The sequence below is a fragment of the Melospiza georgiana genome, chromosome 5, assembly GCF_028018845.1.
Source record: "Melospiza georgiana isolate bMelGeo1 chromosome 5, bMelGeo1.pri, whole genome shotgun sequence".
Classification (NCBI taxonomy): domain Eukaryota; kingdom Metazoa; phylum Chordata; class Aves; order Passeriformes; family Passerellidae; genus Melospiza; species Melospiza georgiana.
The window spans coordinates 61144792-61216880 of record NC_080434.1 but is presented as its reverse complement, the minus strand read 5'-3'; positions in this window follow the sequence as shown (position 1 = coordinate 61216880).

The window sequence follows — 72089 nt, the reverse complement described above, 5'->3', positions numbered from 1 at the left end:
CATTTTTTGGGGTTTTTTTTCCCCAGTTTATTTACCTGTAAGAATTATTCTAGAAATATCTTTATCTTGTGCAATTTCAGTAAGAAATTCAGGTATGAAAAAAACCTGGCTTTTGAGCTGATAGAACCCAACAATGATTGTGTCCAACCCTTTCAAGGATTGTTTATTGAGCAAAGACTGACTGTGTCCCCAAGGCTTCCCATGCCCCCAGGAACTCTGAGAGACATGGCAGAGGAGCAGGGGAATCTTGGCATTTTGGCCACTGTGGATATAAACAACTGTGATGCAACAGCTTAATAATGATAATCCCAATTACTTGTATGTAAAATTATCATGTCATAATAAAAATAATTGTGACCTGACTTAAACATCCCTGGGGAGAAGTGGAAGGGTGTGGTCAGAGCCAGCCGTTCAAGCCAGCATGTGACTTTGCAGTGTTACAAATCTGACAAATGTAATCGTTAGGAAAGATTCAGTTTAAGCAATTATCATTGAAGTGTCAAATTTAATAAAATCCTTTCTTCTTAGCTTTTGTTCATTTTTCCCTATTTACAGTCTCTGAGCACTTCAGATAACATTGAGGATCAATTAATATTGCCATAATAGAGCAGCAGCAAGGATGGTACTTCATTTACAAACTCTTAACCATTTTCAATGGGAAGAATTGTCTAACATAAATTGGGTTTTCAGCTGAAGATTAGATGAAAGCCATCACCCTTTAGTTCTCACAATGTAGGTTTCACGTGTTAGATGAAAGGTCCCCATGACAGCTGTGAGAATATTCTTCTCTTGTGTCAGGATTGTTTTGCAGCAGTGCCTAAGAATACCAGAGCCATAAGCCAGGTGCTAGACTGCTACTGCGTGGGTACTACAGCCACAGCAGCACAGAGTTTTGTTTGAGGAAAATAAATTGGGTTTTGTGCTCTATCCTTCTCTGAGTGGACTATGCCCAAATCCCACACTAACTGTGTTACCATGTTTACTATTCTCACAGACAGATAAAGGAAAACAGACTGCAGTTTAGCATGACTGCTAGAAATGTAATCACCCTAGAAAACTAAGGGGATTCTCTCAGGCAGTCTTGAGTCCATTAACAATTATCTTTAAGAAGGTATTTGTGGAGACAGAAATTTTAAAGGCAAAAAAAGATGACTTATTGATTAGGCTAAGTTTAGTTCCTGAAACAAATATTTAGTCAAATAACATACTTTGACTACTTAGAAGATAACATGGAAATAAGAATAATCAAGCATTTTTTATAATTAAATGTCATCTATTCTTCTTTGGAGATATTTAATGACCTTCTGTATAGTGTCATATATACTGACTTCACTAAAATTTCTAACATCGTGCGTGAATAGGTGAAACTGCCACAACATGAGCATACAGATGGACAGAAGGAGTTCACTGTCAACTTGAAAGTATGGTCTAAATAGGATTCCACAAAGATCTGGATGGAAGGTATTCAAGAACATTACTACTGGCAGTTTCATGGAACACAGACCCAGCTTTCACAGTGGGAGTGACTACAGACATACTTTATAGTGCTGTGACTCAATGTGACCCTAAAATTGCAGAAATAACCCTTGAAAAGACAGAATACTGTTCAACAAGGACAATTGTGGAGTCTGACATTTAATTTTTAGCAGATCAAAGGTGAGTGAGAGCCATGGATGCACCACTGTTAAGGAAAGGTGAATAACACCTGTGGGTATAACTTCAAACCAAATTAAGTGGCCTTTTAAAACTAGTGCAGGCCAGTATTTTTCCTATCTTAGACATAATGGTTTGAAAAAGATTTTCACTAGCATGGGAAAATCTAAAGGAGAGCAAAGAAAGGATTCAAACTTCATAATGATCGCCTGGCTTGAATTTTTGTGTTGTCAGATAAACTGCAAAAGGAAAATAAATGAATCATTCTCATGTCCACTGTGGATGAAGTTACACAGCATCACAGAATCAGAGCTGAAAGAAACTTTGACATGTTCTTTCAGGTAACGTTACCCCTTCTAAATATATTCTGTGTTAACCTTGAGTCATTAGTCCAGGTGGAGATCTATTGTTAACAGCCACTACTGTGATATTTGGAGATGTCCTTCTCAAGGAATCAGATTACAGGAAACTCAAAAGAAAAAATAAGTTCTTATTCAAAATGTGTATACCCCAAAGCCTGCTGTGTGAGAATTATTACCATCTCTTCTTTTGAAGATCCCTTGTATGTAATGTCTGACACTTGGATATTGGCAGGCTAAGAGCATAGGTTAATAAAACTTTCAAGAAAATTTTGAGAAATTCAATTTTTCCCTTCATTGTTTCTCATAAAAAAGATGCATATAAGCACTGTCTCTATTATAGAAAGTATTTAATATTTTTCATAATATTAATTTTCTTTCAACTTTAATTTTTTTAAATCTAGAAATTTATTAGAATTTACAACCTCCTAAGATGCTTCCTTTCCTTGTGAAACTTAACTAGTCAAGCATTTTCTCAGAGGATAAATGTAGCATTCTTGCCAGATTCAGTAATAAGTTTCATTTAAAAAGCAATTTGAGAAAACAAAATGAGCAAAAAGTAACATCCCTGGTAACCTAAACATATATTGCTAAGTCTACTCTGTGCTCTTTTGAACTTTTATAAGAAGTATTCTTGAACTGAGAGCTGCACTAAGCTTTTTCTTAAAGATCTGAACTGCAGAGAAACAGTCCCTTTAGGAAAAAATTCTTTTGAACTTTATATATTTGAATCAGCTGGTTTAGATGGAAAGCTTATAAGAACACTTTTGCTACATGAATTTAGAATAAAAATAGCATATTTAATTTAGTGCATATACATTGTTGGAGGAGGATTTCTGAAACTACTTTTCTAAAGCTCTCTCTAATCTTTCAAAGCTTATGAGACTTTAAAAAATATTTCATGTTCCCACAGTTTTAATTGAGCTGCATGTAAAACTTAATGGAAAAGGAGAATTTTGAGAAGACATTCAACAGGTCAACATATCAAACACAGCTTGATAAAATATTGCTTAAGGTTAACAAGCAATACCTCACATATTATCCAAGCTTGAGAGAAGCCAAGAGATTACATTTCTGCTGTTGAGAAAATGGTTCTTTATCATATTCAAATTTAAATGCCATAGGGAAATTTCTTTGCATCTGTGTTATATCTAATGATTTTTACCAGACTGATTTTAAATGATGAACTGGAATGAATTATTCAGCCAGAAAACAGAGCATGTAGTCCACCTTCCTTCCTGTCTCTCCCTTAGTTAATTACTGTTTTAACAAGTGGATGACTTCTAGAAGTAAAACATTTTAAAGGATGGAGAACTCACAATACTCCTGGTAGTCTGTTGCAATGGCTGCTAACTTTTGTTATTTAAAAATCTTCACATATTTCTGGTTTAATTTTTTCTAGCTGTAACTCCTATCATTTGCCTTTTGTTACATTTTTGTGTGAAATACTGAAGAGCTCCTTCTTAAGAAATTTTTCGGTCTCCTAAGATTTAATATGATCAGATCTCTCCAGAAGCTTTTCTTCTCTAAAGTGATAGATTTTGAGTCTTTGACTATAAGCCATTCTTTCTGATACCTTGATTATCGTCCTGGCTCAATTTTTAATAATCCTTTGGTGTACTTAAATTCACTTTAGAGAATTGCATCTACTCTAAACCAAGCCTGTGTGACTCTTGTACTTACACTACAAATGATGCCCATGATGACAGCACAGTACTCTTCATCCTGGCTGCACTACTGAATATCATTTGTCAGATTGACGATAGTGCTAGTTTTGTGTTTAATACAAAAAAAAAGTCTGCTGGAGATCTCTTTTCAGAGAATTTGTTCCAATATCCACTTTTTACTGTTTTTCTGCCCAGTCTTTCCCAATTATTCTCTCCATTTCCTTTCCTTGACTAAACTATATTCCAATACTTGTGATACATTCTTCTAAAGTGTCACACCTTGACGTGATGCCCATCTCCTGTACCAAGTAATGGTAAACTCCTGTTGACATTCAGGAGCAGAAAGGAGGAAGCTTAATTACTTATTTCTCAATATTTCATAATATATTTACTGAAATCTTTAAAATATTATGTCACCAAAGTACTGATATATTTTAGTCTGCAAAGTATTCGTTGAGTAAATAGATCATAAGGTAACAATGATAATAGATACAGATCTAGATGTAGGTATAGGTAGATATATCAATGCAATTGATATAGTACCCTTTAAATTCCTAAAATCACCCTCTAATTTAAATCACTGTGATGTTAAGCCCTCTGTCTTTTTAAGGACATATGAAGTTTCCAATTTGCCTTGGAAGCTTTAAAATTGTATCTATAGGAGATTGGGTAATATTAGGGATTTTAAAATGGAGCTCAAAATTGCTATTAATTCAAAGTAGTTTTTCATAAATTGTGTCGGTTATACAAAGTCCATGGCTATGCTTTTAAATTTCCTCTTGCCTCCTCATTAAATAGAGGCATAATTGTTCACCATGTAGAATGGAGAGAATACATTTTCCTTTAAATATACTAATTTCACTCTAGGCATCAGGTCACTGTAAATTCACCTTTCTCATGGAAACAAGTAAAAGATCAAAAATTTCTTCAGAGGTTACCATTATGTCAATTTCAGTTTCTCTGGAGGATGGTTTACCAGGTTAGAGAACAGGAAACAAATGTGTAATGTGAAAAGTCTAGAAGATTTTCCTATGCATCATATTATGATTTATAACTCTTATGTGATTTTGCAGGAAAAGTATTCAGGGAATGTAATAATAATGAGGAACAATCTGTCATATTGTTAATTGCCTTTCAAAGAGATGTAGGCTGCTATTAGGCTGCCCTTAGCTTCCTCTCACACAGCCCCAGCTCTGCCATGATCTCCTCATTGGTGCTGTGCTGCAGGCTCCTGAGCAGCTGGCCCTGTGCTGCTGGATGCTCTTGAGCTCCTTCACATCCTCCTGGAGCTGGGGGGCCAAACACAGATGCAGTAATTTATACCAGTGAGGGCTTTTCCAGTGTCTTATTGACAGTGACAACATAGCTGGTGTCCATCATAACCTCCAGGGGCTCTCAGAGGTGCACAGCTCTTGATTATTTCTTTCTAGAAGTTTGAGATATTAATTTGACTCACATGAATCGTAATTTTTTATTTTTTGGCACTCTTTTTTCCAGTCATACATTGCAGCGCAGAGATAATTGAAATAGAAATCCTAAACAACTGACTACCAGCAAGCAAATAAATAAGTAAATGAATAAATATATATTCCTATGCCATTAATTGTTGAAAAAAACTCTATTGACTACAATGCTATGAAGGTGGCAATACATAGCACAGGAAATAGCATTTAATGGAATTCTTCATTCTTTAATTTGGCATTGTATAGCAAGATGAGAACTGAAGAGAGGAAATAAATTACTGCAGGATCTCCTAGGATGTCTAGGATATAAGCAGGAATGGTTTTCTCACAGTATAGGGTCTCCATACTCTGTGCAGGCATGGACATGCCTTACTAAGAGTATTTTACCTGGTTTTACCTAACCACCAAGTTTTAGGTGAGATTCCAGATTTCATAGCTGGATATTTCTAGTGCCTCTTGGGACACAGTTTAATATTATATACTATGTTTTTGAGACATTGGGGTATATTTCCACTGCTAGTTTGGAGCTATTCCTATCTAGCCCTGTGATGAGGTCTAGAAAAGGAGGGGAGCTGTGCCATTTAGTGACTGAAGAAGCTTCTCAGAAGCCCAAGTGGACTTTGACATGAAAACTAGGGACAGGATAAAGTAACTGTCTGTGTTTTTGTATCTAATGCCTGGGAAAGTGACCCCAGTAAGCCAGGACAGATCTCCAATATGCAACATGTGTCTTTTAAAGGCTGTAGCAGTTGAAGCCCTTGGAAGTCTTTTCTATCAATCTCTTATAAATGTTCCCTAGCCAAAGATTCCCAAACTACGTGTTAGGAATTTGGCAACTATTGATTATATGAGGATTTTGACATGCAAATCACAAGGTCAAAAGTTGGGGTTTTTTTAGAGAAATTCTTTAGTGTATAAAATCTGTATTTTTCAGAGGAGAGAAAACCATTAAAACAAACATTAACAGGAAAGATGAGTTTGTAATGTGCATATGACTCAAAATAGAGGACATCTAAGAAAACTGTAGTCTTTTCTTGATGTTTTGTGATCAATATGTTTTGTAGCAGACTCCTTTCCTTCTATTTTTAATTTCTAAGGTTCCTTGATGTCAAGTATGCATGTCCCCATTTCCCTGCATCAGATAATGGTATCTGTCTGTTTTCTTCTGTATTTCAAGGGTTCCTATTCTGAAGTGTTATGTCTTTGTCTGTTGCTGCAAATTACTTCAGCACAGTAATTTAACTGATTATTCACATTTCCGATTCCAATTCTTTGGATTCTTAAGCCAAACTTTTACAAGGTATGTTTAACATTATATATTGTAATAATTTTCAACATCCACATTTATTATTTCTGTTGTTGTTTCTCCTTAAGGTACAGAATGTTATTAACAAAGAGTCAGGACAGATATCAAATCTATATTTGAAATAGTCTCAGTTGATAGCCAGTGTATTATAATATACTAATATTATTATTCAGCTATCCCACATTCTCATGTAACATTGCTTAAAATATTCATTCCAGGATTCTTTTTAGTCTATGGATTATGAAATTTCTAAAAAATTTACAGGCATCCAAGCCAAAAAAATGACTGAAATAGTCACATTCAAACCACAGAGTTCCCCCACTTTTATATTGGTGACACTTAATTTGAATCAATGGTGTGATATCCTGAAGAATCAGAACACAAAGGGTTAGTGCAGAATCCAGCTTTATTTAATCTTCATTAGTGATCTGGAGGTGGAAGCAAACAGCTCATTAACAGAATTTGCAGATGCTAATAAATTGAGAGAAGTTATGTACCCGAGGGAAGATTGCAAAATAATAAAAGGGCATCCAACTGGGGTTTAAAATGTGGACAGAAAAAACCAATTTAACTCAGGAGAGCTAGTATTAATACAACTCAGAAAATAATTAAAAGCACAAATAAGAATGCAAATTAATTCCATACCTCACAGTAGAGAATGAGACATTGCATCAGCAGAAGAATATCTATTCTTTTAGGTATTTGGAAACAAAAACAAAAAACTTGATCTAGAAATAGAGCCCACCATTGATGATCAGCAAAATAGGCAGGCAAAATGGATACTTAGAGGCATAATGCAAGATGCTTCTGCTTTAGGATTTTCTGTGAACTGATGAAGTCTCTGATTTACTATACATAATCAGTGAACTCCTGCAGGGGATTTTTCATACCTTTAGTTGTCTAAATATTGTCATTTTTTAATCAGTCTCTTAGGAAGTTCTCTAGATTTAAACACAATGAAAATTTACATGATATTGAAGCCTGGAATTTGAAAATTTAAAGATTGCTTGTGCCTTTTAACCTTTATTAATTTTTATGAATTAGAAAGTATTAAGAACTTTATTAAAATAAGTAAATTTAGGAATCGATGCTATTAAATAGAAAGTATTACAACCCTTTGACCTGGCAGGAAATATTCGCAAATCTATATCATTATTTTATAAATTTTATTTAAAGAGTTAAATAACAATGGTGTTGTGGTTTGAACTATACATTGTTGGATTTAACCATTAATATAAATTTCTATCTTTGGACCTTTATAGCTAAAGACAGCGACATGTTAAAAAAAATCAGCAAAAGCAATGATTATAAGAAGATCATAGTTTTTTATACTTCTCTACATTAGATTTCTTCACTGTGGGAAATAACATCTCAGATATACAGAGAAATAAAACTTGGGCTGCTTGCTTTGGCTAGCTTTAAAGTTAGTCATGAGCTCATGAGGACATAATACCATTCAGATGTGAGCCTGAGGTTTTGCTAAACATTTCCAATGATTTTGACAACTAATCCCTGTTTCTTTTATATTTAGAAAGCTAAAAGTATAATTAAAATGTTCAGTTTGTGTAGTTTATTTTCCAAACATAATACAGGTGGCTGTATACATAATGTTTTCACTCCAGTGATTTCCTAGCCATAACACTTTTGCACTTACCTTTTACCCTTATTTATTTGTTTAATGTTCATATCAAACCAGAAAATGTTCCCTTTCTGTTTCCAATACAACAATTATTTTTGCTTTTCTGCCTTCCTTTTATTAGAGTGATATTTACTGCAGTAGCACTTCCTCTGCTTTCCCTTTCCTTCTCTAATTGCATTGCTGACTATTTGGAATGATTCCCTCTGTCTCTAAAGACTCTTTAAGATCAGATTAGTTGATCATCTCATCATTTTTGCAATCCCTTAGTTGGTGGTGGCCCTAGAGCTTCTCATTTTGAGCTTCACTTAATATGATGTTCTCTTGTCATTGCCACTCAAGCATATGCATCACAGCTGTGAAGCTGCAGAACATGCAGGTTTTGGCAGCTACCACGCTTGCTTTGTGTTTGAAGCAGATGAGATAAAAAAGAGCTGTAGCATCCTGAGGCACAAATGATCACATATGGGGGAGAAGGAAAGAAAATAAAGATTGTGTAGGCTTTGACCTCAAGTGCACATTTTTGTGTGACTAGTTGCCTAATGATACACATCTGTGAAATCAACATTGTATGCCCTCTAAAAAAGGGCAGCACAATTTGTTGATGTTATTGTGGACTGACAGAGCGTGATCTGATCAGCATCTGTAAAGTACAATTGAACTCAAGAAAAATGAGGAATACTGGAAATACGTAGGCTTTGCAGACAGGCAGAGGACGATGAGCAATGGAATGGAATTTCAGCTAATATGTGTGGTATGTCTGGAATCCCTACCTGAGATACAGTATTTAAATTGAATTTCCCAGAAGAAATATAGGACTGTCAGAGAAACACCACTGGCAGCATGAGAAAAAAAAAAATAGTCATTGCTTTCAATCTGTTATTTATCTGCTTTACAAGCATAAATCAGTCATCATGCTTTAACACAAATAGTTAACATGTCACTTTCTCCTATGCAATTCCTCAGGTATCCAGTGAGACAATCCTCTTGGCTGTCAAACACACGTACCTTGGAATTGCAATCCCATACATTTAGGGCCAGGTTTGCTGTCTTTCACCAACTGGAGCCCTCTCATTCATCACACTAGGTCAGGTCACCAGACTGGTAGTGCTGGTGGGCTTGCTTGGCCAGCTTCCCTGTGTGGCAGCTGCAGAGGGCTGACTGTGATTAATCATGTTGCGGTTACAGTGCTATATTAATTGTTTTGATTCACAGACAAAAAGAAAAACTTTCAGTTGTTAGGTCTCTAACAAGACACAAGTTGCCACTTTAGTTTCTTCAAATCAGTGCTAAAACACTGAGAAACAGTATTAGTCTCTTATTTTCTCTTATGATTATGATTCAGGCTACTGAGCATCATGAAGGATCTTCCAGTCAAATAAGCTAGCACTGTTTTGAAGATTGTAAAATAAATTAATAGTTAGGATAGATTAAGATTTATTTTTATTTTAAAGTTTCATATTTTCTCTAAAAATGGTCGTCTTTTGAGCTCTTGTGATCAATAGCTTTTGCAGTTTTTAAAAAACTTAAAACTTAAGGAATATCCATATTTTTATGTTTTTTTAAAAAATATATTGTGGGATGTAATTAAGAATCTACAGGAATTATTTCCTTTTTGTCCCAGGAGTGAAGTCCAACACTCCTCACAGCTAAATTCAGGGTCATGTCTTTGCCTGGTTTATGGCCAGGGTGCTTAGCACTGTTCTGTTGTACCAAGTTCTATCTTCATTCTCTACAAAATCCATACTAAAGCTTTAGTTTGTGATTTCAAATCAGAGTTTAGTAAGCCTAATACATTTTCCCTACCAAAAAGTCAACAGTTTCTTGGATTCCCATCCTCAGCCACAGAGTCCTCCCATCTTCCATACTGTTGTTCATCTGATACATGGGTGGTGATCAGAAATTATCCACTTGAGTGGTGGAGGGAGGGAATGGTGTTTCTTTACTGATATCTTAATTAGTCCACTGTGGAGAGAAAGAAATGCCCTCATTGACAGAAAGCCAACAGACATGTATGGTGAGAAGGAGTTGCAGAGAGGAGGACAGAAATCAGTTCTGACAGCAGAAAGCATGAAACTCACCTTTAGCATCTGGTCCACAGCTTGCTGTGTTAAATAAAATTGCTCCCATTGGGTTGGAATCCCAGGAAATTCTGAATTTTTTATTGATTTTTATGGTGTCCACATAGTTTTACTTATAATACTCATAGCTGAATGCTCCACATAGGTGTGAAAATCCAACAACACACTTTATTTTACTGCTTGTTCTATCTTTAGTTCAGCATTCAGGCAAATCATCACTGAATTCTTCTCTCATTCTTGCCTGTAAAATAGTAAGTATTTCTATTGAAGAAAAACAAATTATGATGCTGCAGAAGTGGACAGAGGAAAATAGCAGAGTGGTGGTTCTTGGGTGGATAACATCCCCCTTGGATATAGCTGAGGATGGGGTGAGATGGTAACAAGGAGCTATCCAACTCCTTTTGCCTTTATGTTTGGAAGCTTCGAGACCAAACAAGTTTCCTGTAACCCAGAAAAATTATTCCCTATTCAATGTCTCTATTCAAAACAAAAAAACACCCAAAAAACCAAACCAAAAGAAAGAAATTCAATGCATATTGTCCTTTCTATCCACTCTAAAAGGTTATCTGTTCTTTGAGGAGCAAACTGCAGAGAAGCTAAAGGTTCCACTAGATTTATCTGCACTGGTTTATGACATTAGTACCTTTGGCTGTGTGCCTTGCCTCTCTGCTCATGCTGAATATACTACAACAGATGCATTCCCCTCATCAAAATTCCTTCATAGCTTTGTTTGTTGTCATTATTCTGCTGTCTTTCATTACTTGAATTAATATGTTGATCTGTGAACTTGAGTGACTCAGGTAACAAAGCGTGCTTCCTTCTACTCCTCCTGCTATAAGCCAGTAAATTCTGATAAAACATAAAAAGTGGATATCATGTTTTATCACGTAGCTATTAAATCCATTGGCAAACATCTGTCAGAGTGCTAAGAAAAATCGCAAGAAATTATCCAAATCTTAGTCTTAGAATGCTGAAAAATAAGCTATTTCAGATATTTTGTTACATCTCATTCTCTTTAAGGTTTTTCCAAATATTTTTTTTTCTTAATGTAGAAAGCTACATATTGAAAGAAATCAGTCTGTAATCAACTTGTCTACATAAGGCCATGAACTTTAGCTTTTAGGTCAAAGAAATGAATCAAAACTTTGTTCCCACAAAAGTCACCATAACTACCAGCAACACTGACAAAGGATTTATTTTTGATTCAGTACCAGCTAATTGTATGTGATGATACACATTTCAATGCATCATACAAAAACAAGCAGAACAAAAATCTTATAGTGAGGCAATCATAATATAAAATGAAATATCTTTTGTCATACAAAATTCACCTTTTTTTTTGTGCAGATGGACCAGTACATGCAAAGAATTGGAGTATTTTAACATAACCCTTCAGAAACTAGGATAGAAATAAAAGCTCTGCAGAGACAGATAAAAGTGATCAATAGAATACAATAAATTTTCCAATACTTTGGCTCTGAACCAGTGCCCCTCTGGTTTAAAGGATAAATAATTCAGGAGGAGAAGAAGTATCTAAGAGTGACCTAAGAGAAGGAGGGATCTTCTGGTGGAAATATATTTTATGTCTTTACTGCTGACAGAGGAAATACAGTGAAGATAAAAATGTAGTGTATGGATGAAACAGCAGCACTTTGATCCTGGACTGTCCTTTTAAAGAACTGCATCCTTCAGAGCATGGTATCTGTTAAATCAGCTGTTATGTTTCTTCATCTACATGTGGGGGAAAATGTTGTTACAGAGAACAGGGTTAAAAAACTCAACACTGAATTTCAAAATCTAAAACAGAGAACCCTTTAATCCAGTCCTGGTCATAATCAAATATCTGCCCTCATAAATTTTTATTGTTCTTAATGAGCAAGAATTTTAACAATTATTGAGCTATGAGTGCATGTTAAAACCTCCCAACCCCCATCTATATATCTAAGATTAGTCAGAGAATTTGATCAAGTTTCTGGTGCCTAAAATAATTTCTTTAATTTTATGGATAATAATTTGTGGGAATTATAAAACAATAACAGATTTTTTTCCAACTTTTTTTTTTTAATGACAGTTATATTCAACAGACAGTGGAATGGGTTGCATCTCCCAGGAATATCAAAAAAATTGTGAAAATATTTGTCATCCTGTCTTCATTGAAATTTGAGCTGGCAACATAACCCAGTGGTGGAAATGTGAAATGGAGGTAGCAATAAGTAATAAGAGCAATGAGGGACAAACTTTCCTGCTTTTTTTCTTTGCAATGCTTGAAGATATCACAGATTGTTGCAAAGCCTTCTGCTGAGACCTTCATCAGCTAGAATGCTAGAGCTGCCTTGATCCTTCAGTTTAATTTTCTAAATCCTTGAGTGGACGTGCCAGCTACTCTGCTTCACCCAAATCACAGGAGGTATGGGGTATAACTGTTTTATAAGCAAAACAGTTCTCTAAATCCTTAGCCAAGGTTGTTTCAGCTTAGAGAAGCTGAACTACATTTTCCAACTGAACTCACTCCTGAACTCCTGCACTGCAGCTAAGTTTTAGCATGGACAAATGCTCTTTTCCCTCTGGCTTTCCCATATTTGACCACACTTAGAGTGCTGCAAGGGGAGGGCACAGAAGAGGGTGCAGAAGCAGTTATTCCATGTCTGCCTGCTGGTACCCCACTGCAGCTCCCAGCCTGACACACTTTCCTCCTGCCTCCTGTTTTCAGGAGAAAGGCAAAAAGCCTCTCCCTAGAAACAGCTGGTAAAGAACTGGCACAGATTTTCCTCTTTGGCCTACTATGCATACTTTCCTATGTATTTCCATTCTTCTGTATTTTCTTAACAAAGAGATTGCCTGTATAAATAAATAGTGAGGCAATCACACTTCCTGTTAGGAAGATCTGGAGTTTAATTCAAATGGCTGTTCTGGTTTTGTTATGTGTGTCTATTTGGGTGGCAGTCATGAAAGGAAACTAATCCACAACTGCCTATCTTCCCAATCCCCATTCAATTATTTAATTTCACTGGTATCTTCATGCCTAATTCTTTTCAATACTCCTAAAAAACACCTCTATGCAACTTCAGGTGCTTCATATACCAGTATTATTTTAGGTTATCTTAGCTACAGAAGATTGATTTAAAAATAAGACACTCTTTAACATCTTGTACCTTCTCCCTGTTCACTTACATTTTACTTAGGTCAGCAGTTTTAGAATAACTCCAGACTTGTTCGTGAATGTGACTGTTGTCATTTTGGCTACACTAAATCCGGCATCAAATTACTCATCAACATCCAAGATGCTTGCTCTTGTGGTAGGAGAATAATCAAATTGTCATCAAAGATCAGTAAATTAATGTTTACATTTTGTGTGTGAATTCTCTAGTTCCTCAAATACTGTTCACAGAACAAGGAGAAGGACGAAATGGAAAATGTCATAAGAGCCTGATTAGAAGCTATATATTGTAGCAGACTTAGAAAAGTTGTTGCAAAACTGAATCCCCAAATGTGTTTTCATATTCATCTACCTACTAACTAACATGTTACCGAAGATACAGCCGTTCCTAAAAAAAGTCTTCTGCCTCAGTGGCATGACGGCTTCCTTTTCTTGCCTTTCTTTGCCTTTTCTTGTATTCTGATTAATTTTATAATTTTTATTTTAATCTTTTTGTATACTTAGATACATTAGTAACATACCTTTTCAGTGCCTGTGCTTTGGTATGATGTCTCCCAATTAGGTATTCTTTTTTCCACAATTATCTATATTTTATAGGCATAGCAAAAAATAGAGGCAGTCCTTCTGTGAAAATATTGAGGATAGAATTTGTTCAAAAAATATATCTCCTGCTATTTCTCATATGCCAAAGATTTTGATGGTATTTAAAATTTTATCCCCTCAGTATACCCACCTCATCCCAGAGTCTTTAGGTATAATTTTGCTGTATGTACTGGTTTTAAAACAGTACCTGAAACAAGACCAAAGGCCAGCTCTGCAGTCAAGGCAAAGATACAGCTGTAATACAAGATAACTATTTCACACAGGACTAATGTCACAGTCATCTAAATGTCACAGTCATCTATTAATATATTTAAAAAATTAACATTCACCCATCCTTTGTCTGTCTTCCATTTCCGCCCTTCAAAGAATGCATGGCCATGCCAGGAAGCATCACCTGGAACAGGCAGGGACAGTAAGTAGGAGTGAGACAGCTATTCATGACCCTATTGAAAATAAGAGTTTTTCTTAAATTACTCAGATGTAGGCACACAGATGTCTGTCAACTCTTCAGTCAGGTGAGTGTTGATGCTACAAAAGTACAAAAAACATATGTTATCACATGGAAAGGAATTTCAATGTTTTTCTCAAAATACAGAAATTGATCCAATTGTGGAGATATTTTTCATGGCAAAAGTTAATTATTTTCCTTGATTATTTATTTTTTGTTGTTTTTTTTTTTTTTTTTTTTTGGTGGTTTGTTTTGTTTTTTGGTTTTTTTTTTTTTTTAGTTTTGTTGGTGGTGGTGTTTTGCTTTTGGGGTTTTTTGTTTGGTTGGTTTTGTTTTGGTTTTGTCTTTGTTCAGCCTCTGCTGGAGAGCTGTTGCTGCTGGAGCAGAGCTTGGCTGAATCTTTCCACTGGGAGAAGTGCTCTTTTGAGAGAGCATGGTGTCATAAACATGGCGTTGTCATGTTGAGCTTTTTGAATGTGTGCTGACAATACCAAATCAATATTTCGATCAAGTATTAATCAAAAAATGACTGATGTTATTGGTAAGCAAAATAATATTTGGTGTATTTAAATTCAGTAGAAGCTGAGCTCAGTTTTCAATCTGTAGAGGATATGATGAATATTGCAAAGGGTATTTGTTTGTTTCTTTCACACTGTCCAACATTCAGCAGAAATTCCCTTCTCAGGCCAACATGATGCATGTGATTCACAGATCCATGGATCATAGCAGAATGTTTTCTTTCAGATTAATGGCTTTTTTTGCTTGATAAATTAATTGCTTTCTATGTGATGGAAAATGTGTGCACACATTAAGCAATAGAAGGTCAATGAGTAATTTGCTGACTTTCTAACCTGGCAATGCATTCAAATTTCTTGATTTAGAGAAGTTCTGTAGGAAATATGTAAATAAGATCCAGTTCTAGTTCCTCATTTGAGTAACTAAAAGTGTAAATGTAGTAGTATTGTTCTTAACATACACAGCTTTGAGTCAGCAGCTAAGCTGTGTTATACATAGTTAGCTTCTTATTAAATACATTTAATTGAAGGAAATGTGAATCCTTGGATGAATATTATTCAAGTTTCAAATTGCAACAATTGAAGGAAAGGACATGCAGTGATTTTAGGAACATGTTGAGACAGTTCACTCTGGCTAACTGCAGGTTCAGTCTGACATTTCAATCAGTTCCTAATATACTCCAACAACAATTATTGCAATAGACTTTAATGAAAGAATTTGATTAATACTATATAATTTACACTCTTTTCTTAGTATACAGATACATCTAATTTCCCTTTATTTAAAAAACCCCTCAAAAACAGAGGAAAAATTTTTAATCTATACAGAAAGACTTGTGATGAGTAATGTGGCTTAAAATCAGCAAGTTTTAAAGTGCGTTTGTTTTACTTACTGTCAAAAAATGTTGTGATGTTAAAAAGTGGAAGTGATGTCTCCCAAGATGCCGGGGGTGAAATCTTGAACCTACCAAGATGAACAGGAATTTTGTCCTTAACTTCAGGGATTTAAGCTTATATGTGTTATTGTGTCAGAAGTGACTAAAAGCATAAAATCTCAGTCCCACCTGGGAGCTATCTCTGACAGCACAAATCTAAGAAATAAGTTGAGTAAATAGAGGTAAGAAGTTCTTTACCACATGATAAATAGCCACAAGACATACAAATCTAAACACTAATAATTTTGATTAGATATCCTGTCCCTGCATCATGTTCAAGTAGAAGAGATAGAAGTAATTTGTTTCCAAATACATCCAGTGAGATTATTAGCCTCTTATAGCTCTGATTCCAGTAGATTTTGATTGTCTGCATTGATACCATGCTAATATTTTCTTTGCAACATTCTAAATATATTACAGTAATGTTAACCAAGGTCTCATCACAGCCATTACAAGAAACATAGGTGCATGTAAGAAAGATGGGTTCAAGAAAGGCACATGTTAAATCTACATAGGGATTGAAGGTTATGACTTGAATTTAGAATATCTGAACATCCCCAGCAGCAATGCCTCCTCAATTCTGTGGAAGAAAATACATATTTAGGACTATATAGGTTTTAAAATTAAATGCCTAGGTTATATTTTGTTCTGTTTAATGACTGATCTTCGTGTTCCATAAAAGGATAACAATGTTTAAATTTGGGGGAAAAAAATTGATCTCCACATTAATCACATTTTTCTGCAGCAATAGACATCCCATAAGTAATAGATTTATGTCCAATGTCTTGCAATATGAAGCAATACTTGACAGAGATAAATCAGCCTGAGAAAACTGAAAAAAGCATGAATCAAAAGAAAGGGGGGAAAGAGAAGGTATTAAGACCAGACAAGTATAAAAAAATCTAAGTTAACTGAATAAACATTATGAAAACAAAATATAGCCAAGGGAATAGTAAGGAAGTAGCATAAATACTTCAAAGCAAGTCTTATTTTCATGAAAAACAATATTATGATTAGTCTCAGTTTTCTAGCCTAAAGGTATTTTTCTAAAATTCTTTTGTACATTATTCATATTCTTAGTATAAAGAGCCATGTTGGCTCTGTGATGATTGGTAGCAGGATAACAACAGAAAGAGCTGCTTTGCTTTTTGCTTGTCTTTCTTATTTGGGCTCAAATGGTAAAGTAGCAATGGAATTTGGCACTCTAGTGTCTACCTCCAGTCTCACAGCTAGAATTTGATTCCCAGCATTCACAGCACCCTTTGAAAATGATGAGTCAGACAGATGCTGGCAGGCTTCCAGGTCTTGGTTACATGTGTGAAAGGACACTGCTTTCCTTTTAAAGAAGGAAAAAAAAAAATCTAAGATGAGAAGTCAAAGTTTTGTACCCAGAGAGAAGGAGGATGGACTGAATTTACATTAGAAACCTCTGCACCCAATTAGGGAGCTGAGGAATGTACACTACCCATAAGAATACATCTCTTAAATTTCAGATTCTCAAGAGAAGGGGAGGAAACAAATGTTATAATGATTTTTTTTAAGACGTGTTTTGTAAGATTAAAAGCAATACGTTAAAAAATGAATATAATGTAGTAAAAGAGTCTTTAAAATCTTTAAAATCACTTTTCACCTTTCACCAAATATCAATTAACATATCAATATTGATCTCATAAACATTTTTCTTCATTGAAACCCACACGACCTGGAGATATTATGTGAAACTCCTCACAGGAAGGAGCAAGGGAAGACCTTCAGGCAATGGCAGAGGTTGAAATTACCTGAACCACCAGCAGAACTACCTTGATCAGAAAACCAAGGATTGAGGTCTGGAAGCTGGGTCCAACCTGGGTTCCAAAACTTCCCCAAATTCAAGAACAGTTGGTACGATATCTTTCATTTAAACCAGAGCCCCCAATTTCTGATGAAGTAGAGAAAGGGGTAAGGGGGGGGGGGGAAAATCAGATTCACTTTTTGCCGCACACAAGGGTGACCTCTTCTGGTCAAGGACAAAACTGTGCACCCTTCTCAGCTGATTTTTCAACCTCGTTTTTTAGCCTAAGTGAAACTTCTTACCTCTCAAAGGAAGTACCCAAAACTGCCCTAACATTGGGACTTTATTAATCAGAAAAAGGAAAAGTCCAAATGTGCCTGCTGTATCAATCTGAAGTTTGATATGTCAATTTGATATATCAATCATTTATAGATACTTATGGTTCATTCAAAGTTACCCCAAGAATAGATTACCTGGTTCTATGATTGCCATATTTAACTCTGCACAAGTTCAGAGTGCAAATCTTCAAGAAAAAAATTAAAAAGAGTGCTGATTTGTTAACTGTATTTGCAGATGGAATTTTTTATGCAATTGCATGCACAAACGTAAATTCCCTGCTGTATTTCCAAAGGAGGTGGCTTTGTCAGTAACTGCTGCTGAATGTGGCTGGAAGGAAGTTGAGGAGCACCCCTGAAGGGCACCATAGGCCAGAATGTGTTGGATGAGAGCCCAGAAGACTGAAGTGAAATCCTGACCAGCAGAGGTATCTGAGTGTTTTGTAATCAGGCTCAGCAACACCACAGTTCATCCTTAAGTCTTAAAAAATTTATTAATATTTAAAAATTTCATAAATGCATAATACCACATGTGCTGGAAAATTATTTCATTTAAACATTAAAAGAATAATATTTATTATTTTAATGGTAATAACTGACTGAGATTTTTCTCAGAAGAAGTGTTTAAATTTTTCTGTAAAACAGTGACAGGAATAAACCTGTAAATGATCCATTTCAAATTATTTTCAAAACTGACTATCTTCTTTTGCTATTAGGATGAAAATACAGACATTAAGTCTTTGTTATGGTTGGTGGTTACCATAAGACATACATAAAATGTATGGAAGGCTGCTTAAATATTTTCAGTGCAATGACTGAGTCTTCTTAAATATTGTAGCTGTTACAACAGATGAAGTTCCATCTGTAGTTGGTAGTAATGCAAGTTTAATTCAATATTGTGTTAAAGTAATTCTCTTGTTGATGGAATTTCAATTTACCAGGCACTAAAAGGGCCCTTTTTCAAGGGAAGGTTAGAAACATTTTTGTGAGTGATGAAACCTGTGAATACTATTGCTGACTTTTCAATAACAGAGATTTTATGACATCAGTTCTCAAATTCTGAATTCTTGAGACACAAAAGCAGTAGAGAGCTAAATTAATGCTTTACTCTCAATTGCTTTTTGAAATATTCTTTACAAAAGATGTCTGTCCTTATCTCTGAGGAGCATCCAGCATCCAATCCAGTATCCATGAACTTTGTTTATAAACATCCTGATTATCTCTAAAACTGTATTTAACATCTCATTGTTTTAGACTTTAAAAATAACTTAATAGGAAATATGAATTCTGTGATAACTGGGAGCCTAAAATTGTACTTGAAGCAGTCTATTTCATCTTCCTCTCAGCCAAAAACTGCTTTTAGAAGTCACCAACAGATGAATATATCTGCATTTCCAAGAGGTACAAAGAGAACAGGTTTCAGTGTAGATCCCATCCAGGAAAAGGTTTGATCTTAACAAACATAGATTGTTCAACGCTCTGAACTTCAGCCCAGCTTGGACACAGATAACAGAATTGTATTACTGTAATTTTATTGATTTAATTCATCTAGGATTTTTCTTTGTGGTTGGAAAGGAGCTTTAAATATATAAGAGAAGATTTGGTCACTGGGAGCTAAAATGCTTTACTTTATTGAGGAAACATCTGGAAAACTCAGATACTTTCATATACGATGCTGGCAACATCAAAGCAGAACTCTGAGAATATTCAGATATAATTGGGAAGTCATTGAAAATCTTTCCATTATAACTTCTAAACTGCCCCAGCTGCTAAGAAAAACACTGCCACACTGCCACTGGCAGTCACACACAGACCTGTTTGAGAGCTCTGACTCATACAATTCAAGTGGCTGGGAATCTCACCACTGCCACAGGAAACAGGCAATTTCCAGGATACCTCTATTCAGGGCAAAAGCCTTTGTTAAACGCTTGGCTTTTTGATTGAAAATATGGAGCATGGTGGGATTAAAGAGCATCTATTCAGTCAACGAAATGAACTCTTACAAATTTGCAGCTCTTTGCTTAGTTCCTCCTGTATCTCCAGGGGCAAGAGAGACAGGGGAGCATTGCCATTGTGGTCAGCTTTTTGTTTAATTTTCTCATGTGAAATAATTCATCACATTTAACACGGAGAAATAAATAATGGGTAAGATAAGTGTATATGTGTGGCTGTGAAAAGGAAATGCTTTGAAATACTGCCTTGAAATACTGCTTTCTTTTTTGGTACTCAAGTGCAGAAATCTAAGGAACAGTCTGAGAAATGCCTCTTCACGCTGAAAGGCTAAATTTTGGTATGTGCTATCAAAAACACTTATTAGCACTATTGTCTGTTGTCTGGTTTTGATGTGTAGGTGCAGATCCACTTCTTATGAGGATTTCCACTTATTTTTGAAATTTCAATTGACCACTTAGCAGTAGAAAATAGAAAAGCATGGACCACTTCTATGGAGGAAATATAATAAAAAGTCTGAGATGCAGCAGAATTCATGAACATACTAGCAATCTTATTTAGCTCAGATCTTATTATCCTGCATCTGAATTTGTGTTATGTAAAACTTCACAAGTAAAAATTCACAATTAAGAATATTTCTTTTGTTAAAAAACAAATACATATATAAAGTGAGGCAGCACACAAAAGTATTTTCAAAGCTCAGGTTTTGTATCACAGCCAGACACCTCAACAGTGATAATTCATCAGTTTAAAAGAAAATTCACTGAGTTTTATAGGTCATTTTATAAGAAAAGGAATCAGTCACTTTTCATCATATCACACAATCATATTACTGGGGCCAGGGTTTCTGTTTTAGACCAGGTAGGACTGATGAGCTGTAGAGTTCCTCCATTACCACACTGCTATGTCATAATCTCAGGATATCAGACGGGGCAGTCAATGCTATGCAGCCAAAAGCCACGATCATAGTGGCTTCCAGAAAACTGCAAGCTCTTCCTGAACCTTTAAAATTGGTCATATAATAGAATGAAGAGAACTGAGGGTTTAGTTCATCACCTGACATTTGGGAAACAGATTTCAGGTCAGAAGCCAGGTCAGCATCCACTCCTCAGTTTTGCATTTCCACAGATAATTAGATATCACATGCCATAAATGAGATAAAAAAATCAAATGGTATACCTACAGGAAACCAAGAGTTATATTTAAAAGTCTTACATCATCCTGACCAGGAATTCTCTTACCGAATGACTTAGTTTCTGACATAAGTTCTAGAACCTACATCATCAATTTAATAATTACAGCTTCAGTGGTCTGTTCATGCCTGAAGGTTAGCTTGCCACAGCCATTTTCAAGATATGTTGATGTACACATAGCCACCACCTGTCAAGATTACCCTCAAATGTCCTTTTAGAAGTAAATCTTCTAGTCTGATACTCTTCCTTGATTCTTACAAAGAATTTTGATCTTGTTTCTTTTTCTGCCATTTGTTTACAAGGGCAGTCACGATTTGCTGATACAGCTAGAAAATGGACATGTTGAATGCCAAACTTCAGATATGGCAGTAATCTAACTATAAAAGATCCATGGCAACTGGTAACTGCTTCCCAAAGTTCAGATGGTGCTACTGCGTCATGGGAAGGGAGCCTCTCTCACCTACTGCCATTCCCAGTCCTTGTCTTTATCTTTACTAAGCTGCTTCAGTCCTCTCCTTCCCAGAGGAAAGGAAAAAACTTAAAGCCTTCCCCAGTCACAAACATACACATAAGTTTCTATGACTTTTGGGGCTGGAAACCCATCAGCCCCGGATGATTCCCAGCACCTGTGCATTATTTCCTTACAAAATGGGACCAGCTGCCTTTTTAAGGGCCCCAGAACTCCCAAGCTCTGTAATACTGGAGTGGGGAGAAAAAAAAATTCTTGAATTTTACTTCAACAAGCACTGGAGTGGAAGATAAATTAGAGCTTATGGACTCATGAACAGGAGGTTAAGCTGAAGGCAGAAACAGAGGAAGGGCAAAGTTGGGAGGGAGTAAGAGGATCTGCTGTAAATCAGGAAAGAACAGTGAAAAAGAAAGAACAACAAGGCTGAAGAAAAACAAGTATTCTGGAGGAGATGTAAAACATAGGCAAGGAAGGGAAACAAGACTAACTGTGCATGCATAAGGGAAGAGAGATGAGGTACAGTAGAAAAATGAAAACTAGAATTAATATGAATGTGGGCAAGGATATTAAGGTGAAAAAAATCACTTCTGCTTATAAACAAGGAAAATAAAACCCCAGCTGTTAACTTACTATATTGGTATACATTGAAAACTGGAAGAACTTACTTACAAGGAGGAAGCCAACATTAGAAATTATTTCAAAAGTAGGGTTTGGACACGGTAGACCAGAACATCTGTTCAGAAGCCATTATGGTCCATTGTGCAAATTTTTCTTAGTTCAGTGCTTATTGGCTTAATAGAGTGCTCAGCAGGAATCCTTATGGTCCCCTCTATTAATCTTGCTGTCAGCCTTGCACAAATTCCATACTTAAAAAAATATTCCCACCCCTTAGCCCCCTACACTTACAGCATGACAAGAATGCAGAGGGAGTCAGACCCACTCTTCAAAAAACAGAAGAAGGCTGCACAGTGAAAATACTGTGCATTGCAGGGGTAACAGGGGGGAAAGAGACACATTGCTGTGCTTGGCTTCCTCTCACTCCCTTTTCCTTTATCTAAACACCTTGTTTTTTTTTCTGACCCTCTGTTGTTTTTCACAGAATCAGAGGCTTTATCTCTTCTAAAGTACAAGACATCTGTCCCTCATCACATTCCAAAACACAAGGGACAGAGTTCTACTCTTCACTCATCTCTATCTGCATCTTCCACTCAAAACAATCGTATTAGTAGAGCTTCTAGCCCAAGGACTGACAGATTTCTTCTTGATGTTTGTCTGCATGAAAGGCATTAAAAGGATTACTGCAGGAGGGGATATAATTTTTCCTTCTGCAGTCAAAGCAGAGTGTATTAATGGTTTTTTAAGCTTTTGGAATGATACTTCCTAGGCAGTGTCCATCTACAAGGTAGTTAGTACAGTTGCCTCAAATAGCTAGAGGAAATCTTGCAACAAAGTTGCATGGGATTTTTTCTAAAAATATCTTCGTTATCCAGTATATGCAAAATAGATCCTGAAACATCATTAATTTTATGTTTTCCCTTCATTCCTGTGCATGATAAATTGTCAGAGTTTTTCTCTTCCAAATTAAGTAAGCTTTGATTTATCTTTGAACTAGATACAAGGCTGGGGTAAATTTTTCCTAATTGAACTGTAGAAAAATTGCAGAGAAGTGTTGACATAACCTTAATCATTGTGGTTCTGAGGGTTTGTTTAGCATAGTTGTTTGCTTTGGAATAGTGAATTTAGAGAAAAAAAATCTGCATCTTGCACTCCACAAAGCACATCAAGGTCTGAAGGCTACATGCAGCAGTTATTGCAAAATACTTAACTTTCATCTGGACTCGATCAGTCCTCTGCATGTAATACATGTTGAAGACTGCAATCTAGCCCATCTTTCTCTAGAAGCAGGGTTTTGGTATCACTGAAGAGCTTTCTCGTGGATCCTGCCCTGAAGTTCAACCTCTTTTGAGATTACTCTATGAAGAATTGTGGCAATTGCATTAATTTTCTCTCTCTCTCTCTTTTGAAAGTGCTTTTACTTACCAAAATCTTTCATGGTGCATCTAAGTTTTGCATCTGAAGATGAGGCTGAATTTTCCAAGTAGTAAGCAGAATGAATAAAGCAACAGATTACAGAAAGCTATGTAAATTATTCACAGGATTTAGGATGTTTGGTTATGTCTTGAATTAATCAGTATGGTTTTAATTACACTTGTTACAAATGAAACATATTTTTTACTAGAGGATCAAGGAGCCAAGTTTGAAGATAACAGACTTTTCACAAGTTTTCTACCTTCTGTCATGACAGATCAGGCTATCATTCACTGCATGATGTGTATTACTCTTTTAACAGTAATGTTAGTTTTCTTCAGGGCAATGTCATAACAAATAAATATAAAGCATAAATGTGATGTCTTTATATCCTTAGCATCTGAGGTGTGAGATCACCTACATTAGCAACTGCCCTTGAGCTAAACAAGACAGACTGAAAATTCAGATCTCTAGAAGATTTTACTGCTGTTCTTGTGGTTAAGAATTTATAGATTAAACTGGTGCCAACTTTTACTATACATAGATTGGATTTTTTGGATTTTGTTCAACTTCTAAAAGCCTGTTTTGACAGCACAGATTTGTCTATGGGTAAAATAGCTTAAAAACAGGCAGAATGCAGCTTCCCTTGTAGCTGAAAATAACAAGTTGAAAGGAACTCTGAAAGAATTATATAAAAAAACATTAAGGGACAGACATGGAGTTACTTGGAGTAAACCAGCATAGCTCTTTGAAATTCAAAGAAGCCACACTGATTTATACCAGATGAGGATCTGCCCATAATAAAATAAGTTTAAAATTTAAATATTTACACAACTGAGGTATTACAGAAAGTTGAAAAGTAAAATACTTTTCTTAATCTTTCCAGTCAAAGTTCCATGACTTTTTGTGGTTACTGGGATGTTTCCACCATGTTATATTTTTAATCAAGTTACTGGCTCTTAATTTGCTGCAGACAATCATATACCTGTATCTGCATGTAAATCTGAGCTGAAAAAAATTAAGCTGAATAAAAATAATGTTATTTCTTTTTCTAAAAGAGCTTTACAATTAACAAAAGATAATTGCCCTTGAGTTGCAAATACAAGGTGATAACTAGAAAAACCAGGTTTGCTCTAACATGTAACATCTGGGCAGTTGTCCTGGTTTCAGCTAGGGTAGAGTGAAAGTATTCTCAACAAAGAAAACCTATGGAAATTTCAGTGCACTTCTGTTCAGCTGAAGGCTCTCCATAAATCTGATCTTCCAACCCTTTGAGTTCTCCCTCTGCCTAGTGCTCAGGTCTTAATTCCTGTGGATTCCTTTTCCCAGACCTGTACTCGTATTTATCGGCAGCTTCCCTGAAGGCAATGGCTTAGTCTGTGCTGGAGTCTTTGTATGTAAACCAAAGGTATTTTAATAAAAGCCTCTAGATTAAAGGTGTTCTGCTGGGGATTTCTCAGTACAGTCTTGTGTTCAGGTCCAAGTATACCTCAAGGAACATGTGATCCAGTAGTGTTAATGTTTTGTGTAGTTCTTCATGCTGATCCATAGTCCAGATGTTCCAGCAGAAATTATCTGAAAGCCAGTACTCTACTTGGGACCATTTCTTTTTTTTTTTTTTAAATACAAAAAAGTGAGTCAAGTTATCCACCTGGAATAATGAAAAGAATTCCCCCTCCTACAGGAAAACATCTCATCTTAGTTCACTGATGTTGCAGAAAAAAAAATTAAATCCTCTGAACTTTCACTATGCCTTCTGATTTTGGAAGCACTTAGTGCATAATACCTGCTCAGTTAGCTGCCCAAGTGTCATTAGAAGTGCCTGGTGTTTCCTTAAACAGGTAAGTATATTAGGGCTGAGTTTCAGAAAGCCAAAAGCTGGTTTACCATTGCTGGAATGTCAGATTTTTGGTCTTTGCTTACCAGAAGAACACATAAGGAATTCTCCATTGTAGACCCATTTGTTTTTCATACAAATATGTCTGTATATTAGCTGCACATCTGGAGCTTTTGATTATTTGATTTTTATATGAGTTGAACAAATTACCTAAATGAGCAAGCACTTTTCAATGGTCTTTTGGGTCATTATGTAGGCTAACCACCTTAGTTGCACAATAATTGAACCCTTCTGCATTTTAGTTAAAAATTTCCCTTTGTAATTCAAACTATGATTATTACTATTCCAAATTTCTAGGTGTTTTACTTGGCATACATTTATTTTAAAACATTTTTCAGTGCAAATATCACTAATTATCCAAATATGCTTAAGTAGAAATATATGTAGATGAAAGATTAAGGGTTGATCTATAAATATAAAAACTGAAATAGCTGTAGAAACACCCTACCCCTTAAAAAGTGCTTTTGTCCTCTTTAAATAGTAGCTTCAGAGTTACTATTCAAGGCAAGATGCATGAGGAAATAAACTATTTCTACATGTTGATTTTTTATTCTATAAAAAGTCCTTCAATACACTAAAATGCAGTGGAATTCAAAATTGCTGTTACATATAGAATGAAAATGTTTGAAGTGTTGAGTACAGCAGCATTTCTGGTGGAGGTATTTTGATCATTACAAAATATTATGGACTGAAGTCTAACACCTCAAGGATACAAGACACATATCTATTTGACATTAAATACATATTTTGCCTCTCACCGTTTTTCATATATTTGTTCTCACTTGCAAAATCCTATCAGATATTACTTTATTAGTCTATTAATTTATTTTGCATTAATAAGGAGAGAATGCACAATGTGCTAATGGAATTCATAGATTATACCAATTGGAGAGAAAATTATTTTGGATTACTGTCACAGTAGTATATGATTTTTTTATAATTCTTTCTGTTTTACTCGCTTGTGCCCAGAAAAGCCTAATCATATATATGTACATGTACAAATATATAAATAGTATGACTTATCTTATTTAATTAATTATCATTTTATTATGATAAGACATTTTTGAACTACTACTCTGTAAGGTTAACATTGGTTCTGTTGAAAAATCATGTAAAATTTCAGCAGGGAAGATGAATGGTAGCTGTTAGTTTCCTTTATTGGTGCTGAGAGCCCCTGAATGTGACACCTGAAGATGAGACAAGTCAATATATTAAAAAAGTTGAATTTGCCTCAACCAGATGACTTGGTAGCAGCTAGTAGTGTAAGACTGCCCCATGCAGCCAGACCATACATAGTTAGGCAAACAACAAAACTTATGAATGAAAGAAGGACCTGGGCTTTTTCCTGAGAAATACTGCAGCTCGACTTGGATGGAAAATCTTTGGGAAAGAATATCAATGATGCCCACCCCAAGATGAGAAGCCCTCACCAGCCAGCCTGTCAGGGCTGTATTCCAGGGTACTCAATAATCCATTTTATCTGACTCCAGCTGTCGTGATCAGAGGCCAGGGAACAGGTGTTGGCCCCCTGGAAGGAGGGGTCAGGGCTCAGGAGATTTTGGAAAGCTCACGCGTGGAGTCCAGCTAAGAGCTGATGGAGAGACCACGTTGCTGGTAAAAAGAGCTCACAAGAAAGTGAACAGAAGACGTAAGAATGTTTCTAAAGAATGATGTTAAATCTGTATGTGGCTAGAAAAATATATCATTTTTGAAGGTGTCTTAATAGAATTATTTGTGTGTCCTACATATGATTAAGAGGCTGTCATACAATGGGAAGGGAACCTGAGGAAAAAAAGAAAAATATCTTCTAGAATGTTTCTATCATAGAAAGTTTCTATCTCAAACATTCAGGTCTAATCCAGTATTGTGTTGAGGCTATAATTAGAGAAAAAGGTCAAATCTTGCTAAAATTTACTCCAAAATATGTGAACATTTGCAGCTCAAAATGCTTTTCCTAACATTTGCAGAACCATTATATCTTGGGAATTTTTATTCAAGTTTTTTTTCTCTTTTTGAGCTGAACTTCCCTAGTTTTGGTTGGGCTCTGTTTTTTTTAATCATTTTTTCTTATCATCTGTACTACTTGCCAACATTTTTGACCTTAAATGTAGAATAGCTTCAGGCAGAATTAATTCAGTCATGATAGTTCTATGCTGAAGCAAATCACCAGGAAAATTAACACTCATTAAAACCAAAAGTGTTTAAAATCTAATATCTCATTGCAAAACTGTCCATTTACTAAAACTCAATTAAAATGCAATTAGCTTTTTAAGTGATGTATATAATATATAAGAAGGTCAATTGCTCTGCACTTTGTAACTCCAATTTGTTTTGAGATTATCTAGTGAAAGAAAATTTAGAATGGCTTTTATACTTTTCAGTCTTAGGATATGTAGCTAAATTTTGCCTATACATAAACATTTTTATTAAAAAGGAAACTCATTGTGAATAATTCTGTATTAGTTTTTCTGTTTTTATTATGACAGCCACTAATGGTAGAATTTCTAGTAATAAACAACCCGCTTTCGTGAAATCACTTACTTTCAAAAACACTGAAGTAGATATTTTAATCTAAATAGATCAGGATGTTCTAAATTTCAAAGACATATAGTCAAACTGTAAATAGCTATCAATGGGGGGGATAGATACCTGTTTGATGATTTGATGAATTACTTCTCTCTAGATACCCCTTTCTCTTTTATGACCTGTGAAAGAACTGGACACAGGTGAGAAGGATTCCTACATTTCACATCTCTTACATGACTGGATAACACGAAGCATGACTAATTTCATATGGTAATTTGATTTGTAAAAAATTTGCTACATTCAAAATCTTTTGTACTAAATCCTGATAACAAAAATACCAATTTAAAACACTCGTTATGTTGTTCAAACTATGAAAGAAATCAGTAACAAAAACTAGTTTAATCAGCTTTCTTCTCACATATATTAGTTTTTAAATTACGAACCACCTTGAAGAGGAAACTAAATTCCCAGCTACCTCTTCAGTGAGATTCCAGTGTAAACTATTTACCATCCTTATTTCCTTCCTGCATGTGTTAACAGGGTTTGTTCCTTCCTAATGACTGGTAGGCTGAAAAGATATTTTCCATTCATTTGATATTCATATTTGAACTTGCTATTTCTAAAGTATGTAAGAAAAAAAATGTTTCCATTCTTCTGCCTCTCTGTATCTGATAAAATGTCCCCTTTTCCATCCACAAATAGTTCTATCAATTTAGAATTTGTCTTGCTCTTATTGTGTTTAAACTACTTTAGTTAATTACCCATAAATCAGTATCTCATACACTCCATTCTCTTATTTTCATTTGTATGAACACATTTTTATTACTCTTTCCCCCCCATCTATTGGCGTTTTTTCTTATCAATTTCCCTATCAAGTGAGCAAGGTTTTACCAAAAGTTGTCTCTGGTTTTGAATTAGGTTGTGTTTTGGGTTATGGTCTTTAAAGTTATTTTTAACTATTCTAGTGATTTAAAAAATGAATCAAAAACAATTCTTGTTGGTACTAAGTTTTCTTCTTTCTTCGGCAGTGATTGTAGATATGTTATTTTATTTACATTCAGAAATTCCATCAAGGAGATTATTCCTAGCAGGTTTCATAGCTGAAACTATGTGTTTCAGCTTTTTAATAAAGTGAAAATTGATGTATTTTCTGACTTCACTGCTCATTTTTATCAGGGAAACATCACAGAAAAATTACCCTGTGGCTTTTTGTCTGCTAAATTGTAACTACAGAGCATGTTTTAGTTGCCAGGCTTGGAAGAATTTAAATTCATCTTTTTCAAAAGAGTTTTTCTTTTCTCTAAAAATATTGGACAATTCTTTGGTAGTTTTGGAGATAATTATGACTTCTAATGTATTTTGTTATGGAACGATCAAACCATTGTGAAACCATTTTGGGTGCTTGGGTTTTTAATGTTTGAATAACCCTTGTGATGATCAAGGTAAAAGTGTCTTAGAAAGTGGGATTATGTAGGTGTATATACATATGTATATAAAAATTTTATTTTAACCAAAGTCATACACTTGAGTCCAGACTTGTCCTGTACCAAACACATCTGGGTGCCAGCCCAAGCTCAGCCACGGGAGGTTCTGGACGAGCTCTGGGGCACGGCGGGGGAGGCAGTGGGGACCCTCCTGCCCTGGGCAGCACCAACATGCACGAGAAGGGAGCACCAGCTCCTCAGAGAACATCTCCATCACCTCTCACAGTGTTGTCACTCATCTGCCCACCCCACTGCTCAGTGCACAAGAGCCTGAGCACAGGGCAAGGCAGATTTGTGTCATTCAGGGGTAGGTTCGGGGCAGTGCTCCTTCTTCTTACTCTTCCTCAAAGACAGGACATATTCACAATCTATCTATATCCTGTGAAAGGGAAAACATTGCTGAAAAGTAGAACTTGTTTTTCTTTAATGACTTTGATTTTCTAATGATATATTTTATTTTCCTTTCTTTTTTTTTTTTTTTCCTTTTATTTCTCCCCACCCTGGTTAAGGGGAGAAAAAAAAAAAAAAGAGAAAGAAAAACAGAGCCTCATTTAAAAGCAGATGTATTGAAATTATTTAATGCTTTTGTGCTTAGCCTTTTAACCAGAAAAGTATTGCTTGTGAAAAAATACCCAGCTTTGCCCAATCAGAAAATTAAGACATAAGTAAGCAAAAAACCCTATAAGTGATTATCACTTTCCAATCTGCATCGATAACTAACTGTAAGTACTCTAATGGAAGGCCACAACTGATGAGGAACTTCAAGATTATTTTTCTAGCTTTTTATTTATTTTGTTTTCTTATTTTTAATGATCTGGACAAAGAGAAGTAGATATCAAACACATTTTTGTAATCTTTAATTAGTATCAAAGCAAGGCCAGGGTGTGAATAGTTTTTAAAGGAAAAACACATTGTAAGGAAGTCTAGATCTATTAGTGCACTTGTGACTGGAGTCAAAGTTGACAGTTTATTGCAGCAGTGGTATGTGCATAAAATTTATATTCACAACCCCAGAAGAAGGGTTTGGCCTAAACAGATCAGAAGTTCATTTTTTATATCAGTTGACTAATACCCTTGAAGATAGCTTCATGGTTGTTTCATTCGATGATAAATTTGTAAGAGTCATTGCCTGTAGGAATGTGGTAGATGAGAGGAATATGGACAGAAATAAAATCCAAGCAGAACAAAAGGTCCACAGAGGGACCTCTCTGACAGTTAAACCCCCTTACTGATTGATGTAGCATTCAGTACCTTCTGTTAGGAGATTTGTACTTGGACACTCTTTTTTACTGTTATCTTGTTACACCAACTTCTTAAAGTAGGGGGAAAAAATAGTCTCCTTACCATGTAAATTTGGCAAGAGAAAGGAAATGGTTAAATCCATGTGCTTACAATACCTGCATGAAAATTCTGTAAATTTTCATGCACAGCGAACCTTTCATCTTCATAGTACTTTTCCAAGAATAAGGTACTTCATACAGTAGATAAATATGAGAATATTCCATATGTTTTGCTATTATTATCATTACTATTGTGACTGGTAATTATCACACACTAATATAGAAATGAGGTTTGGATGTCATTGCAGAAGTTCAGAATGAAAAAAGCTTTTCAAACAATAAAATCTATATGACCTTTGGATTTTAGAGAAGTGGGAATGTAGAACTTATCATATTTCCTCTGTAATTGTATATATGATAGAAAATATGCATGGAATTTAAAAGGACATCAGCTAAAAATGTATTCATATGCTCATGAAAGGTAATTAAAACTGATACTATGACCTAACTGGAAAAGGGAGGACAGGTGCATGCAAGAAAATTTAATGGAATATTTAAGTAGGGATTTTTAAAGTGCTGAAATAGATTTTTTTAATTAATAATTTTTAGTTCATTCTATACAATTCTCTATTGGTACTAAACACATTTTATGATTTTTTTTTAAAGCTGGGTTGGTCATGGGTAGCAGGGATAGGATTTTAAAACTGTGCTTATTTTTCTATTGTTTTAATTTAGTATTTAAGGACCAAAGAATATTTGAATGGAGGAAAACAGACATTCAGTCCGAGATGTGATTGCTGCCGGGACAGAGGGCATCTGAACCTTTAATCATCACAAATATTTTGAAGCAGTTGGAAGAAACTATGCAAAGTGTCCTGAGTGTTTTAAATTTCTTCATTTTGTGAGTATTTTGTAGAATCAAAAATGTAAGGGTGTGATGTGTGGACACTGTGGTGAAGGGCACCACCATTGAGGAAGTGCAGCAAGAGGCAATGTGCCAGATCAAAATAGACATTTGGAATAAAACAGGTTTACTCAAACATAAAACATTGTCATGCCTTTGGATACAAATAGAAAATTCTAAGAACTCTCATTTCTAACACTCTTTATCCATTTGCAAGATAAACTTGGGAAGAAGTGAAAAGGACATCCCGTGATCTCCCCTGCCCAGAGCTCATGGTAGTTTCCAACAAACTCATATGAAGGCACAAAAATGATAAAGGAAGGAAGATATCTTACATTTGAAAAAAGCATTTAAGACTTTAATACAATTTTTGATTATCATACTTTTTTTTATATGGGAGAAGATAGCCAGATACTGGTACCATTAAGATATGAATAAATACACAGTGACCATCTGCTTTATTGGTTTTGAAACATATTTGACCTGGGAAATAGTACGAGGGTAGTTGAATCTCAGGGAAATATATAGAGTCTAAAACGGAATTTAGAATTCACTAATAATGCCCCTCCTAATTACAAAGAGTCTAAAATCCCTGGGAATAAAAGCAAAAAATATGGTCAAAATTAAATTTACCCTCAATCCCTTGTGTGTCAGGAAAAATCTCAACTCCTTGCTCACCATGAGAATGACCACAAGGCAGGCAATGCCTTTCAAAATCCAAAGCCTCTTTGCCTTTGAGTCTTATCTTGCGCCAAAATTTTAAAGCATCCTTGATTCCTTTTTGTGCTTTACTGTTGAACTTCTTCCATTCTGTCAAAGCTCTTTCCTTACAGTTTCAGGGCTTTAAAGCCTCATAATGACCTTTCTAGTTGAGTCTGACCCATTCTTTATGCTATCATAATGTAGCGTCATAATGCTTCCATGAAGTACAGTTCCTGAAGGGGTTAATGCTTCCCTGCCTTTCAGCTGTTAGTTTCTCCTGAATTTCCCACTGGACTGTCACAAAGGATAACAGAGATGTAATAAAAAGGTCACGCAGGTGCTCCCACAGAATATGTTATCGAGTCCTGGCAGTGAAGGAATGTGAGTAGGCCTATTTAAATGAACAATGAAGATACAATAAAAGGGAAGCTGAATTACAGGCAGCAGGCAGGTTTGCACTGAAAGAGTAAACAGGATTTACTGTATTCAAGGAGTCTGAAAAATTACACTCATTAGCCATGTATCAAGTAAATCGATAATACCATTATGTGTTACAATGAGAATTAGCTTTAACAGCTATTTCATACAACTCAGCAGGGACTCACAGCTAATTCAATTTTTACTGCGTTGTGTTCACACTAATATTCCTTCAAAATGGTATTATTTTTGGTTTGTCATTCATCTATTTCCTCACTTTACTCAACACATCTAGGAAAATAAAATATAGCCCTCAAGAGGTGTAGTTGTAACCTAAGGTTCATTGCTCCTGCACCTTGTGTCAAAACACTGAAGACCAAACCTTTGTCTTACACGTACTGCCACTAATGCCTTCATTAGCCAGTCAGCTTTCTATTCCACAATAGATCAATGCCAGCTCCCAATGATTCCTTGAAACAGGTCATCCATGAGGACTGCTGCAGTAAGGATCCTTCTGTCTACCTCTCTCCTTGATTTTCCTTTATCAGAGGCTTCCTGGATGGCTATTATTCTCAAGTGCAGCAGCTGCAGGCTTAATTGGGAGCCAGCAAATGAAAACGATTTGGTGTTTACACCTTTACTGTGCTGCATGGCCTAACTTAGTAAATAAAGGCACGAAGGAGGGAGAGATGAAAATGGGTGCTTTGTTAAAAAGTATCCAATAAATACGGCTGATGTGGATAGAAAATTCATATCCTGTGGAGAAAGCAGAATAAAATGTAAACAGTAAATTGTGGTAAGGCAATACAGGTAGGGCATTTAAAAATTTCAGTGTGCAGAAGTCTTGCGGCAGAAGTCTTACCTTTTATGGGAGAGAAATCAGGACAATATTCAACAGAGCATGACCAAAAGAGCCTGTGATAACATGTCAACAATTTTCTACAGGGTCATTTCCCTGGTAAAGGCATCATAAACTATTTAATTTATTTCCTCATTTTGCTTCTTTTACTCCATGAAGATATTTTTAGCAGAAAGTGATAGGCACACCAAGAATTTTTGTGTAGAAAAAACCTCAAACAATTTCCAGAGAGAAAATGAGGAAACTAGAGAGACTGAGGGAGGAGAATCATATATCATTTGTTGCATCACAACTGTTGCTCTTCTAAACTTTATCCTATATCTGATCATCTATTCCTCTAGACAGGTATACAATGTACTAAATCTTGAGATAAATGAGATTACTAAGTCTTATACAATAGTCATTGAAATTCACATCCTCAAGCCATTTACAGCATCCTAGTATACATTGCAAATGAGACACACATGCCAAACATGCAGCCCAGATGAAAAACATAGCTTCACAATGCATTTAGCCTATGACAATGGTAGTGAACCCTAGTGAGTTGCTTCTGTTCTAAAATTTGAAGTTCCCTTCATTCCTTGTTTGATTTTCATCTAAAATGCACTTTTATACCACTCTAACTAAATAATTGAAAAACCTGATATTTCCTTTTGACCCCAAGTGGAAGTCTGTAATGGATCAAAATGATCAGTGTTTTAAATTGACCATTAGAGTTTCTTTATTGAGCTTTTTATTTGTGTGAAATAACAATTTCATTGAGGAAACTATTCCTGTATGAGAACAAAGACAGGATAATAACTGCTGATGATTATTTGGTCATTACTGTGCATTGCAAAATAATCCTTTTTTCATCCTTAAAAAAAATAGTTAAATAATTACTTGTCATATGCTATACAGTGCACACAGGTTTTATTTAGAACTCAGTTGTCCTCTAAATATTTCCCCTATACAATTATTCTTGGGGATCCAGGCAAACACCTGGATTCTCAAGTTGCCCTTTGCAGATTCTTTGCATGTGATTGTGTGTTTAAAGTTTGACTGAATAATAATAAAGTAGTTATTAGGAAGTATTGGGTAGTTAAAATATAGGAACACATGTGCAGTTTTTAATGGGGGTTTTTGTTGTGGGTTTTGGTGTTTTCTTCCCCTGAGGAAATGCCTAACTGGATGGGGAGGCACTCGATTGCCTGCTTGAACTGGTGATTGTTTCAATTGAAAACAAAGTTGCAGAAGGTCAGAACGGGTCACTTGTACGATATTGAGTGTTTCTAAATTGGCTGTGTTCTTGGTGGTTTGCTAAGAGGTGGGTTTAATGTTTGCCAGTCTTCCCCATGTAGAATCTTCCTGTAAGGGACACAATATCAAAATGTGCAAGAAACCGTCCTACCTAGGCAAGGACCAGAGTTGTTTGTATTTTGTCTTCAACCTTCCCTGAAAAACATTGCTTGTTATCAGAAGACTGAGTAGATCATCAAATATAATTTATTTAGTTTTTGAGAACTGATGACATCAAGTGACAAGTTACATGTCACTTAACTGAGAGTACTTATTAAAGTTTTAAAAATTTTTTAAAAGTAGACAAAAATTGTAAGAAAGTAATTTTGAGGGGGGTCATGAAGCAAAAGCCTAGAAGCAGATGAACAGAAGGAAGGAGGAAGAAAGAAAATAACAAGATCAGAGTTTTCAGTATGCATTGTGAACAAATCCTTCTGCCACCTTGCCCTTCTACATCCAAAGTGGCCTTTTGGGACCACGTCCTCCCACATGCAGAGGGCAGGCTGTTATTTGACCAAGACAAAACAACAGAACCCCACAAGATGGTTACATGCAGATTCCTCTTCTGTCTGCATCACTCTCCAGTTTCATGCATTCATTCATCTGCAGCTGCCTTCTCTCATCTTCGAGGCTACATCAAGGCTTCCTGCTGCCAGGCTGGGGCGAGACGTCTGGGCTGAGACATCCTGGAGGCAGAATGAAGGCACCCCTGAGTGATTGAAGGTAACAGATAGATGGACTAAGTGCTCATTAACAATACGTGTGCCTATGAAAAACCTGGTGCCCCAGGCCAACTGTCCATTTGGCCCACCCCCAGCATTTAACAGTTGCTCAAAAATATTTGTATTCCATTATAGTTAATTTTCCCCACATATTTACTGTAAAGGATTGCTATAATGAGTTCCAGCTTTTGAACTAGACTGACCTATCTTGTCAAATTCAGAGCCATGTCAGCAGAAGCTGGAGACTTGTGAAAACTATGTGTGAAGCCTGCCGCACATGATGTATTTCAATACAACTTTTTTCTCTCCCCATGTAGTCCAACCCATGTCTGATGAACTCAGGATATTCTGAGGAATGTGTGTGTGGTGAGCAGCAACAGAACATGAGGATGGCATGCTGATATACAAACTGTTGTTTTTCTATTAAAATATACCTTTTCTTACCTTCACCATGTGCACATACAGGGCTACAGACATCAGTATTTAATTTCTTCACCTATTCATCTTTCTTATAGCTTGTTTCTGAGGGAAAAAAATCAGCCTAAAAATGAACCATGCTATTGTCCTCTTTCTTTAAGATGTTATTTGCTAGAAAATCACTAACAATACACAAAAGACTGGGGGCTGGCTTGCCAGCTAGCAAAATTAATTGCATGAAATTATATGACTAACATGCTAAGACTGCTACAGCTTCAGAAAATACAAGCAGTGATCAATTATGTGTGACTTTCCAAGCATTTTTTTATGGATCTGCACAGAATACATGAGTATAATTCTGTCAGACTTCCATCTCTCAAATCACTTTTTTTTCTCTCAGGCTCTGGGAATAGATTTTGTCATGTGTAAACTTAAGAAATTCATTGTAAAGGCATGTCCTTCAGACAGCATTTATCTCATCCTACCTATTCTGGGCACTGGTGAGGAGCACTGGCCTTGTTGTCAGCTGCTCAGAGGGCTGTTCCCCTCCAGGTCTGGGGACATGGTCTCTATAATACCAGTCCATGCATGGACTCTCTCACCCTCCCTGCAGGAGGAGACAGCATAAACCTTCCAGTTTTGTTTTCTGTGATTATGCTGGGAAAAGCAAGCTGAACAAGGGAGGGTTGTGATGTTTGAGGTATTTCTTACTTTGTGAAGGTGCTCAGAGGCTTCAACAGCATTTTCTGGTGATCGTCACAGCCCTGTTTACTACACAGCCTGGCTTCCTGATGATGGAGAAACTGGGAGGACACTCCTCAACCAGGACATTTCTCCTGAAGCTTCAGGCAAATTTTTATTTGCTTGCACTCGGTATTAACAGACTGTAAGTCAATATTTACTGGAAAACTGTGCAGGGAGCAGAGGTTGACATTCTTTTAATATTTCATCATATTCTAATTAGCATAAAGAAGCTGATGAAGCTCACAAGACGAAATTTTACTTCAGACACAGTTGCTTAATCCCTAAAAAATTCTGCTTGGGTCCATTTTATAGTAGAAGATGTCAATGCAGCGGGGAATACTACTAAACTTCTATTAAAGCTACAGTGATAGTTTTAATAACTTCCTCAGGATGTGACCCCTTGCTCCACAGGCAAGGGAACAGAGTTGCTCAAGTGCCTGCTTTCCAGGGTGAGCCTCTAAAGCCAGCAGGTTATTTCCATATGTCTTAGCAGTCCAGGTCTCTTGTGAGCTGTTTGTGATGCCCTTGCAGCCTTAAAACCAGGGGTCTTTTTGTTTGAGAAATCATTCCTTGGGTAGCTTGAAGGCTGTTGTGCTGTAGTGTCACCCCAAGACTACATGGTACATCCAGCAGGAGTGCTGGGATCTGCAGCAGAGGGGCTGCTGAAATAGCACCCTAATGCTGGAAAGCTTGAAATAGCCCAGGCAGGTGTAGCTTCATTCTTTTACCCATGGCACTTGTAGGGAGGGGTCTCTGAACCAATTTAGCCCCAGAACCATACACAGGTTTCATCTCAGAGGGGAATGTGGACAGAAGTGAAGGTCAGAACATGAGTTATCTGCAGTTATCTTACAGACTAAAGTTGTCCCAGGTCATCTTTGTGCTACCCAAGTGTTGAGCCAAAAAAAATCACAGAAATTTGGGTTTTTTTTAAAAGAGGAAAGTTAAAAGTTCAAATTTAGAGCATTGACAGTGTTTCCAGGGATAGTGCCATATTTCTACATTTTCTCCTCTGTTCACAAGCCTTCATGTAAAATATAATCTGTGTTAGGTTTTATGATGGTACAAGCTTACTATAAATACTGTGTATAAGCAATTGCTAATTTCATTTCATAATTTCTTTATTTTGACCATTTTTTCCTGATTTGAACCAAAATTATTTCATAAGAAACTTTAAAGATCTGTGAAAAAGATACCTTGATCCCAGGTTGACATTTCAAGACCCTATAATATTGCATATAATAGTAAATATTCAAATACTGTCTAGTATGAAGGTTTTTCTCCAGAAAATTTTTTTGTGCATGACTAGCTGTTCTGAAGCTGATTTCTACCACTTTTTCAAAACAATTACACTTTTTTCTTGCTTATCTTTCCATTTATTCTACTCCTATTTTTCTTATATGTACAATAAATGCTAACATCTGATGTTAAATAAAAAATATGACAACTGTTCAAACAAAAAATCTGTGCATAGCAGTCAAACAACAAATTATAAAGCAGAAGAAAACATCATCTGATATATATTTTATTGATGTAAAATAAAAAATAGCCAGAAAATACCTCAATCCTCCCAGATGCACACACCCTGGAGGACACAACCCCTGACAGCCACCTCCTGCCTTGTCATGTCTCAGGACAGTGCCCCCTTGGAAAAAAGGGTAACCTGTGCTGCTTATGGCTAGGTCAGCATTTGTGCCGTAGTGACAGCTGAGGCCAAGTGGGCAGAATTGAGCACAGAATGAGCACAGTAACAATTTCCACTTCAGATGCAAAATGTGGGGAGTTTGGGGGAGTTTTTTTTAAGGTAAGTTAATTTTTTAAAATGTAAATATGTAATTATGTAGCGCTCCTTAACTTTGCAAATAGTCAGTTACTATGGGAATTCAGCATGCAAGTTTTTGTATTTTGCCTCAGAACTCTCTCCACATATCCTGCTATCACAGGCCTTAGGCAACTAGAAGAAACAGAAAAGAAATTAAAGTAAATAATCAGAAGACTGTATGACATTAATGGCATTAATTTTTATTTAAAATACACTTTGTAGATAATCCTTAGAGAGCTCTCCAGAGTATCTTGTCATATTGTGAGATTTTCTAAGCACTGGTAGATTTCTAATGACTGATAGAGAGTAGTATTGCTTTCCAAGTGATCAGTGTGGTTTCCTTTCATCTTTGAGTTTCTAGGAAAGAAACCCCTAATTTAAAATCTAATATCTTTCTTCTGTTCCCGTACACAGCAGATGGCACATGCAACTACATCCTACTTTCTAATTCCTATGTGACATTTATTATTCATCAGAAAGGAAGTTAAAAAATATTATCTTTGCAGCTTCTGGTTTGACTGGTCATATAAATTAGACAAAATATTGCTTAAAAGAAATTATATTTGAAAGCACGAAATCTATTAAAAGTACAGCATAGGGGCCACCCAGTGGGGCAACAGCTGTCAAAGCACAGTTCAATGAAGAAATCACAGTTTGTGGAAACCAAGTTTTTTTACAATATTGACAAAACCAATATTTTTATATATTTTTATAATATATTTTTACATTCATCTATGGTATTTCTTTATATAGTAATAAGGAAATTGGAGAAAGCTCAAGTATCATTGATCATATATTCAAAAACTCCCAACTTTTCTTCTATTTCAGGTCCCAGGATCGTCTCATGTGGCTTTAGAGTAGTGCTCATTAATTCCTCTTTCCAAACTGCAGGCAAGATTTTAATTTTTATTTACAGGTATCATTATTTAAGGAAAATATTGTTATTCAATGAAATTCTTTATTTTTAAGAGTCTTGAACAGCAAAGCAAATCTCCCTGAGAAATAAAAAGAATTGCATGCTAATAGCTTAATTTTTCTTTAGACTGAAGTAATTCTAGTGTTGGGTCATGAAAGATACCTGAATGTTTTAGAAACAAAAATTCTTGATATTCCAAAGGACTTTTTTCTCTAGTAAATTACTTAAGTTTTCATTTTTTAAATTATGTTTTAAAAGCAACTAGATTTTTAGCAGCTCACAGGGTCAGTTGCAAGTTCACCCAACATTGACTTCCTTTTAGACATTATGCCCCTGACCTAGAGTTTTGTACACTTCCTAACCTGTTTCTGCTGCTAATAATGGAAAAACAAAAAAGAAAAAAAAAAAAAAAAAAAAAAAAAAAAAAAAAAAAAAAAACAACACAAAACCAAACAACCAAACAAAAATGTAATTCAGATTTGTCTCCTGGTTTTCAAAAAAAAAAAAAAAAGTAGATTTAATTCAGAATTTGATATTGTTTCAGTTTTCTAGAGTAGTAAGGTGCTTTGGACTATGCCTTCTTGCCATGTCTGCTCAGCCTCTTGAATAGAAAAAGATCAGTTCCATGATAGCGTGCTTTTTTAAATACCAAAACAAGTCACTGTGTAAAACAGTCTTAAAAAATACCTGCCCTAGGAAAAGGCAGAGTATTTCTTCTCAATCCATCCTATTGTTAATAAATTGCAGTCATCATAACTAAAAATATTTCCACATGAGGTCTGTTTATTCTAGAAGTTGCATGCATCCTGCTGCATGCAAATAAGCATCTAAAGGGGACCAGTGCATGACTTAGCAGATTCAACATTCTTGAATTCATGTTGTAAATGTACCAGTTATTCTGGTTAGTACTCTTCCCTGTACTTTATTTCTCTGTGCAATCATAGATTCAAATTTCTTAATTATTGCTTTGATGTTGATAATTAAATTCCATTGGTTATAAAGTTAGATGTGTTTAGCAGAGGTTACTCCAATGCTGCATGTTAATCTGAATTACCTTGTAGAAAGTCACTTTGATAACAGCAAAAGAAGAATAGAAGAAAAGCTAAAATCTTCCTAATGCTTCCTAATCACATAACATCTACTTTTATACATTTTTCTTTCTTTTTAACTTTAAAGGGGTGCAGGTACTGATTATTTAATACCTTCAGTGATGCTTTTCAGTGTTCAACTTTTGAAGTGATCTGTATGCCCAAGAATCCAGGGTCTTCAGGTCTTGGAATCATGCTATTCTCCAAGAGGCGATTTGCCTTGTTAATCCTAGTAAAACTTTCTGCCAGAATATAATTCCTCAAAAATAATCAGAGTAAAGGGATAAATTGTGAATAAGACATCTTATGACCTTGAAAGTTTTGATATAAATGTGTGGAATTCTGGGACAGCTTTCCAAAAGCGATGTCTCTGCACAAGTAAACTTGAAAGGTTTGGAGTTATCCTTACGAGTTTTTTTTCAAAAGTAGGAATTCAGCAATCAGGATGATCACATTGACCTGGATAATTTGGATGCTACCCAGGTCTTCACCCACTCTATCTTCACAGTGAATGAAAGGACCACCTATTTTATTTAAGCTTACAAGACTTCTTAATTGTTGAAATTTAGATTAATTTTCATGAGGCTTGTGAATGCTGTTATTCAAAAATGCTGGAATATTTTTGAAATTGACAGCTATCTTAGTAATACAGTGTTTGGAGATTTTTTAATTTTCAAAGTGTTAACCAGTAAGAATGCAGATTTTTGAACCTCAAACTTTAACAATATACACCTTATATATAGTCCTTTCAAAGTTTATCTAGTAATAACAAATTACTAATGTTTTTTTACAAAAAACAGTATGTGTTTTCAATTTGAATAACTTGGATTTTTCTACCTCTGTTTCCTTCCAGTTCCTAGCTAGTTAGTGAAATAACTGAAATTTATTTTCTTCAATATTAAAAAGCTACTGACAGATGGATTAAGATGATCATACTCTCCAAAGTTCCTGAAAGTAATTTGCCTTTGAGAGATGGAAAATAAAACAGTAATTATTAGTCCAAGGATTTTGTAGGTTAATCTAATTAAGAATCCAGACTTCTTGTGTCTTGGTTGGAGTCCTATCCTAGTAGCAAAGTAATTTATAGTTCATTTCACTGGTTTTTTTTTTTCTTGCCATGTGCCTTTTAAAAAAAACTGTAAAACGATTTCTATAGTACCTACAGCTTGCATCACACTTCCACTCTGCATCATATTTTTGCTACTACATCCAGATGGGCTGCTCATTTTCTAAGTAGTTAGTAATATTCTTCAGGCTTGATCACAGCAAGGGAAAAACATTTGTAGTTTATATTGCAATTTTTAAATAAATTCTTTTGGTTTATACATATTGAGCTTGTCCCTTTCCCTCTTGATCTTCCTTCTTTTCCCCAGCTTTGCCTATATCAATTTCTAATGTGATACTTCAGATACTACTCTCATTCATTGTCTGATAGAAGTCTGGAGAGACATTACTAGAATAATGCAATATTTCATGTTTTTATTTCCAGAAGATTAAAATTCTTAGTTTTATTGGTGTGTATGTACATTATTCTCTTATTAAATTTGATTGCTATATAATTTCAAGATTATTTAGCTTACTTCTGGTCAACTGTGGTACTTCCAAAAAATTCTCATCTCTTTGGTAACAACTGACCTCATATTAAATATTTTCAAAGGTTTTGGTTTGAAAATTTAGGATTAAAAAGGATTTAGTCATTTTCTGTAAAGCCTACCCTATGATGGGTCAAATAAACCACTTTTAATTTGGTTCCATTTGTTTTGGACCATAGCTTTCATTAAAAATATTCAGTAAATCTTTTGGTGAAGGAAATATTTCCCATGCATTTATGTTTGGATTTTTTTTCTCTCTCAGCTTGCCTATACATTTTCTACTAATCAGATTTCATTCTTATGATGGGTAGGAGGCTGTCTAAATGTTCTTCCTTTTTCCACTGATGATAGGCTGAGAATTGAACATGATGATAAAAATTCCTTCATCTGTTTCTGACGGCTTAAAAAGCTCCAATTGAACCAGGCTAAACAGAACATAGGCAAAATATCTACATTTGATTATATGAAATCTGTCTTTCCATCTCCTTTAGTATGATGCCATTCTTTGGTTTTAGTCCTATCCAAAGAAAAGGAAAAGCCTTGTTTAGCTTCTCCAAGGTAACTATTGCCACCAAGTAATAAATTAAGTTTTATTGCTTGAAAGATAGACAACATCTAAATTTTTGGTATTTCACAGCTATTTCAGAATGTTTCTTTATTTAAACAAAGCCTAGTCTTGCCAATGGACCCACTTTTTTCTGCAAATATTGGCATTCATTTGTGGGTAGCAGAGACCTACCAGTGGTTTATGGTCCTTTACATTTTACCCTTTGTTTTTCCCATTTAAATTTAATAGTAAAATGTTTGAGCCACAGAGATCCTTAAAGAGTCCCTTAGCCCCTAAATTCTTTGGCATGTAGGCATAAAAAATCAAGGCAAAATGGATATTATCATTCGAACGCAAATGACTTTCAGTTTACAGCTATTGTAAGTTCTCCTTCCCAGAAAGTATTCACTTTAGAAAACATGTGTTCAAAATTGGGTTTGGATTGTTTTATATACTCTGTATTTCTAGAAAAACAGCTCTTTGAAAATTTTTAATTTAATTGAAAAAGGCTCTCTGAAGCACATGTACACTAAGTACCTTCTAAGTCTAATTGGAGTGCAACGGCTCAAAGCAATGTCCTTGTGTTGGTGCAGTGCTCTGCAGCCACAGATCCAGATCTGCACTCAAACAGATGGAGCTCTGAAGACAAAGCTGCCTTCCAAACCCATTGTTTTTTTCCCCATAATAAATATTCACAGAGAGGAAAAATCTATTGAAATGAAATTAAATAGTTTCACAGGATTTTTTCTTTCTTTCCCAGTAATAATTTGGCCTTTTCGTTGAGGCTTTATTGTTCTCAAACACAATTCTATATGATTCCCATGCAGATGAAACACTAACACAGATGATAATTTAAAACTCTCCTTATTATTCCTCATAAGAACTTCAATAAATCATTATAGTGTTATCATTATTCCAACTTGTTTTGACAAGGCTACAACCTTCATGTTTCAAAATGAGTTAGGTCTGAATTTATCTAAGCCCAGGGTACTTTATGTGTTCTGAAAATGTCATGAAATTTTCACTGCCATATATCTTCATAGTGCTAATTTACCGCCAGAACCATATGTTTCTAATCTTAGATTACAGCTGTATAAAACACTCAAAATTGTGTTCATTAAAAGTATGCCTGTGGTTAGGTCAGCCTATCTATATTTATTTTAGGTATGAGGTAGAGTTTTTTATTCTATTGCTAGTCATTTCGTAGGGACTGTGGGACACATAGGAATGGAACAGAGGAACTGAAAAGAAAAGCAAATGTGAGATATAAGATATTGGTTTTGTCCAAGAAAGGAAAGTTCATACTTTTTTTCCATTTTTGAACAATTTTTATGGTTTTCTATAGATTAAACATTTGCTCAATCCCAAAATATATCTTCAATGTTGGCGTGGAAAGAAAATGCCAAAGGTGGTGCTTCAAAGTGTGCATTGATTTTCATAAATATTCGGAGTTATAGTTTCGGTTCTTTTCAGGAAGTTGGAGAAAAATACTGTCAAGTACATGATAGCAAAAGAGTATCCAAAAGAAAAACATCTGGGAAAAAAGTGCATTTTGAACCTGTGAGCTTTTTGTTGTCAGTACTACTCTCAAAATGGTGCATGAAGTAAAAAGATGCTTGTATATACAGTGTTATATGCAAGAACCTTATTTGGAGGGCATTCCAGTGCATTGTGTGTTACGAGAAATGCCATGCAGTAATGTTAATTTATTTTTGGTGTTGTTGTTTAAGTTAAATAGATACATAAAACTTACATGAGTTGTTGGCACGCAAGTCATTGTTTCCTGGGGACGGCAGCAAGTTACTGAAACCTTTTTGAAATGATGTCATGATTTTTTGTAATTGAATATGCATATTTTACATGTTGGAGGCTGAAACACACTTTTTTTGGCAGGCCCTTTCAACAGATGAGCATGCTGGGGCCCTATTCTAGGAGGTCTTACAGCATACGTAAGTCAATATTTGTGCATAATTTATAAAACTGAGCAGTGGAACAAGGCTTTTCCATCAAATTTACACGATCATATTTCCCCCACTTTGCTTTTTGCTTAATAGGATGTTGAAGCCTCAAAGACATAAAGAACAAAAAATTATAATGTAGGATGAGAAACTAAACATTATTAACTAATTCTAGTAGAAATTGACTTTTTTTTCTGAAGGAAAAGTACAAATGAAAAACAGAAACAAAAGGGAGTATTGAAAAACTTGCAATTAGTCTTTCAATCCATACTCTCAAGTCTCTGAATGTTTCTCTTTAATTAGCCTGTCTTTCAATTTCTTTCAGGTTTTGATGAAAGAGATAAGCATAGGCAAGGCTGTGCTGAACAGAAACCATTTTCGAAACATGTCTGAAGTGTTCATAATATTAGTTAGAATTGTATGTGTATCTTGTAGTTTTTTATATTGCCTTTGTTCACTTCAGCCAAAAGAAAGGGAAGACATAATAAACATTCTGCAGAAAGTGAATTGCTGTGTCTCAAACGTGATAATATAGTGACTGAATTCTACCCACTAGTTTCTGCTACTGCCATATTGATTAGAACACCATTGAAAAAAATCATATGCTTAATATATCATCAATCATTTTCTATACAGAACAAAAATATATATTAAGGTAAACATTGATTGAATCTTTTGACTTATTGCCAAATTATCAATAATGAAAATATACCATAAAAAGTAAATGAAAAAGAATAAAGATCTCAGAGGATAGTCATGTTTTGATTTATTGCCTATATTTTTATAAGACAAGAATAAGAGTAATATGCTGCTGGTCAGAGAATCAATATATATTATAATGAATATCATCTCTATCCAGTATTTCAGGTACATCCAATGAACACTTGGTACAGAATAGTTTACATATTCCTAAGTATCAGGTTAAGATGTTTGGAACTATAATTGTAAAAGATAAACCTGAACAGTGATTGCTGTAATTAGAATGTGTTTTATTAATGACAAATTATACCAACAGAGTGTCTTATCAGAACCAGTCTGAAATATAAAAATCCAATAAGCTCTTATAAGAATCCCACATTTTAATGTCTTTTAAAACATGTATTCTTCCATTAGGTCAGATTTAAAAGACAGGAATCAGACCAGCAAATTTTCTGGCACAGCTCAGTGAATGTGCACACTCACAGATTTTCCTGTGCTGTCTTCTTTTTCTGCCTACGATTTTTTTTTCTTTTTATCTTTCTTTTCTTTTTTATTCCTTTTTTTCTTTTTCTTTTTTTGGCAAGTCTTCTCATCATAGGCAGAGATGATGTCCCATCAGTGATTTTTCTTTGTTACATCACCATACCACTGAGTATATGTTCCATCTCACACAATTTCCAGGTTTATGAGAAAAGTTTAATGAAGCTTCTAAAATGTTCTGGCTTATTTTGAACCATGATGACAGCATGTAATTGATTATTTACTATGTAGAAAAATAAATTCAGGGGGAAAAATTAAAATCCAATCCTAGTCTGCCATCAGATGCTCTCAGATGGCTTGAATTTATTTCCCATGAAGAAACAATGACAGAATCATGACCAAGTTCTGGAATTTCTCATTCCAGGAAGAATATTAATCAATATATTAGCTACAGATTTTTTGTTACAGAAATCTGAGAGATGGATTATTAATTTATTTCTGGAACAATAAAAATCTTACAGTAAGTGTCCTATATTTTATATCTTGCTACTTTTTTTTTTGGAACCATGAAACACTAAAATATTTTCTTAAAAACTGAAAAAAGTCAGTATTTACAGATTCAGTAAATGTCTTTTTTAGATACTTTTTAGATTAACACAAAGTTTTGAATGAGGAAGTAGCTTTTCTTTGCCATGAAAATACAATAAATCTATTCATTACTGCTGCTACTGAGTAAAACTCTAAATATCAAGCCATTTAGAGGTCAATGAAAACTATAACTGAACATAACCATTGAACTGAATCTAAAAATCTTTCCTGCAAACTTGAATGGATATCCAGATCTTGTCACATGCAACCTAAGCCAATTGTTTAACTGCAAACTTAAGGAAAAAAAATCTCAAATTTCAACTTAGATATACTTTTAGTATGGAGATTAATTTATATAGTTCTAGTTTTAGTTTAGCCTTCATTTAATACATTGTAAAGGAAAAGAATTGGTAACAAAGATTTATTACTCCACAGATAACAAATGAACAACTATGACAGTATCCCAAGAAGTTCTTGCTATTGCATGCTGGTGAAAAGCTATCCTGGTAAAAAGCATGGGCTGCCAATGGTAGTAACTGTTTTCAGTGGTAGTTTAGATCCAGACATGAATTTTCTAAAGAATATTAAATAATCAGCCATAAGTCTTTGAGCTTTGCCTCCTCTAACAGAAACCAAAGTATTTTAACTTGAGGAAGTTACATGGGTTCTTTTGGCACTAGATATTGTGCTGCTGTTACATTTTGCCTATAGGTGACTTGATGTATGCAATGTCCCCACACTACAAAAATCTGTGAGTGTCAAGAATATAAACTAGCTGTTGTCACTTATTATAGCCACCAGACTTCATTGCCATTAGTCAAAAGACTTCATTACAGGAAAGATGTTTGGAGATAGGAACTAACAAAATATCGTTTTTAAATAATCCTGTCTTGAAATAGTTGAAAGAATAACTTGGAAAACAGACCAAGAATTAACTACAGCTTTTGCATTCCTGGTAACTTTTACTAGCATTCTACTGCAGACATCACTTTTAACATCTTGCTTTCATAAATTTCAAATGAAAAGATAATGATGTCAAAGATATGGTGTTAGATCTGGCATCAAGAATATAGTTTACATATACAGAGATAAATTCCTTTATACAATAGAAAGAATTAGCTAAGAATTCAGTTTTATCAAGCGTATCACAGCACAGCTAGAATAATGAGTCTAAGGACAATTTCTCAGTATGCAGATGTGATTAAATTGGGTGGAACATCAAGTAATGAGGAGTAATAAACTAGGACTTGAATCACTGAAGAAATATGCCTGAGCTCATTTGTAGTAAATAGGTTTTGACAAAGACGGATGTGCTGCAAGGTGCTAAAATGAAAGAACTTCATCTGTGGGAATGAAATGGTGCAGAAGTCTTCACATTTCAGACAGATAATCCACACTTCTGCCAATACCTATACAGTATACTTTCCATATAAACAGCACTTTTTGTGTAAATATTGTTCCAGAACAACAGTAACGTGACATGAAAAGACTGTGAAGCACCAAAATGAAGTAAAAAAAAAAGGGAAGAAGAAAGACAAAAACCCCAGAAGTAAAAAGTGTTTTAAATTCTGTTGAAACCTTCAAAGCTAGATTCAAAGACAGATTGAGGAGAAGAATCCTGTTTTAAATAGGAAGAGTCAATAGATGGAATACTCCATTCTTTTCAATGTTTAAACCTTTTTTAGTCCTTGTAAAACTACTGAGTTCTGGTTTCTTTCTCAAGATGAAAAATTTTGCTAGATGTTACCTTTGAAAATACAGCAGGTTTTCCCCTCATTTTCTCTTTTTTTCTCCACTTTCTTCATTAAAAATTTTAGTCTCAATAGAAATAGATTTTGGAAGTTTAATAAAGATAGGTGTTTCAAATTTTAGTTGCTTGTCTAAAACTTAAACCAAAGCACCCTAGAAAACTCATTGAAATAAACAGCCTGTACATACACACATGTACCACAATTTACTGGGTTTTGTGATTCTGTGTGCAATTGGTGACTGCTAGCCTGTATGCCCTTTTTATTCACTCTGGGCTCTTCAGTCACTCCAGAAAGCCTTTCTGTCCCTTTTTAATTACTCAAACTGTTTCTAACTGCAGTCTAATTCTCCCTCTTTATTTACTACAGTAACCACCCTTGACCTGAATCCAACCCCAATTTAACAATTAATTTTATCTTCAGAGTGAGCTATCTTAATCAGTTTCTCTCTCTCATCTCTTCAGCCTGATGTCTGAGCAATAACCACAAATGATATCTAATGTTACATCTGTGCCAATCCATCCTTTTCCCATACAGTACACAGAGGGACAATCAGATTCAGAAAAGGAGAGCTCTCATTTTGTCACATTCAGTGTTTACTGCATGGTTCTGAAAAAGACATTCACATACCCAGAAATGAAATAACCAAGGTCAATATGCAATCTTAATCTGGTCAATATGCATAATCTCCAAAATTACTGAAATGTAATGTAAAGCAGGAAAATGACATTTGTTTTCACATTCTATGTTTAAGTTCTTGATGCTTGAATGCATCTGCTGCTTATTACAGCTGTCAATATCTCTGTGCACTGAGAAAGCAAGTCTTAGTGCCTGTTGCAGCTGGTCATTGATGGAGTAGCAAAACCACTAACTAGATGTTTTTGAGATTTTTTATTTGCATCCATTCCTGGAAAAAGTCTGATGATATATTAAGATGAAATGCAAGTATAAAAGAGCTGATCTTCATATTACCCGCTGACCATAAAATGAGTGAAATGTCTGACATAATAGAACTTATGCTCTACTATTTCTTGCTCTTTCAATGCTGAATTAAAATGACAGTCTTTATGTTTCAGGTTGCCAAGTGGCTGCTGTATATGAAGTAATAGAGTGCTCACAAAGCCTGCCTGTCTCTGTGTCTTTCAAAATAACCTAATCTAAGAGGAGACTGATTTCTGTTTTGTCTCTGTCTCTGAAGTATATCACTTCCCAAGGGAGAAGGAAGAATCTGTACAATTTTCAAGATAAAAACCACAATGAAACATATTTTATGATCTTATAAATTCATTTTTATATAATCATTGAAATTAAAGTTTACTTGAATATGTTGTTGCTTATGCAAAGTATACAATTGATGTCTATTGGGTTTTACCTTTTTTTCTTTTATACATTCTCTGTATCCCTTACACATATATTTGAATCTCTGTAGCTTATGATTGCATTTGTAGCTAGTTTTCTCAATAGTTTTCCATGCCCTTTCCTAGGCAGGAAGGAAAAATAAATTCCAGAGCTCCAAACCCCAGGAAGCACAAGGTCCCTATCCTATCTTGGTTCTCCCTGGGAACCAAGGCTGACAACAACACCTTGAGATCCATTCTCATGGACAAAGTACAGCCAGTGCTGAATGGGGGGCTCCAGAGAAGGGGCTTGACCTGGGGGAGAATTTCATCATCACTTGTCCTCCTCATTGGTGCCTTTTATCAATTATGCTAATTTCCTAAACCCTATATAAATGTATTCACACTATGTGGGTGGACTTTTGTGGACATTATTCCATAACTGCCCCAGGAGCTCCAATAAAGATCCACTTTTATATTACCTACTATACAAAAATTATTTCAAGTCTCATTCCTAGGTTGATGAAGGCATCACAATCACCATATTTCATAGTACTGCAACACTCTTCAACATGTATTAAATTAAATTAAGTGTAATGTAATTTAATAAAGACAGGAAAACTTATTTGCAGGAGTAAAAACTCATTTGAGGTGACTATTATTAAATAGCCATGTAACTCACCACCCTCTTCATAGTATTAAAATATTTCTTTTGGATTTTTGGCATGTCTCAGGAGAACAAATACACTTTCAGAAATTGTGAAGCAAATATGACCAATCACATTCTGCTGTGACTATTTATGCCCTTTTCATCCAGAAATATTATAATTATTTCATTTCAGCAGGGATATTTTACTATCAGGCAAAAAAAAATCTCCATTTTAGAATTAATATAAGGTTGAGCAAATAGGTCTTCAAAGAGACATGACCAAAAAAAAAAAAAAATTGCCACAGCTATTTTAAGGCTGTGCTAATACTGGTACAGCTTTTGCCAAGTCTTTGTTTCCCTTTGTTTCTTTACCCAACATCTCTGCATCTCTTGGCTAATTTGATAAGAGCTAGACTGTTGAGATTGTCTTTTCGCTGTTTTACACGTCTAGTTTGCTTCTTTTATGTATAGACATATTTCTAACAGTAATTATCATTAGAAGCATTGATGTTTAACCACATGTTGTGGTATTTTCAAATTTCTCAATCTTTTCTAATAAGCAAATGTATACAGTCAGAAGGAGCAGAAGATTAAAATAATTGAAAATCATATTATTTGAGGCAGAAATAGTGCCAGTGACTCACTTTGTTGCCCTTACTTGTTTGTGTTTGGGGTTCAAATAAATTAGTGATGAGGGCAGCAGCCAAAGGAAGCCATAAGATCTCTTCATTAAGAATCTTTATTCCCCCTTCCTAATAAACAACATTTCAGAATTCTAAAATCAAAGAAATTAGGTCCAAAGAGTTCTATTATGAGCCATGAAATAACTGAAGTTGATAAAGACACACTGATTTCTGTCAGCTAAAGATACACAACCAAGGAAGGTTCATTAGCTGCAGAAAAGAAAGGAAATGATACAACTGGCCAAACACTGGTTACCTGAGTGCAGCCCTCTGGCCATACTGTGCCCATGGTCACTGAAGGTAATTCAGAAGTTGTTTATAAGCCTGAAGGTACCCATAGTGTTTAGTTAGAAAATTAAATGGATTTTCCCCAGCCATATCTTCATTTTCTGCCTCTAAGTCATCAGTTTTAAACCTCCAGATGAAAACACAGATGTGTCTTTGAGCACCAACAGCAGGATTTGCTGTGATCTTTGTTTGAACTTCATGGTTAACCACCCACTTAACACCTGACTAAATGAACACATCACTAACTATTAGCTCTAAAGCTTCCCTGGGCAATTAATGAAACAATTATCAATTATCAATGTCAGTACCACAGACAAATTCTCCTTTCCTTAAAATGGTATATGAGGGGAAAAAAAGGGTTGAAAAATATAGGAATGGTGAGGAGAGGGAAAAACAAGTTGGTTTTAGAATTGTTTTCACTCAAAGACCAATCTTGCACCTGGGAGATGTTAGGAAATATCCATTGTGAGAGAATTCACATATTTGTGTTCGCTTTGGTTTGTTTTCATCTGCGGAAAAAGAAATTGAATTTTCTCAGAGTAGATAACAGGATGTTGTGAAATACTTAAGAGGCTTTTCCATAGACTGAGGCCTCCATATAAAAGGGAAAAGGGAGGTAAGAGGGTTTGAAGATTGTAAAACACCAGCTGGTGAAAGATTGCATGTGCATCAGGCCCTTTGATATGCAATGCAGGGATCAGGCCCCACCACATTTGCCCCTGCTAACATGAGCTTTGCAGTTTATGTGTCTTTGCAGTGTTTTGGAATCCTCCAGCCAGAGATGTAATGGAATAAATCTACTCTCTGCACTTCAGCCATGGGTTGTTGTTGTCTTGGTATTACTTGCATGTATTTGGTTCACACAGTATAAGAGTAGGATAAGATGTTCAAAAGGTTTTTTCAACAGAGATAATAGCTCAGTGTGTTGGTGTTTTTTACTTGCCAATAGTAATCATCATCATCATCATCATCATCATCATCATCATCATCATCATCATCATCATCATCATCATTTCTATGCTAGTGCTATCAGATAAATTAAAATAAATTCTCTTTTCAGATGAGTGTGTCTTTCTGGACATTTGAGGTAAATATTTGAGCAGTTCTGCTTTGGTATCTATACAGAAAAGAGTCCAGTCAAGTTGGTGTTTAATTTATTACTTCAATATGATATATAGTAAAATTTTATTCTGTATATATTATTTATTGACCTCTGTGTCACTGAAATACATATATCATTTCTATAATGTTGATTGTTCACTTTTCCTTTATTTCAGGAACTCAAAATAATTTTCTATACTTCTCTTAATTGTTTTGAGATATTTTACTGTATACTCTTGCAATTTTATGCAAGTTTTGTGCAGTGAAGTATGAATGCTGATTTATCTGCAAGTGACACATGGAGGGAGAAGTCTCATCAGGTACTCAGGGAAGAAAGCACACTTTTCACAAATGAACTGTTAATTTCTTTCCCATTTCAGCACCCATGTACTCAGGGACATTGGAGCAGCTGCAGTGAGTATGATGGATGGTCCAAACTGGTTGCCATTGAACTCCTGCAATTTTAAAAGGTCACAGAGTGAAGAAAATGAAAAACCTCTGTTTTGGCAGAAACAAAGTTACCTTGTCATGGCAATCAAATCAACAAATAGCTTTATGCTCATATCTCACACAAAATCCTAAAAACGTTTCTAAAAGACTTTTTTATCACCTTCATAAGCCTGTTTTCTCTTTAAATTTTAAGTGTTTGATTTTTTATAATTGTGCTTTCATTAATCATGTGTTCAAAATTTGTTCTCAATGTATTTGTATTTATATATCTCTTATTAATGTATATTATGCATCCCTCAACTATCCAGGTAGCACAAGTATTCCCACACAGTCAAAAGATTCATTGTTTGTGCCACTCTTTTTTCTCCATCAGTTCTGTACCTAGGAGAGATATTGAAATTAAGATTTTGATTTTTTTCAACTGTAGTTACAAGTAAATTCTTGGTTCTTTTCACCACGAGTCTTTATTTTCTTTAAATTGTAAATCATATTTCTGGGCATGTGTTTAAAGAAAATAATACTTTCAGCTAGTATCTTATATGAATATTTTCTTATCATTACCTTTTTTTTTTCTTTTTTGATTATGTAGTCACAGAGCCATGAAGGAAATTATTTGCCTAACTCATGTTTAGGTCTGATTTGATGATTAAAAAATTATCAGAATACAGATCTCGATGAATAAAATTCAGGTACATAAATACCCTTATGAGATTTCAGCTGTGACACAGAAATACATCTCTGTGCAAATTGTCCAGTTCATGTGGGATTCTAGGAACTTTCCAGTGAGAATATGTTACCTAGCAGGTGATGACTCAGAGGATCCAAGTTAGAGATCTGAAGTTGCAAAGAATTAATTTTTCTCTTAGAGCCTAGTTACATCTTTGTTATTTTTCATCCTTAATGAGTTGAAGCCATTTCAAGGCTCTTTGTTCCCCACGTTCACACTGCCAGAACTTCTAAAGAATCCCAGATCTGCCACCTTTGATATAGGTAACATTACTTAGCAGATCCCTAATTCTTCCCCTTACTCACAGTAGAGCTTTTCTCCTCTTGATCATTATAGGTTTGTTTTTTCCCAAGACCCTCAGAGTTAACTTTTCTTGAATAAGGGTGATGAGAACTTTACAAAGAATTAAATGAAGATTTACTAATATCCATCTCATGGGTTTAGTTCTCATATTTAGTGGAAATCTTCTTACAGGTACATGATAGGATTTAATTTTCTATGGGTGAAAAAACAAATGTTTTGTTGTCATTATGCAGTCAATTAATGTATCTTGATTTTTGAATTAAATGTAAATATCCAATATTTGTAATGAGTCTTGGATCAGTTCAATTCATAGGATTAGTATGTTGTGAAAAAATATTGCAATGTTCTAAAGTTGGAGATGGTGACCTACCAACCTCAGTACTCTCCACACAGATTGTAAGACATGATACAGGCATAGCAATAAGTGAAGAGAACAGATACCAAAAACCCTGAAACTAGCTGTTCTTATCTCAGGAACTCTTGAGAGATACAAAATGAGACACAAATGCTACCAGCATTGTCTCCCATACTCTAGCTTGCCAGCTTGGTTGCACTAAATCAAGGGAGTGTAGGGAAGAGACATTCATCAATGACCACTGCCATTCAGAATTAAACATTTGTAACATGCAAAACAAGGGGGACTGAGTTCCCTGAGTGGACTTAAAAGTATTCAGTTTCCATGGCACCTCATTTCACCAGTACCCAAATTAATCCTTATGATTCAGTGGAAAATACTCAGCTCATACGAGTCCTTTCCTTCACAGGTGGTTATCCAAAAGATCAGTTAAGAGAGATTTGTTATTTAGTTCAAATGCTTTCAGATATACAAGAGAATGGTGTAGTACATGATAAATTATCATGTTTAGGCAAACTGTGATCATCAAATCACTATTAAATGCTTCTGATTTAGCTTTCTCCCAACAGCTTTGCTAATCTTAAGGTTTCTGCAATAAGTGCTCAAGAGGTTTTACAGGAAGTTGTATTTGCTTCCCTGCTCCCTGTCTTGTGCATTCCTTTTGGGACTGAGAGGAAATAGGATAACCTCATAAACAGTTTAATGTAGATGAGGAATTTACCTCTGATTTTTTGAGACTCGGAGATGAGTAGATTTTATTACCGAGTTTTTGGATTTGTTGAAAGGTTTTGCTAGTAGCTCATTTTACCAGCACAAAATTAGGTATGCTTAGACTTCAGAAATTAATTTAATATGAAACTTTGCAAAAGAAACAATGTCTTCCTATTTCCAACCTTTTTTGCAACCAGATCTCTACAAACCTGTATTGACTTTCTGAAATAGAGTTTGTACCTGAAAGAGCCCAATTTTCCCAAGGTCAGATTGCTCTGCGAACTCAGATATGATTTATGCATGGTAATATAGATCAAAAGTGTGTCTGAAGAAGGACATAATTATATGAGACAAAATATGAAAAAATAATGAGGTCGTTTCCTATTCAGGTATCTATATACAGGTCTTAATCCTTTCCAGGGAAAGGAAGATCAAAAACTTGAGTGTCACAGGGTATTTCAGATCCAATTTTATGTCTTCTCCTCCTTATTCTGAAACAAGACTTCAAAAATAAATAATTTAATTAATTGATTTTGGACTACACTGACCTTTTCTGTCTGAGAAATAATAGGATATAAAGTAAGCCATATAGACACAGTTAAATATAAAAGTATAGTTATATGTCAGATGTAAATACAGACTGAAGAGGATATAGCATCTGGATGAGCACAATCTTGAATACAGTAATAATTGGTGAAATGTATGAAAATCTCAATCCTGTGTAACTATATAAGAGTAAATTAGTACATATCAAAGGATTTTGTTATTGAACTGAAAAATATACACTTTTTCTTTCATGGCACTAAGGCAATTCTTAAAATCTTTTGAAGTACAGTGTAACTTTGAGCATTAAGAATCACACTAAACATTTAAAGAAGGAAAGTCAAAGTCAGATGCAATTTATAGTAAGGCAAACATAAGTTTCTAGTTAGAACAATTTGAATGATTCCCAAATCTGCATAAAAGAAGGTGAAATTATGTTATCCCACAGTGGATTTGCATAACAGAATTTAAAAACCTGAAATATTCCCTTACACCTGACTCAGTTACTAGCTTACTGCTCACTGTGTCCCCCCACCACACTGGGTTCTGTGGGTTTCCAGTTCCCAGATGGGCAGGGGATGCTCACCCAGGGAAGCTGAGAATGTTGTACTGGTACACTCCATACTTGGGAATCACCACCATTTGAGCCCACACACCTCTGGAACCTTCCCCTACTTCCCAGCTTTATTCTCCAGCCTCAATCTTCACCTTCTACATCCTGTAATTTCTTTCCACCCTGCCCTCCCTTCTCCCTCTCTTCTCCCTCCCTTCTCCCTCTCTCCTTTTCCCCTAGTATTTTCCCCAAGACCACGTCACCCTTTTGGGAGTCTCTCTTCTGTGAACCACCTCCCCTTTCCAGGGCCTTACACTCACAGTTTTCACAGTCTACACAGTCTAGGTAAGGAAGAATAACACATGACCGATCATCTCCCTTAAATATTTTTTTTTTCAATTCATAGGTTGAGAATGTGCCTTTTTGTAGTCCAGGTGTTATAAAAATGTAAAGCCAAACAATACCAGCTGCAGCTGCACTCCTTCCAAACACATACAGCCAATTGTCTTCTGCCTGGTAGTATTCACAATTTGAGCCACAGGTTTACCTACTTTCCTGCTGAAGTTGAACACCTAGTGCTATCCAAATTAGAAAAAAGCTGGAAGGAACAATAATATTTTATGTTGCAAACATCTGCTATTCAAACATAACTGAATATATGGCACACCTAGGATCTTGAGAGTTAGAGAATAAATTCATCACATTAGATAGTAGAAAATATCTAGTCACAGAACATTAAACTCAAAAAGATGGCAAAGATTTCCTTACTTCACCCTCATGGAAAGAGCTAAACCATATATTCTCTTGAACTTTATCCAGCATGTTTTCATATCCGTTGTCCGCAATTATGAGATTTCCCTTACTTTTCCTGAAAGATTTTTGTAATCTAGTATCTGAAAAAATAACTCTGACACTGATGAATTTATTTTTTTTTCCACATAAGTACAGTTAGGGCTATTGAGAGCCAATGTCACACAATAATCCACTTCTTCAAGCTTGGTTGTTTTTGGCTGGTAAAATTTATGATATTGAAAACATAAAGGTTTTTTTTAAGCAGATGCTCATTGTGCAGTCAAGCACAGCACAGATGATTAGAGTTGTCCTTTACGGGCTAAGGACTACAGCAATCTGAAAAAATATAGCAGTGATCTAGTACACTGAAGAGACAAGAAACAATAGTGAAAATTTTGTGCCTAAGTCCTTCTTCAATGGACTGAAATCAAACAGAAAGGCTGACCCAAGAATTCTACCTCATCTGATTAGTATTGTTAACTTTAAATATCAGAAATCTCATAAAATATTAATCAATATAAACTAATCACTGCAAATATTTCCCAAGACTTTGCAATACTTCTCAAGACTGAAATTCATGGAATTTTTCATTTTATCTCTTACTGGTATCATTTAACATTTTAACATCTAAAAATTAGTTATACAGAAGGAGTCTCAGCACGCAATCTAAATACTGCACAATAAAAAAAGTAAGTGTCTACACACAGAAAAAAAAAAAAAAGTAGCTGCAGAGGAATTAGTCTGAACTTTTTACCCAAACTTTCACCCTTTGGAAATTCAAAGCAGCATCCACTTCCAGGAGTCTATATGTAGTAAAAAAGGAAATTACTTTTTTCACTGTATATATATGGATAAAGAAAGAAGGAGAACTTTCTTCCAGGCAGGCTTTTTCCTCTAGAGATGTAGACCCGTAATTTGTACTCCCCCAAAGCATTTCTTACTGATTAGACTATGAAAAGTAGGCTGAACCAAGACTGAGATCCTACCCACCCCATGAAAAATGTACAACTATAAAAATTAAAAAAAAAAACACAAGGGAGACTGTCTCTGTATCCTTCTCTAAAATACAGAGCTGTTAAAGGGAGGGTATCATGCATGGCACTCTGCAGTGGTGTAGAATAGGCAGGGGATCATGGCTTTAAACTCAAAGAGGGTGGATTTAGGTTAGGTATTAGGAAGAAATTCTTCCCTGTGAGGGTGGTAGACACTGGCACAGGTTGCCCAGGGAAGCTGTGGGTGTCCCATCCCTGCAAGTGTTCAAGGGCAGGATGGATGGGGTTTTGAGCAACCTGGCCTAGTGGAAAGAGAGAGTTTCTACCGTAAAACATATGCATTTTTCATTCCAGCATTATTTTTTAAAACCACTGCACACATTTATCTAATTCTATTTGCCTTTTTTTTTTTCCACATATTGCCCAATGTGTAAGGGAAAATAATTTGGATATTATAAACTTGGCAAGAAAGGGGGTTTGGTAACTTTCTAACAGTATGTCATGCGCTGTATAGATGAGCCATCTTTTGACACATAATCTAAAATGTGTGCCATCTTTTAATTCCTTCTCCAATGACTTACACCATCTGCCTGGAGTTGTAAACATCACTTGGGATGAAAAAAAATAGGAAGAATTCTGAAATCAAAGTATCAAAATATCACGATCATAATATCAATATTGAAAGAAACAGGAAATTTTACAAGAGATCAACATAATTTATTAGGAAAAGAGATATCCAGGTGATAAACAGTGAACTAATTTAAGCAAAAGTAAGATTTGATAAAGGAAAAAGAAATAATGAAAAATCTAGTGGAAGAATGAATGAAAAATCCAAATATGTGTTCATTTAGTATAAGAGCATTAAAATGGATGTGTTATGGAAAAGACTTATAGCAACTTATTTATTATGTATTTAATACAATTAAAAATAATACTGGAATGGATTTACATGTAAAAAAATAGGTTTTACTTGTTTTAAAAATATTTTAGTTCTTAAATCCAAGAAATTAATTTTATAAAAATGTTGCCAGATCAACTTGAAACCTTTTAAGGAGTCATCATAATAAATAAACAAAGTTGACAGCCTGCATCTTAAACCTTTCTGGAATTTCAAAAAACCTTGTATGTTTGTAAAACAAGAACATTTGGTAAGGGCCTTTTTTAAAATCAAACATATCTATGCAATTTCTGTGCCACAGCAAATCACAGCTGGTTATATCATATTACAGTATGTGTTGATGTAACTGTAGCAATAATTAAATTAATTCATTGAACTTGTAGGACGTATGGATTCTCCAGAAGGTTCAAATATTTTCTTTTTAAAAATTACTTATTTTTAAAGAAAATTCAGAACTTTTATAGAATGTTCAGACACAAAAGGAGTTTTTGTTCATATAGAATCTGGTCTAATGCACTTATTTCATGCTCACATTTCTCATTTCCTCTTAATCAATGGAATTAAGTACCATCTATTGTGCCTGCTACCCATCATGCCTGGCATTTATCAATTCACTACACACATTCAGCTTTAAAACTTGATCTGGAAGACATGAGCAGCAATTCCTCATGGAGTGCAGAGTCAAGAACCCTCAGAAATGTAACAGTAAGTGACAAATTAGATTGTTTAATTATAAACATGAGTTTAGGTTATTTGTAACTTCAATAAATCATGAAACGGTGTCTACGCCAGGTAGAATTGTAATTCATCCTTTCAAGGAAGAGCCCTGACCTATAATTTGGCATTACTAGGCACATAATGGAAATATAAGATAGGGCTGAAGACAAAATAGTCAGATGTTAATAAAAAGTCTTTTACTTCACTTTGCTAGGAGGATTTTTGATGACAATATTTAGGATGTGCTGAACAGTTATACTAGTCCATACCATAGCATTATCATTGCTGTAAGGGATATAAAGCGTACAGGTACTTGTTAAAAAATTCTCAGAACCCTAAAGAGTGGAAGGCAAGATGACCATGAGATCTTTGGAAATGGAAATATGGGTTAGCTTCCTGGAACATGCTTTAGCTTGGTGTGATGAACAGAAGAGCAGTCACAAGGGTTTGAGAGCCAAATCTCATTTAATTTTGTGATCACTGCAAGTGTCTGGAGGTCAAATGTAATGCTGCATCTAATGATAATTGTTTTTATAAGCTTCCATATGATAAGTAGCTGAATAAAAATCTTTTTGTTTTGCATTATTCTCTGTACAATGAGGATTTGTTTTACTTTTGTTTACATTACAAAAAAGTTTATATACAATTTATCACTTTCAAACATAGCATGAGGTAGACAAAGAGTGAGAGTGTACACAACTTCTTTTCATCTTTTTGGTTTGTCAACTAGAATGTCCATGAACCAAAACAAACCACTCTGGCCAGAATTTTCAAATTTTTTTCTCAAGACAGACTACTGAAATAGTAGCTAGATTTTGACTTTTCATAAATATTCCAAAATTTGCAACATTTCTCCCTGAAGTTTTAATGCTATTGCTTTCCTTTAGCTACATTTCAAACTGAAAAAGTTCTAGAAACTGAGCCTGCATTATATAGTAAGGATGGTCTCCCCCTCCAAAGAAGCAGTCCAAAATTCACAAGAGTGACATTCTTACACCAAATATTGGAAACCTGACCTTCATGTTATTAATTGTTTAAATGGTTAAAAAGCAGTTATCAGGCAGGGTAGAAAAATAATAAATGAACCAGTGTTGCAGAGTTAGTGCATCTTACAAGGCTAAGTAAAGGAGTGTTCTGTATCCATCACCAAATGACATTATAAATCTTTGTACCTTGCTAGGCAATGACATGAAAAATTAGACTGAGCAAGCCAGAGATGCACTATTTGTAAGCCTCAAAGGAAAGGTTAATGCAAGTTAAATATTGACATGTCAGCAATAAGGATTATAGCAATTATAAATTTGCACTAATGCCAGCTGCTGTTTAATTATTATGAGACACTGACAGGTCAGTTGGGAAGATTGACAGCTGAAGGCATTTGCCTTATAGGAATTATTCAAGATCTCTGGAATAGGCTCTGATCTCAGTTACACTAGTTCAATTCTACACACAAATCTCTTAGTCAGGAGAGTTAATTTATGTTTCCAATGGCAAGAGCAGAATCTGCTGTGTCACATATTATATTCCTTTTACCTAGAGTCAGGAGAGTGAATGATTAGTTATTCTGTAAACACACTTCCCTCTTCTTTCCTTCAAGTCCCTCTTCTAAGAACTACACTAGAATGTAAGCAAATAGTGCTGGCTTCTGCCTGATAAAAGGGTGGGGAGGAAGTAAGGAATGTGCATTTCTGCTCTAAATGGGAATGCTTTCATTTATATTGGAATGCTATTCATAAATCTTGAGCTTTTGGGATGTGCCCAGAAAGAATTAATACATAGATTGAAGGGGAATTTCACTCTATTATAAATTAAAGAAAAAAAGACCAAAAAAAAACCAAAAAAACCCCAGTAATTAATACAGAGTATTATTTCTGTAGTACAGGGAAAATAGTACATTGAATTTCTCTGTTGAAATATAATAGGTCTGATGAAGTTATTTATTTGGAAACATTCATTCAATGACTGCCATTTTGCTGCACTTACTTTGTTCACGCAGCAATCTTGACATCTAAAAGCACACTGAAATTATGGCAGTAGATGCCTGCAAATGATCAACACAAAGCCCATGAATCAATTAAATTCCATTTAAACATTTACAGACTGAATAAATGAATAGGATTTCACTTCTGGAGAGGTCTTATCTTAGTCTTCTGCACACTGGTGCATTTCTAAAAGACTCTTTAAAATAGAAAGTTGTGACAATCATATGTTTTCTCCCTGAAATTGCATGAAAAATAAACCAAACAAACAACGTAGTGATTTAAATGGGAGAAGATTAAAGCAATTATTGTCGCTTTTGAACTTTCTAAATCATTCTTTTTCTATTTTCAGTATCTAAGTAAATCAGAAAACCCATCCCAAATCCACATAGAGTTCCTGATAAAGCTGCCATCTTTGACAGACCTTTCTGTGCTTTTGGGCAGTTATTAATCTGTTTACCTACAGCAAGTTATGTTTAATTTTGGATATTGGAAATATGTTGAAGTTCAACATCCCCTTAAATATTTCAGCTGTCTCAAACCATTTGAAGGAGCTGCTAGCTGAGTCTCAGCTGGTAAGTGGAATGACATTTCAATTCTCAACATCCATTTTTGCTTCCAATCCCTCGATTAAAGTTATATAGAAAATTACAAGGGATTGGGTTGTTGTTTTTTGTTGTTTTTTGTTTTGTTTTTTTTTTTTTTTTAAATGGGACATTATAAATTTGATGGCAAATTATTGCTAGAGGCTTCTATATGCTTCCATGTTTCCTGCTTCTTACTCCCAGTCTTATGCATTCACTAGTGTCATGGAATCAAGGTTTTAACCTTCTATAGTGCTCACTGCATCTCTATTTGAATTCTAATCTTCAAGTTTAATTCAAATGTTAAATTTAATTTCTGGTAAGATGAAACACATAATCTCAGTATTACATGATTAAATTGTAAAATATCTGACTTTAAGCAAGAATTGTTGGCATTCTTCTTTCTTCATTCAAAATTGGATCTTTCACTTAAAAGAAAAAAAATTAAAAGTAACCTCAAGACACTTCAAATCCAAAAATATTTCATGTTGACATTTTACAATTACAAAATTAAACCCACAACAGCACGAGTACCTCTGAGCTTTAGATTTAGGCCAAACTTCTGGTTTAGCATCCCTGGAAGGCACTGCACATGGTTTTTATCATCAGAAAGCACATTTACATCAAGCTGATAAAAGAAGATTGTTGTTCCCTACCCTGGACAAAAGCAGAATGAATGGTGACAGACGATGGATTCTTTTCAAAAAACGTACTCCTAATCCTAATGTAGACATATTCTGTAGTGTCAGTCGATTATGTTCTTCACAATAAATGAAGATATTAATTGAGGTTTCTCTATGGAATATATTGTGACAGCAATACCACCCTGCAGCAACTCCAGAGAAGACCAAGGAGGTCACTGAGTCAGGGTCTTTTAGCCAGACCCTTCTTGAGCTTTGTAGAGGAAATACGGGTGACCCTACACTGCAACATTTAAACAGATCCTTTAAAGAGCTTTCAGTGATCAAAAACCAGGCTTTTGCATAGTCATGAAAGCTTCAGTGTTAGTAATTAGCCTAATTTTTGCAAGTATGTTGGTAGAATAAAGTCAGAGCCCTCTTCTATTAGATAAAAAAATAGATTAATGAGATGACTCTGCCAGTTCTTTTTCTCCCGCACCAAAATTAACAGCTTCATCATTGGATTTAAAACAAATATATTTGTAAGTGTTCTTTCAAATAAATGGAACAGACTTTATTTCGATCATATTTTCTGAATTTGAATATACAAATCCAATTTGTACAGAAAACTAAAGACATTTCTCCAGTTTGAAAAGTTCTAAGGGAATTTTGGGACACATCTCAAGGACACAAACTTTTAAAAGATTGACCAATCTCAATTATGTTGTTAATTCCTGAGTGTGCTCATATGAAAAAAGTCATAATGAGATCCAAGGGGTTTGGCAACTGAGTGTTTCAGCACCTGGCACTGTGCATGGTCTGCATCACAAGCAGGCAGAAAAGTAGAACTCTGCATTTTTTATATACTGTAGATGTTTGCGTCTGTATAGATATATATATATATACACATATATGTATATATAAATATATATATTTATATTTATAACAGTAGCAGTAAGTGCCATTATGAACTTAAAAGGAAGAAATTTCACTTAAAAAAATATGAACAAAACTGGTCACAGCAAAAAATTTTAGGCTTTTTTGATATAAAAGCCATTAATCTCAAGCAACCACAAGCACATCTTCATTGTTCTTCCAATCTTCACTTGATTGCCGAAGTTCCAAATATTTTTTGCTTATTTAAAGAGCATGTAGACCCTTTGTTTTTGGTAGTTATAAGAGTAACACCACTTTCCAAATCCACTTAAATGAATTGACCTAGAAAAAAACCAAAATTCTTGCTGTATTTGTGGTTTAGATGCCAAAAACAATTTTTCTTTCTTAGAGGGATATAAAATTTTAGCTTTTAAAAACTACTAAAAAATACGGAATTTATTTATATATTTCAATAAACAAAATGGGCTCCAGAAGGACTAGACATATTCCTTGAGATATTTTTTTCCTCTAGAAAAATATGCTTTACAGAAAGCTGGGATCTGCAAGACTGGTGAAATAGAGTCCAGCACCAGTTTGCCGATGTCACGTTATCTACCCCGCTGCTATTTTCTTAAACAGATTGAATCTTCTCTTTTTCATTAAGACATCCCAATTCTGTGAGCTTCTGAGATGGTGTCTCAGAGTCAGGATGACTAGAAACTCCCAGGAATCATTCCTGAATTGAGGCATCACACGGGTAATATGCGCAGGAAATTCAAATAATCCACTCTATTGTGGATTAATTAGTATTGGTTTAGTTCTTTTGACATTAGGCTACCACATTACCAGTCACATGATACTCTAATATTTTCTTGTGGCTTTATCTGGATTTTATTATTCATGAAATAATTTGTGAACTTCAAAGCTACATTGTGAATATTCACTGAATATTTACAAATATTTTAACATGGGACTTTTCATGGAGATTTGAAACTCTGTACTATCAATCAGTTGTGTCACAATTGACCATTTACCATCCAGTTTTTTAACTCTTTCCATTTGTGGGAGACTTCTGGGTAAAGGTTTGATCCAATAAATAATTATTACTTTAAAATAATGTTCAAAGGATTCCAATCACTTCTCAAACTTATTAAATCAGATATCCTGACACTGGCATCCAGCTTCAAAAAAAATAAATTGTTAAACACATACTAATTAAACTTACTTGGGTTCAAATAAAGTGGAAAGAAAAAATTTTTAAATCCCAGACAGCTTTTCAGCTTTATAGTGAGAAAAAAAAAATATCCCTGAAAATCTTTTGTGGTATGTAATGAAGTTAGAAAATAATTCAACTTCTAAGCAATTTCCTTAAATTCTTTCAGTGTTTCCTCAGTCACAGTTAAATATACAAAAAAAGGCCCTGAACAATTTGGTCTGACATTATTGTGCAGTTAGAATAATTGTTATGCACATGGCACTGAAATGATGAATAGAAGAGTTTTATTATAATTTACAACGTTGAACACAGCAGAGTTTAGGAATGTCAAAGATAAGAGCTGAGCCTGACAGGTAGCTGAAATCAATGAAAGGCAGAGGCAAATCATGAGGTGAAACAGCTTCTCAAGCTTTTCATGTCCCTTTGTGTGTGAAACTCACTCTCACACATATTATGGGTTTGCAAATTACACAACCCATAATATTTCTGAGATTGCTATAGAAAAATGGGTAATGAGAGGAAGAGAACAGACTGAACAAATTTTCACCTTTATTACATGACAAGAAGACTTTTTACAGAAGTCAGGGAAAGGATTCTGCATATTTTTCTGCTTTATCTCTAGACAGATATGGCTAGAGAGAAAATATTTTTTAAATTACATTATATATTTTTAAATGTGTTTGGGTATTTTTTGCATTTATAAACATTATATTACTATTAGTACTGTTTTCCCTGAGGGCAAGGATTACCAGAAAGTTATTCTTACCACAATGATGCTTATTCAAAACCATCTTTCAGCATTCTTCCATGAGTTCCCACCAACACAGGGTGGTTGGTGATGCCTAAAGACTTTTAGCTTTTCATATATTTTTTCATATAATTGAAACTCTGTAGACTGTTAATGCATCATTATACCTTCTAGTATGTTTTCTGCCCTCTTCCACAGTTTAAAAAATACTTACTAATAAGTTATTGAAATTCTTTTTAGTGTTGCCATTAGTCTAGCAAGGACACTTTGTTTTGCACCATGTATCATGGACACAAGAAAATGTAGGGCTAAAAGATTGGGCTGGGGAGGGCTTCAGTGGGGCAGATCCTGAGGGAAAGTTGCCTAACTAACTGCCCTTCTAATTGGATAATATTTGATGGGTGTACTAATCAGATAACCTTATAAAATAATAGAAATATTGTATCATGTGTGCACATTGCCATACTGTGCACGTTGAAGGCTTTCAATAAAAGATTTGCTTTTATATTATCATTCTGAGACTGTTTGGAAAAGTTTTGTGTTTTATTCCAGGCAAGGGGGAGCAGGTATTGCCACCACCCAGTTATTAAATGAGCATTTTTTCTTTTTTTCTCTCTTCATTCCTATCCATTGGCTTTCACTGATCACATACCGCGCTTGTGAAAAGAGTTTTATTCCATGAGCATCCAAACATCTGAATCATCGAAAGGTCTGGGTGGAGCATTTATTATCTGTTTGATATTTATTCTCCATTTATCCTTAATAAAATGGGATTCATGTCTGTAATTCCTACATACTACCATAATTGTGATGATCACTGTTAAAATCTCCAAATAAACTAATAATAAAATGATATTTATTAAACAATATGTATTTCCCACAAATTTATGTTGGTAAGTATGGATTGTTCTTTAAGTCCCCAATAGTGAAAGTGCATCCAACTTTTCATAATTAAAGATAAGTGCTCTAGGCTTATAAATATCTTGCTCCTCATACTTGTATTTCTGAGTATTGGTGCAATATAAACTATCCTTCAGTCTTCTGGATGTTTTTCTGCAGTCCCTGAGATTTATTACAAATCAACACTATCAACCCAGAGATGTCATCCACCAGCTCTTTTCTGTGCAACTCTCCCAGCTTGATGATTTCAAATGTTTATCACCTCCAGATGTTATTTAACATCTTTTTTTGAGTTATAAATGGACGATATGTATCCACCTAAACAACAGACATATTAATTCTTTCCAAATGTAGAAGTGTTCCTAAACTCTTCGGCTTTCTTATTTCTCAAAACATCTTAATCTTTTCCTTGTAGTGAATGACCACTCTTTCCTAAGGCTTCTATTGCTCTAATGATCTTAATATATATTATTTTATAGATATTTTAGCACAGAAGATTTCATTATTAATATTCCGCACTTGAAAGATGTATTTTATTGGTTTGAAAATAATTCTGCTTTTAACATTTTTCTGTATTGAGTGTACCTTTTCACTTTTGCTTTAATTTCCCTTCCATAGCATTATTAGGCAAGCAGCCAATTTGACCCATTTCTTATTTTCAGAATCATATTTTTCATTAAATAAACCTTATTAAGCATTCTTAATTTTATTTACATGGTTTTTCGTGTTATGACTCCTGACGTAATTCCTATGGAGAATTCATTTTCTGTCCTGATTAGACACTGTTAAGGCAGTAGATACTAACGGGTTAACATCTCTAAAGAGGAATAACACATTATTTAAATAAATTTAGAAGGGGAGTGATTGACATGATGTATAAAGGAAAGTCACAGAGATGTGAAGGAAGGCAGTATCACCTGTCAATCTTGACAATTATAATTCCCTAGTCTAAGTCAAACCTCATATATTATTTGAATAAATTCTTTTCTGTATGGATATCTTAAATTTTTTCTGCCTAAGGCTAATGATTCAATAAGTGCTGGAACTGGTCCATCTCTAGCATTCTGATGCTGCTACTCCACACTAGGCTGTAAACTTCTGAGTTTTACAGGATGGGGTGAAAAGCAACACATTATATGTGGCATAATTATCAAAATAAATATGGAGTGGCTGTAGTGGTTACATGCTCTCCAAACTGTTCAGAATTTAAAATACTCTGTTGCAGGGGGTCTGTATTTTGCTTTGATATCCTTAATCTATTTCCCTGATCCTTAAAAGCATGCAGAATGTATGCTGTTCCTAAAGACACGTGTGCATAATTATAAAGATCTGCTGAAGCACTTCTGCAAGATTTCCAATTTGTAAATTACTGACTCATTCCAGCAGATATTTCTGAGGATATTTAGTTTACAGTAAGCAAATAAACACACTAAGGTTAATGGGCCCCATTGCTAGCTCCATTCACGGTTTACATGTTGAAACATATGTAATGTAGTAATTTTTCATAAAGGAATTATTACTGCTAACAGTTTGCCTTTCTATTAGCCTTTAACACACAAGCATTTGTTAATAACTCCTTCCAAAATCTGACTGGCTAGGACATGCCTTTCAGACACATGCAGCCTCAGAAATACACCAATTTGTCTTCTCTTGGCTAGAAGCATGACAAAATGTACATGGGAATGAATTTGGAAATATGCAACAAAATGTACCTCAAAATTCAAAAGGCTGCAGGTGGTGAACATGAAAATTGAACCCCTGAGCTGCAACCAGCACATCAATTCTTTCCATAGATTTTCAGAGTGCTGCCTTAGACTCATCTTCCTAAGAAAGTTGGAGGTGATATGACTGCCCAGAATGACAGAAATGACTGACAGCTCTGCTTATTAAGCAAAGTTCAGTGGTTTTTCCAATCAGGATGGAATCTTCTTCAGTCTGACTCAGGCGGGCAAAAATTCCCAGAGTCTAAACCCCATTTCAAACCATTTTCTGCAAAATATGGGTTATGTGCAAAAATAAAGTTACAAAACATTGCAGGCATTGAAGAAGTAAAAAAAAAATTAAATTAAATGTCTCTCTTTTTGTCCTAGAATCTATTTAAGATGACTTAAAATACATTATTTTTACAGTGTCCAATCAGATCCTAATCAGATTCTACAATGGAAATATCACAATAGCAAAATAGGCAAATGTTATATATGGCTTGGTAGTCTACATCCCAGTTTTAAAGTCTCTAATAGCAGCTCATTCATGTTTTTAGAAAAATCAATCTGTCCTAACAGAGGAAACTGATTTTAAATTAATTCACTTAGTTTAAAAATAAGCATAAAGGGTGTAAAAAGTACCAAGACAAATTCAGATAAGTAATCCACTTCTGATCTTGGGTATTAGCTGGGAGAAAAAAAAAAAAAAAAAGAAAAAAAAAAAAGGAAGTTAGTCATTCCTGCTAGCGTCATTAACAATCTAAAATATTAATTTAAGTCTTCTTCATAGTGCAAATCCAAAGTATGCGACGATTCTTAGTTTTTAAACAGATAATACATACAAATTAAGAAGCTGAAAAGTTCCCTATGGAATGTATAAATAAGCCTTTAATAACCTGTAAGCTAATAAATTATTAGAGTCATTTTCTCTGCTTTGAATGGGCACTCCCTAAGGCTAGCAATGAAATGGTTTCTGAGGTTTTCTTTCCCAGATGCTCTCCCCCATAACAAGGCTCAGGAAAGGCTCAGGACCAGAAGCATGCCCGGGCACAAACCAGGAACCTGCTGCCAGGTTCCCAGTTTGCACAGAGGATTTACAGTGCAGCCCCAGTTCCTTGGCTGGTGTCAATCAAGGCAGCCCTGCAGATGTTTGTGGAGGGTGGATCCTGTTACCAGTGCCCAAGCACTGATAGTGATTTTTAGCAGTGGTCCCAGAGCTGAACTGTGTTTCAGGAATTCCAGATTTTCAGAGCAGCTTAGCATTTTAGTTTGAGAAGGAAAGTTTTGCCTCAAAATAACTTCTTTTCTAGTGAAAAATGCGTTGTTATTCTGAGATTTGTATTTTACATGTTAGTACAGAAACTTGTTCAGTCCTTTTCACTTTTCTGCAAATGCACTTTGAGACTCCAAGTTAATCTTATTGTGCCAATCACCAGAGAGAAGAACATCTTCTCTCAGTGGCATGTCCACACCTCACATGGGTTAGTGTTACCTCGAGCCTGAGAAGGTGCTGAGAGGCAAAGATGAGAAACCCACTCCTCCAACTCCATCCACCACTAGCCAGTTGATCTGGAGGTGAAGGAGTCTATGTTTCCTCCATGAAATCCCTATCATCGTACACAATGTGGATTTTAAAATAAAAATAACACTCAAATCTTTCAGACAACTTTCTTTCTTGAATAGCGCGGCAACACAAAATAGTGCATTTAGCATATGAACAGATGTAAACGCACATTTAGAAATGTGCAGAGAAACGCAATTTTCACTGTAATATACCTGTTCATATGAAAAGTTATATATTTTAAATATGTCTGGATAATGCCTTATTTTTAATTTCAGATCTATTTTAGTATCTGTAACATAATCTTAGCCATTTCATTCAATTTTGAAAATGCTAGTGAGGATTTTTTAAGAGGATAGCTAATACAATTTACTTTTAACAAAGTCAGAATCTAAGAGATTATATATATTTCATCAGTTTTTATAAGATAACTTTAATTTTCTTTGTAAAGCACCTTTTGACTAGGTACAATGTACATGGAAACTTCATTATCCTACAATGAAAACATTTTTCTTTTTATGGGAATGCAGTGGTTCTTCTATTTCCCCAATGGGATTTGAATTAGTTTAGCAAAATCTAGTTTACTCATAACAGCTGCAGCTTGCACCTGTGCAGTATTTCAGAAAATCATTAGGAATTGTATATTACTTTTTCATTGTTATGTTTTGGGGGACCCAAATGGGTAGAAAGTGGTTACAGAGACCTAATGAAAAAGAAACTAATGTAATATCAGTTTGAAAAGGTGTTTATTATTTTTGAGGTATGTAACTAAATGTACAAAAAAATCAAGTTTAAGGAACAAAATTGTGATATTTTCACACTATTTTCAAAACTGAAACAGCAGCCAAGCTATAAAATGTTTGGTGCTCCTAATTCCTTTCAAAGTGAAGTTTCAACCTTTTTTGATAGCTTTTTTTCTTTTTAGAATCCTTGACAAGTCTTCATTCCAGATTTTAAAGGTATGAACAAAGGTATGAGCGCCTGATGTGTGGTGAATCAGTCAGTGGGTGAATTAAATTCTCATCATGCCATGGATATCAGCCCTCAGGGAACCTGACAAGGGAGAGTTCTATGAGGAATTCAGAGCTTACTCTTGTCAGATGTTGATCTTCCCAACCCACACTGAAGTCATGGTGAGCTACAGGCGCTCCCTGAACTCGGGGGAGGGCGTTGTGTTGGATCCAGCCCTGCTCTGGAGACCAGAGCTGCCTTGGCCAGAAAGCAGGGGGAGCACATTGTGGTGAGTGGAAGGGCACAAGGAGCGCAGGATGGCACAAACCCCCCCCAGACACATCTGCATTTTTCTCCTTTCTAATATGTTTTGCTAACTGACAATGTCAGGTGGCCCAGCCATGCCGTGGAAATCCAATCCTTTCCCTCAATTCTCAATATGCCTTTTGGTGACGAAAACATGAGAAAATGAACAAAATTTCTAATAGTATTCCTGTAACACCATTTGTAACATTTTAGCATTTACTCAAGATAGAAAATAATCATAAATAAAATGTATGTACTTCCATCCACTTCTTAAGGAAATCTGTGGCAAGCTGCCTTACAAATAAACATAGGAGCCTTCCAATTTAAAAAAAAAAAAAAAAAGAAGAATAGAAAAAAAGAAAAGAAAAAGGGCAGAATGGTTCCCTATTAAATGCAGCTAGAGTAACAATCTTATTTTAGGTTTTCAAATGGCTACAAAGAAATCACTTAAAACATAAAAAGAATGAATGCTATTAAAGACTGTCACAAGGTTTGACAAGTTAATGAGGGTTAGATTATGAGAGTATTATTGTTTTAGCAGAGTATTATATTCCACTCAGATTCTCCTCCTGACTTCATAGACGAAACTTGCTCAGAAATCTGTGCCAACTATTACATTAGGTTAATGGGACCCTGACACACAAAACAAGGCAATATAGTGCTGTTGACCTACCACATGTGAAAGGATACTGTAACTACAGATTCAGAAGGGACACTAGATAGTTTTTATTTTGAAATGTGAGAATGAGGTAAAGTGATTAGAAATGTCTAATACAATGAACACCAATTAATGAATTGTTATACTCCAGGAATATACATCGCTGTTCGCTGTTCCTAAGTAAAATATACTTCACCTCCTCTCTCCACTTCTAATTTTCTCTTATCTTTAAAAGAGGCAGAATAAGACCTATAAGACCTCACAGCTGCAAAAATCTCATAAGGACACTGTTTACACTAATACTTCCTTGAGGATCTGAAAATATGTACCTCTGGTTTTCTCTCTTACCTTTAAAGATAAATATAATGCTTTTCAGCCCAGGCATGTAAAAAGCACTTCTACAACCTGCTAATTTCATTAAGGTCTGGACAAAACAACCACAATTACTTGAGCTTTTGTTTAAGACCACAGCTGTGGCATTGTTGCAATCTCATTTCATATAATCATTCCGTGGCTAATGCATTCCTCTTGAATGCAGTAATTTACATTGAAATGTCTTCAGCCTGACAGGGTTTACAGCCACAATCTGAATTCCAGGAACTGAAAATCTGAGCTGTCTAGTCCAAGCCCCACAGAATAGGCTTAGCAAGT